General features: G+C 34.6%; 5 protein-coding genes and 1 long non-coding RNA gene across 6 annotated transcripts; 5 read left to right on the top strand and 1 right to left on the bottom strand.

Annotated features, from left to right (window-relative positions):
• The first annotated feature begins 14,279 nt into the window (after positions 1–14,279).
• On the top strand, positions 14,280–16,261 carry LOC107936446 (ankyrin repeat-containing protein BDA1). Its single transcript, XM_041103566.1, has 3 exons — positions 14,280–14,330; positions 14,715–15,178; positions 15,267–16,261. Exons 2-3 carry the CDS (start codon positions 14,741–14,743, stop codon positions 16,155–16,157), a joined length of 1,329 nt encoding a protein of 442 aa, XP_040959500.1. The 5' UTR covers positions 14,280–14,330; positions 14,715–14,740; the 3' UTR covers positions 16,158–16,261.
• Positions 16,262–28,361: 12,100 nt separating this feature from the next.
• On the top strand, positions 28,362–29,075 carry LOC121222561 (uncharacterized). The gene is made up of 2 exons (XR_005919865.1): positions 28,362–28,502; positions 28,810–29,075. It is a non-coding gene; the product is annotated as an uncharacterized lncRNA (long non-coding RNA).
• Positions 29,076–29,678: 603 nt separating this feature from the next.
• Positions 29,679–33,189, top strand: LOC107936448 (ankyrin repeat-containing protein BDA1-like). Its single transcript, XM_016869174.1, has 3 exons — positions 29,679–29,775; positions 32,595–33,058; positions 33,148–33,189. The coding sequence occupies exons 1-3, from the start codon at positions 29,679–29,681 to the stop codon at positions 33,187–33,189; spliced, it is 603 nt and encodes a 200-aa protein (XP_016724663.1).
• Positions 33,190–42,654: 9,465 nt separating this feature from the next.
• LOC107936449 (ankyrin repeat-containing protein BDA1) lies at positions 42,655–43,672 on the bottom strand. The gene is made up of 2 exons (XM_016869175.1): positions 43,199–43,672; positions 42,655–43,053 (listed from the first exon to the last, which is right to left on the bottom strand). Exons 1-2 carry the CDS (start codon positions 43,670–43,672, stop codon positions 42,655–42,657), a joined length of 873 nt encoding a protein of 290 aa, XP_016724664.1.
• Positions 43,673–46,758: 3,086 nt separating this feature from the next.
• On the top strand, positions 46,759–48,570 carry LOC107936450 (ankyrin repeat-containing protein BDA1). The gene is made up of 4 exons (XM_016869176.2): positions 46,759–47,355; positions 47,442–47,974; positions 48,371–48,410; positions 48,493–48,570. Exons 1-4 carry the CDS (start codon positions 46,759–46,761, stop codon positions 48,568–48,570), a joined length of 1,248 nt encoding a protein of 415 aa, XP_016724665.2.
• Positions 48,571–69,161: 20,591 nt separating this feature from the next.
• Positions 69,162–70,995, top strand: LOC107936451 (ankyrin repeat-containing protein BDA1). Its single transcript, XM_016869178.2, has 3 exons — positions 69,162–69,758; positions 69,845–70,413; positions 70,839–70,995. Exons 1-3 carry the CDS (start codon positions 69,162–69,164, stop codon positions 70,993–70,995), a joined length of 1,323 nt encoding a protein of 440 aa, XP_016724667.2.
• The last annotated feature ends 1,094 nt before the right edge of the window (positions 70,996–72,089 follow it).

Below are 72,089 nucleotides of genomic sequence, written 5' to 3' on the forward strand. Positions count from 1 at the left end.
CTCGTCGAATGAAGATCTTAGCCGTGGGTCCGACAATTACCCCCGAGTATGGTCAGTGGCGTGATCAAAGGATCAACGACAACATCCCGGCGTCAAATTCAGAAACTGCTCGATCTTTAGAGGAACACTTACAAGTTTTGCCTTCTGAGATAGAAATCATCAAACAAGAATTCGAAAAAAGGAGTTTAGAATTGGGGAAGAAGATAGAACAACTAGAGGAAGAAAAAATGCAGTTAGGATTGGATGTGGACATTCAAAGATTAGAGGCCAACAAATTGAGAAAAGGAAAGAACAAAGCAGAAGAAGATTTGGACAGCCTGAAGACAGATTACAAGAAGTTGCGTAGGTCGGTAAGAGCTGCTGGCTTGGGTAAAACGCCAGAACAATGGCGACAAGAAATTCAGGAGGAAAAGACGAAAGCTAATCAATGGGAAAAGAAATTTCAGGATACTCGGGCTCGAGAAGTCGCCTTGGGAAAGAGTCTACTAGTTTGCCAAGACGAGAAGACGGAGTTGAAGGTCCGGATAGCTGAACTAGAAAGATCGCTTCACCAGTACTGTAATCGTAATGCTACGGTGGAATTAAGGGCGAGCTTAGACAAAATTGAAGAATTAAAAAGACAAATAGGAGGGCTAGAGAATGCATTGCAAAATAGTGAAATCCGGATAGAGCTTCTGGAAGAAAATAATGAGCAGTGGCAAAGACAATTCCGTCAGTCTCAAGAGCAGATTAGAAAAAGAGATTATATTATGGGAGAGGCGGTGACTCAAGTGCGCGAGGTAGCTGATCATCTGCAAACTCTAGCGGTTCAGGCTGATCTATTAAGTTTGAAGTATGAGTTAGAGTCCGACAGGGGCCGAGAGTTAGCTTGGCTTCTTAGAAAGGTTAAGGCTTTGAGTGTAAGGGCAAAGCCATATATGTAGTCTATTTTATGTAAAGAAACTCTTTATCTAGTAAAGTTTTCTAATGAAGTTGAATTAGAATCAGTGCCTCTTTTTCTTTGCATTCTTTTCATGCATTGCATCACATCATATGCATTAATGACCATTAAAAAAACCTAATCGAATAAAATCATTTCAGTTAACCTGGAAAACCAACAAAGTTACGGTACCCGAGCTAAGAAAAAAATTATGGACCAAAGGTTGGAGAAGCTAGAGCGACTTCAAAGAGAAATGCAAGACCAGTTGCAGGCGCAAATGAAAGAGCAAATAGAAAAGATTCAGCGTGACATGGTGTAAAAGATGGAGGAGGCCCAAAATGATCTGGTGGCTAAGATGACGCAATTATTGAAGGGAGTAGATAAGGGTAAAGGTCCTGTGATTGTTAGTGAAGAAGAAAACAATGGTGAACCACTTTATCCTCCAGGTTTCACGCCTCCGCATGCGCAAGTACAGACTGAGCTGCATCCGCGGAGACCCTCTGTGTCGGTTAGGCCCCAGCAGTTCCAGGGCGATGCTTCAATCCCAATGAATTTTCAACCCGGAGCGGGCTTTAATCCCGGTGATAGCCCGAATAATATTGCTGTCCCAGATCTTGACGAGATGGTTGAAAAGGACAAGGCGAAGGAGGAATTTCCAAAACAATTTGAGGAGAAATGGAAATGGATAGAAGAGAAGTTTAGGGCAATAGAAAGCATCGAAAGCTATGGAATAGATGCAAAGGATCTGAGCTTGGTTCCGGACTTGGTGCTCCCTTACAAATTTAAGATGCCGGAATTTGAGAAATACAACGGGACTAGTTGCCCAGGATCCCATATTACTATGTTTTGTAGAAGAATGACGGGGCATATTAATAATGATCAATTATTAATACATTGCTTTCAGGAAAGTCTTACGGGAGCGGCGTCAAAGTGGTACAATCAGCTGAGCCGAGCTAAAATTGCTACTTGGAGGGATTTAGCACAGGCTTTCCTGAGACAATACAATCATGTCTCAGAAATGATGCCTGACAGGATAACTCTGCAAAATTTAGAGAAGAAATCGAACGAAAGCTTCAGACAATATGCGCAGAGGTGGCGAGAGGTGGCGGTTCAGGTGCAACCACCGCTTTTGGAAAAAGAGATGACGACACTTTTTATTAATACTTTGAAAGCCCCGTTCATCACTCACATGTTGGGAAGCGCTTCAAAAAATTTCTCGGATATAATCATGAATGGTGAAATGATTGAGCATGCCATTAAAAGTGGAAAAATAGATGGAGGAGAAAATAATAGGAGGGCACCCCTGAGGAAAAGAGAAAATGAAGTGAATAATGTGAATGCTTATGGTAGGTCAATTACCGTGAATCAACCAAAGAAAGTGGTTGCTAATCAACAGGGATCATCAAGACAAGAGTCAGGAGCTAGGCAAACTACTGAAAAGCCCCAATTCACGCCAATCCCGATGTCATACAAGGAGTTGTATCAGACTTTATTCGATGCACATGTTGTTGCTCCTCGTTACTTGAGTCCTCTACAACCCCCGTATCCAAAATGGTATGATACGAACGCGCAATGTGATTATCATGCGGGAATTTTGGGCACTCGATAGAAAATTGTACTGCCTTCAAGAAGGTAGTAGAAGGACTTATCAATTTAGGTGTTGTCAAACTTGACGACTCACCTAACGCAAAGAATCCGTTACCTAATCACGCAGATAAGGGGGTGAATATGGTTTGCGAAGGTACGGGAGAAGAAGTCAAGACTGACATTGCTGAAGTAAAAACTCTATTGAAACGGGTCTGGAAAGAAATGGCGAAAAGAGGTTTGGTTATTTCAGATTCTGAGGAAGGGCATGAGATGGGAAATTATTGTGAATTTCACCATAAAACAGGGCACGAAATCCAAGAATGTGAAGGATTTAAGGCTTTGGTTCAAAGCATGATGGATAATAAGGAGATGAGGTTTTACGAAGATGCGAAAGAAATGAGGAGCATATGCGCGACAGAGTTGGGAACAAAGGCTCCAAATCATCCTGTGGTCATTATCTCACGCCCTAAGGGTAATGAGGTTAGGGCTCAGGTAACACCGAAAATTGTAATCCATAAACCATCAAATTTCTCTTATAGGGATAACAAAATGGTGCCGTGGAATTACGGGTGTAATGTGACCATTTTGGGAAAAGAAGCAGAAAGAAATCAGGAAACAGGTTCTTACACGCGCAATGGAAAAAGATATGACGCTCAAGCAGAGTCGTCCAGGGAAGAGAATTGGAAGAAAGAACAGAGGAAAGGGAAAGCAGTAGAAGTTGAACCATTGGTAAATGAACCAATAAAAGAAGAGGAGGCAAAGGAGTTTTTGAAGTTTTTGAAACACAGTGAATACAGTGTTGTGGAGCAACTGCACAAACAGCCAGCCCGCATTTCTGTATTAGCTTTACTCTTAAACTCAGAAGTACATCGGAATGCACTATTAAGGGTGCTAAACGAAACATATGTGGCTGACGATATTTCGGTAAACAAGCTGGATCGGCTGATCAACAATATTGGTGCTGACAATTTTATCTTCTTCAGTGATGATGAAATACCATCCGGAGGAAGAGGTTCTACTAAAGCCCTGCATGTTACTGTCCGATGCAAAGAGTACACACTCCCGGGGGCCTTGGTTGATAATGGATCTGCACTAAATGTATTGCCTTTGTCCACTCTTAGTCGATTACCAATAGACAGTTCGCACATGAAAGCATGCCAGAGCATAGTAAGGGCATTTGATGGAACAAAAAAGGAAGTTATGGGGAGAATTGAGGTACCATTAAGGGTTGGTCCAGTCACTTATGAGGTGGATTTCTTGGTAATGGATATTAAACCCTCCTACAACTGTCTATTGGGGAGACCGTGGATACACTCAGCAGGGGCAGTACCTTCATCATTACATCAGAAGGTGAAGTTGGTATCGGAGGATCGGTTGGTAACAATAGATGCAGAGGAGGATATTATCGCAATGATGACTAGCGATGCACCTTATGTGGACATCAACGATGAGGCACTAGAATGTTCTTTTCGGTCGTTAGAATTTGTGAACGCGATGTTTATTGCGGAGGGAAATAGAATTCCAGTACCGAAAATATCCAGGACCACTGAGATGGGATTGCGATTGATGGTAGGAAGAGGAGCCTTACCCGGGAAAGGATTGGGAAAATATCTTCAGGGAAGGATCGAGGCACCAATACCGAAGGAAAAGTTTGATAGATTTGGTTTAGGGTACAAGCCAGACATGAAGCAGAAGAAGAAAGAAGTAGAGAAGAGACAAGAGAGAAGAAGGGCGCGTTTGAATGGACATGAAGCTAAGTGTGAGCCTTTAACTTTTCCCCACATATCTACATCTTTTGTGTCGGGAGGATTTATTCATTTTGAATGTGGAGTGTCCGGTAGCGGCATGGGAGGAATGTTGGAAAATGTTTATACCAACGCCATAGAAGCAACGGAAAGGAGGGCTTTGTTGGAGATCTGCCCTTATGAGCCTGGAAGCGAGCTAAACAATTGGACTGCTGAAGAAATCCCTGTAGTCTTTAGGGCTTATTCAGAGTAATGCTCAAAACATTCCTGTTGTTTGTTGGCCTAGAAACAATATGAAATTTTTTGTGAAATAGGCATTTGGCCTAAATATCATTATTTTAATGAAATACGTGTCAACGTTCATCTTGATCAGTCATTTTTTTCTTTTTATATTTTTCATTTGGTTGATTGTCTTACAAATAATTCTTTCATTTGTAATTCTTTTGCACAAACATATTCATAAATTTATATTCTTGGTATATTCTTTGATATGCCCTCATAGGTCTTCAGATATCAATGACATGAGTGACGCTGCCTCAAACACGGAGCCTATTTTTGAGCAAGAAGTGTGTTCAGAGGGATCCCACGACTTTGAAAATGACGAAGATTATGATGCATCTCCGGACTTGTTAAGAATGATGGAACAAGAGGATAAGCATATCCTACCTCATAGGGAATCGTTAGAAATAGTGAGCCTAGAGGATGGAAAGGAGGTGAAAATTGGAACTGAAATCACCGCAAAGACAGGGCAAGACCTCATTAATTTGCTCCGAGAGTTCAAGGATGTTTTCGCGTGGTCGTACCAAGATATGCCTGGGCTAAGTACTAACATTGTGGTGCATCGTCTGCCCATAAAAGAGGATTGTAAACCCGTTCAACAGAAGCTTAGGAGAATGAGACCTGACATTGTGTTGAAAATAAGAGAAGAAGTCAAAAGACAATTCGACGCTGGTTTCTTACAAGAGGTCAAGTATTCGGATTGGGTAGCCAACATCGTCCCTGTTCCCAAAAAAGATGGAAAGGTACGAATGTGTGTGGATTATAGGGATTTGAACAAGGCTAGTCCAAAGGACAACTTTCCACTGCCTCACATTGATACTTTGGTAGATAACACGGCGGGCTATTCATTGTTTTCTTTCATGGACGGTTTCTCTGGATACAATCAAATAAAGATGCATCCTGGAGACATGAGAAAAACCACATTCATTACCTTATGGGGAACATTCTGTTACAAGGTAATGCCCTTCGGATTGAAGAATGCGGGAGCAACATATCAAAGAGCTATGGTGACTTTGTTTCACGACATGATGCACAAAGAGATCGAAGTCTATGTTGACGATATGATCGCGAAGTCTAGAACGAAAGAAGAGCATGTTCAGGTCTTAAAAAGGTTATTTTTGAGATTAAAGAAATTTCAGCTCAAGCTTAACCCGGCCAAATGCACGTTTGAAGCCAGATCAGGGAAGTTATTAGGCTTCATAGTTAGCAAAAAGGGGATCGAGGTTGACCCAGACAAAGTAAAGGCAATATGAGATTTACCTCCCCGCGCACTCAGAAGGAGGTTCGAGGTTTCCTAGGGAGGCTGAATTACATTGCTCGGTTCATCTCACAACTGACAGAGAAATGTGATCCAGTATTCCGGCTCTTAAAGAAACATAATCCGGGTGAATGGGATGAAGAGTGTCAGAGGGCTTTCGATAGGATAAAGCAGTACTTGGCTAATACTCCAGTCTTATCACCTCCAAGTCCAGATAGGCCATTGATATTGTATCTAACAGTGTTGGAGAATTCCATGGGATGCGTATTGGGCCAACATGATGAGACGGGAAAGAAAGAAAAGGCAATATACTATCTCAGTAAGAAATTTACCGATTGCGAAATGAGGTACTCATCAATTGAGAAGTTGTGTTGTGCTCTAATCTGGGCAACCCGAAGACTGAGGCAGTATATGTTGTATCACACGACTTGGTTGATTTCAAAGTTAGATCCTTTAAAATATATGATGGAATCGACTGCTTTGAACGGGAGAATGGCTAGATGGCAGATCTTGCTCTCAGAATTTGATATAGTATATGTCAGTCAGAAGGCCATAAAGGGAAGTGCAATAGCCGATTTCCTAGCTAGTAGAGCCTTGGAGGACTATGAATCTTTGAATTTCGATTTTCCAAACGAGGACTTGATGTATGTGGCGAATACTAAAGAAAATCCTCAAATGGATCACGTATGGAAGTTAAATTTTGATGGAGCTTCAAATGCTACGGGTAATGGAGTTGGGGCAGTCTTGGTATCCCCAAGTGGAGATCATTATCCTGTTGCTAGCAAGTTGGACTTCGATTGTACAAATAACATGGCAGAATATGAAGCATGTATTATGGGCATTCGTGCAGCCATTGAACGGAACATCAAAGTACTGAGAGTATACGGGGATTCAGCGTTGGTGATATACCAACTCAAAGGGGAGTGGGAGACTAGAGATCCTAAGCTAATCGGTTATAGAAAACTAGTTCTTGAATTGGCTGAGGAGTTTGACGATATCACCTTCTATTACCTCCCACGGGAGGAAAACCAAATGGCTGATGCATTAGCTACTCTAGCTTCGATGATTCAGGTGAATAGACTTGAGGCAATGAGGCCTGTTCAGATGAGTATCTCTGAGACCCCGGCTAATTGCTGCAATATTGAGGAGGAGGGAAAAGATGATTGTCCTTGGTATCGGAGTATCTTACAATATGTGAAGAATCGGGAATACCCTGATCAAGCGACAGAGAATGACAAAAGAACTCTGAGAAAGATAGCCATTGAATATGTCTTAGATGGAGAAGTGTTATATAAAAGAAGGAAGGATCAAGTACTGTTAAGATGTGTGGATGCTGTGGAAGCCAAGAAAATTTTGGAAGAAGTCCATGAGGGTATTTGTGGGACGCACGCCAGTGGTTTCACGATGGCCAGACAGATCATGAGATTTGGGTACTATTGGCCCACCATGGAAGGAGATTGTATTGATCATGCCAGGAAGTGCCACAAATGCCAAATTTACGAAGACAAAATACACGCGCCTCCTTCACCTCTTCATGTCATGACCTCTCCTTGGCCGTTTTCCATGTGGGGTATGGATGTTATTGGGCCAATATCACCAAAGGCTTCTAATGGGCATCGCTTCATCTTCGTAGTAATTGATTACATTACCAAGTGGGTGGAGGCTGCTTCATATGCAAATGTCACGAAAGCAGTAGTCAGCAAATTCTTGAAGAAGGAGATCATTTGTCGATATGGAATGCCTGAGAGGATCATATCCGACAATGCGATGAACTTGAATAATAGCACAATAGCTGAAGTTTGTAGCAAATTTAAAATTAAGCATCATAACTCATCGCCGTATCGTCCCAAAATGAATGGTGCAGTGGAGGCGGCCAATAAAAACATTAAAAGGATTGTGGGGAAAATGACTGAAACCTACAAGGATTGGCATGAGAAGTTATCATTTGCTCTCCTTGCCTATCGAACATCTGTTAGAACTTCTACTGGGGCAACGCCTTTTTCTCTGGTTTATGGAATGGAGGCAGTATTACCCATTGAAATTGAAATCCCTTCTCTACGGGTGTTATCTGAGCTACAGTTGGATGAAGCCGATTGGATCCAATCTCGGTACGATCAGTTGAACCTAATAGAAGAAAAGAGGCTAAGAGCTATTCACCATGGGCAAATGTACCAGAAACGAATGATGCGAGCCTACAATAAAAAGGTTCGCCCCCGAGAATTTCGTGAAGGGGACTTGGTACTAAAAAAGATTCTTCCTATGCAAAAAGATTTTAGAGGAAAATGGATGCCAAATTGGGAAGGCCCTTATGTTGTAAAGAAGGCCTTTTCCGGTGGAGCTTTGATCCTATGCGAGATGGATGGCAAAAGTTTACCAAATCCTGTAAATGCAGACTCCGTCAAGAAATATTTCACTTGAAAGAAAGGGGAACAAAAGTGAAAACCCGTAAAGGGCGCTTTGCTTCCTAAAAAAAAAAAAACTTTGGAGAGGCTAAGGTGAAAATCCGTAAAGGGCACTTTGAGACCAAAGAGGGCTTGAGTCGAAAACCCGAAAAGGGCGACTCAAGTATTGGGCAGGATTGGAACATCAGGACTTGAGCGGATCAAATTTTGATCAGGGGCATATGATGATCTTGCTTTACCAATAAGAAATGATATGCAACGTCTTGGAACATTGACAGAGTATTGCAGATCTCCTGAACACATGTCAAACTCAGAAGGGTCTTCGGAAAGTTTGTACAGAGAAACTCAAGCTACGATAACTGGGGCACCTAGTTCTTATGTGTATTCTTGAAAATACATTCTTTTATTTTCTTTCTTTCTTCCCTTTTTTTTTGTGAAAACGCACATTCTCAATCCACTTCTTTGTTACCTTTCTTTCACCATCTTTGAGGTTTTATTTGAGTTATGATCAGAACTAGCTTTATTCTTATCCATTGTTATGATCTTTTTGCAAACATGTTGCATAGGAATAATGATTAACGAACTAATAAAACTTTCAGGAAAGAAGTTTTGCATATTACTCTGAAAATTTCTAAATAATATAGGGACCTGAAACATGACTATTGTTTAGAAAATACCAAGTTTAAAGGGTGAAATAGCTAGGAAAGAAGAGTCTAAGTTAAAGACTATCCTTTCAGATTTCGTTGTCTAAACATTGATTGAACAAAATGACAAGCTGTCGTGTTAATTACAAAGCTTAAATGAACAAGCAAGCAATGATCATCAAGCAATAGGAAGAGGTTACCTCGGAGAAGAGAGCCTTCACTTGCGCATAAGATTTTGGTACGGCACCTTGAGAATGGTGTAGGAAACTAGAACGGCTCAGATCCTATATCCCCGAATTGTGATAAAAGAGGACAGAGGAAAAGCCACATATTTCTACCCTTAGATTACTGTGAGAGAATGATGGTACAAATTTTGGCGTCCCAGTGGATATAACTTTGAGGTTTACAATGGGGACAGTCTGGCTAAATGTTTCTTCAGAAAAATCAGTCAAGCGAGAAGGCGTTGTAGCACATCAGTCATAAAACCTTGATAAACTTCGAGTAGTGATAACCTAAGCGAGATCATTCTCGGAAAAATAAAATTCTGCATTCATGCAAACACCATTCACATATGTCAAGTTAGGAGCATTTGTTTCATTTTGATCATGTCATCCTAATCATTAGGCATAATTAGGTTTATTATACAGGTCTTATCTCCCTGAGATTACAGTGGAACAGACCAAAGAATTTCAGATCTTATCTCCCTGAGATTACAGCGGAGCAGATCAAGGATAGTAATCCTATCTCCTTGAGATTACAATGGAGCGGATTAAGGGATCTTATCTCTCTGAAGTTACAGTAGAGAAGATCACATCAGGTCTTATCTCCCTGAGATTACAGTGGAACAGACCAAAGAATTTCAGATCTTATTTCCCTGAGGTTACAGTGGAGCAGATTGAAGCCAGAGATCTTATCTCCCTGAGATTACAGCGGAGCAGATCGAAGACACTATCCTATCTCCCTGAAGTTACAGTGGAGCGGATTAAAATAAGAGATCTTATCTCCCTGAGATTACAGCGGAGCAGATCGAAGACACTATCCTATCTCCCTGAAGTTACAGTGGAGCGGATTAAAGGATCTTATCTCTCTGAGGTTACAGTAGAGTAGATCGCATCAAGTCTTATTTCCCTGAAGATGCAGTGGAACAGACTGAAAACAATAAGGCGTGTCTCCCTAAAGTTGTAGCGGAGCGGGCAGAAGATAGTGATTCTTATCATGTCTAATCTTATTCCCCTAAAGTTGTAGTAGAATAGATGGAAGCGAAGTCACAAACCTTGTCTCTCTGAAGTTGCAGTAAAGCAGGTTGAAGTCACGAATCTTATCCCCTTGAAATTGCAGTGGAGCGGGTCAAAATGATGGACCTTACTCCCTGAAGCTACAATAGAGTGGATTGAAATGAAGCTACTTGAAGAAGAAAGGCGAATCTTATTTCCTCGGCAAGACTGGGCAAAAATTGGTCTTTCTTAGTCTTTGCTCTGTTATCGTTACACGACAACGAGCAAAGAGGGGCAGCTGTACAGCCCAATTAACAGAGCCCAAACACCAAACCCGAGGCCCAAATTCGGAGCCCAAATCCAAAAAAAAAAGGAAACCTAATCCCCCTAACCCTAGCCTAGCGCCGCACGTCCTTGCCCCTGGCCTCCTCACCTGCTCCGCCGTTCACCTGCTTTCTGCCATTGCCCACACGCCACCACCAACTCCTCTGGCACCTGCAATCAAAAGAAAAAGAACAGAGCAGAGCAAGGCAGCAAGCAACAGTAGCCACATTTTCTTAATATTGTAATCGGCTATAAAGCCTAAAGGAGATCAGTTTGTACATGGGGATTTTTCATTTTTTTGTTTCGGTATAAAGAAACCGATTGCAAACCATTGTAGAGGGGACTTCTTCAATTCTGGGAAAGATAGTTGATATACAAATGCTACAATCCTAACAGAGGGAATATTTTTTAAACACCACTAACATCAGAGAATATCAAGAAATCGAAGAGCAAAAAAAACTGAAAAGAAGGTTGACCCATTTTTCTTTCTTTCGATTCTGTTTCTTTCATTTTCATATAATAAAAGAGTAAAAAGGAATTCGATCGGAGCCTCCGACGGTCGTGGATCCCTCACCATCGTCGGAATCGGACCTAGAAGGAAGCCGAAAGCCTCCTCCCTTCGGTGTATCTACGTCTCGGTGGTATGGCCTTTAAAAGGTGTCTGAAGCCCGACTGAAAAATCCCCTTTTGAGCGACGATGGCCACCGGTCACGGTGGTGGAGCGATGACGGCAAGGATGGGCTTCTTTTGAAACCCTAGCAGAGCTCAAATAAACAAAAAGGGGGGGTGTTCTGAAATTTCGGACGAAAATGAAGCAAAAAATGAATTTTTTATTTAAATAATGAAGTGAAACGGTGCCGTTTTGCACCTGGAGCACCAATGTCCAAACGGTGTCGTTCGATCGACTATACCCGCGTGTCGACCCGACCCGACCCGGAGGATCCGCCTTTTTTTAGTTTTTGGACTATTTACGCGCGCAGTCCTCCTGATTTGGCAGCGTGTTATAATTTGATCCCTTTTTCGTTATTTTCTCTTTTTTTAAATTTAGCCCCTGCAATTTCATTTTGTTCCGACTTGGCCCATTTCAACGCTGCGTTTTGGGCCTGCGGTTTATTTGCAGTTTTGGCCTTTCCCTTTTCAGCACGCGTTGCAATTTGGTCCTTTTTTGTTTTTTATTTTGATTTCGCCCAGTACTTCCGTTTTTATTCTGATTTAATCCATATTTTAGCAATTTTATTATTATTATTACTATTATTATTGTTATTATTATTATTATAATTGTTTTTATGCATATACGTATTTTTTTAACTTATCTAATATGTAAACACTCATTTTTATATACATATCTATCTATATATATATAATTAAAACATATATATTATATATATTATTATTTCATATCTATTTTTTATTTATTTTTTGAAATACGTATATTATATATTATCTTATTTTATTTTTATAATCCACATCTGTATATTTTTATCTACATACATACCTTCTTATGTTTTGTAATATTTATGCCTTTCTTAATATATATATGTACATATTTTAACCTTTGTAAATACATATATATATATTTATATATACATACATTTTAATTTTTGCCTATATATATCTTTATATTTAATCGTATTTACTATTTATTTGTTTCATTTTCATTTTCATTTTTATTTTGAATGAATGTTTTAATTTCATTTGTTTTTATGCTTTGTTATTTTTATGTTGTAGATTTGGCCTTTTTATATCGTTGTTATTGCTCGTATTTTTTTTATACTTTTTATACTTTCATATTCATTATGGTTTTACCATGCATAAAAAATGTAATTTGCTTTCGTATTTTTTGTTACGGTTTTCGTGTTTTTTATTATACTCGATTTAACAAAATTGGTTTTGAATAAATAATATTTCGTGTTTAGATTCGAGAAGGCCGTACCCTAACTTACTGGGTTTCGATTTTCACGATAAATCTAAATGTACGAATCTTTTTGAACTCAAATTTTAAATGATCTCGGGGTTTAAAAAAATCGCGTCCTAACTTACTGGTCGTGATCTCGTTTAAATCCGAGAGGGCTAAATTTTTTAAATAAACATTTTTCATTCGCGTATCGGGAATTCGAGACATCGTGTTCTAACTTACTGGATATGACTCTCTTTCTCGAATAACGTGAAATATGCTTCTTTTTCAATTTTTTTTTATACAAGGATTGTATTTTTAATTCCTTCAAGTTCTCAATTTTCGACATCAAAACATTAGCTAATCAACTAGGTACCAATTTTGGGCGTATCGAGGGTGCTAATCCTTCCTCGTGCGTAACCGACCCCCGTACCCGTTTTCTAAATTTCGTAGACCAAAACCGTTGTTTTAATAAAAATCAAATTATTTATTAAAAACATCCTTTTTCAAGGTGACCCAATCACACCTCAAAAAAGATTGGTGGCGACTCCCGTTTCTTTTTTAAAAAAAACCCAAGTCGACCCCGTTTTCCGTAAAAAAAAATGGTGTCAACAATAATTACATGTGAAAAATAATAAAATAAATAAATAATTGATGAAGTTAAAAAAATAACTCTTAATTTAAAGAAAATAAACATAATTATTATTATTATTTAAATGAATGCATATTGAGAAATTTCAAAAAGATAATTAATAAATCAAATCGAAAATACTGGATGTGTGCATAGGTTAATATCACTAATTGCAATAATTTAGTTAAATACCCTTTAAGATTAAAGGTAAGTTGATTTTGATTTGCACAAAAGATGTAATCTAATTACAATTAAAATTTATAATTTTAGGTATTCTAAAATAAATTGAATTTTTTAAATTTATTCTGAAATGTTAAGCATTAAATTGTAACATCTCGAAAATCGGAGGTTAGTAGAATCAGGTTTGGGAATCGAGAGAGAGTGGTCATGCCTTAATTTTTAAGATTATCTATGCATTTTTAGAAAATAAATGAGGTATTGGTAAATTTTGTAAATTTTGAAATGAGGTCCCAAGTTTGAATCCCTTTCTTTGTGAAATAATTAAATTTTACAAAATTCCTTGTTTTTTTAATGTGTGTGCCATCCGTACCCTTGAACCCTAACTATAAATATAACTTTTTACTGTATTTTTTAGCCTTTAATTCAACTTTTACCTACCCAAGCCGTTCACCACTTCCTCTCCTCTTTTCTCTTCAATTTTCTTTCTTTCTCCCATTGTTGTTGTCACCTACACCTAGTTTTACCATCTCTTTCTTCTTTTTCTTTCTGCCACAAGATTCGTTAACATATTCTCCACCATATTGTTGTCATTTTTCCTCATTAAAATTAGCCTCAAATCTGAAATCTTGAACTCCAAGATCGACCCCGAACATTGCCAAGAAAGTGCATTGTCGTTTCTCTGAATTGTCGTTTCTCTCGACCAGCTTGGGTAATGTCTCTTCTCTCTTTAATTTCTTAATTAATCTTGTCCATTAAAAATCAAAATTTACAAACTTTGAATTTGGGGGATTTTAAATGATTTCAAAGGTATTTTTCCAAAATTTAACGAGATCTCAAACCGTTTTAAAATTCAGCACCAATTTTGGCCACCATGGATGGTGGTGCGTGCACCTATGTGCAAGAAAGGGGGTTGTTTTATTTCTTGGTTCTTGCCTATATTTTTTCAGAATTAATTTGAGTTCTTGAACCCTCCTAATAAGCTTTTAAACCCATTTCAATTAGGGAAAAATTTTCTTGATCGATAGGCCATTAGGATCCCACAAATTGTGAAGCGTAAGTGTAATTAAGGGTAACTAGTTTGTTATTTCGATATAGTTGTTGGGTAAATGTTATGATTTGATTAAATGAAGTAATTTAATCATTAATTAACTACTGATTTTCCAGTATATTATTGAATTAGGTGCTGACTCAAACATCTCAAATCATCCGTAAAGGCAAAGAACGATTGTACGTACAGTTTGCATCGATACAGTGTAAGAAATCTAACTAGTTTGGATTCATAAAAATGCAGTTGCAGCAATACAAGAAAGAGTTTAAAGCTTTAACAGAGAAGAAACTGCAGAGAATAGTTTTTATTTGTATATATATATGTTTTTTAAGTTATTCAGTATTCAGCCCTTTAAATAGCTGAGTTACAACGTAGGTTGTTTCCAAAAATATCAATTCTGAGAATCAGAATACTAACAATTTCCTTCAAAATAGGGATATGCTCTAACTGTGAAACAAATTTATTGGATTTCAAATAAACAAGAAATCAAACTAACGTTCCTTAAGCAAATAACTAAAAATTCTGAATGATCCATATGTTTTACAGCGTATTGATGATGTGCCTTTTTTTCATACTCCATTGCATGTAGCTGCCTCTGCCGGGCATATTGAGTTTATGATGGAGATGATCAAATTAAAGCCAACTTTTGCAAGAAAGCTAAACCAAGCTGGGTTTAGCCCCATGCACTTGGCTCTGCAAAATCACAGAACTCATGCAGTGCTTCGACTCCTCAGGTTTGATGAAGGCCTTGTCCGTGTCAAAGGTAGGGAGGACCTCACTCCTCTGCATCATGTGGTTCATAATGAAAACTTGAATCTTTTGAAAAAGTTTCTTGAGGTTTGTCCTGAGGCTATTGAAGATATGACTGTTCGAGATGAGACGGTTTTCCATCTTTCTGTGAAAAACGACATGTTCGAAGCTTTCCAAGTCTTGGTGGGGTGGCTTATGAGACGCTGGTATGAGTCACCCCGATGGGAGAAAGAACTACTGAGTTGGCCAGACATTGATGGCAACACTGTTTTACACATTGCAGCTATCAGAAACAGACCTCGGGTATATGCTAATTTTTGTCATTAAGTCAGTTATTGATGAGTATATATGTATGATAAAAGGGTAACTTATATGAATATTTTATTAACAGGTGGTAAACGTATTGCTGGAACACATGAGGCGAGACCAAATCAATGCCAAAAATTTGGAGGGATTGACAGCACTAGATATCCAATCACAATACCCATGGAATGAAAGGCAAGCGGATAAGATTATAGATATGCTAAGCAAAGCAGGAGGTTTGAGTGGTTCCTCTTCCTCGCTTCCCAATACCTCCATCTCTTCATTCCACATCGAATCTTTAAAAGACAAGATGTCACGGTCTCAAAAATGGGCAACAAGAGCAGGTCGAGTAAAGAAGGGTATGGCACATGAGATGCGCAACACATTTCTAGTAGTGACAGTGCTAATTATAACAACCACTTACGAAGCCTCTTTAAACCCTCCAAAGATGCCTGATGACAGTCCATCCATGAAATACCAAGTCCCTTCAAGTCAAGATGAGCCTCTTCCTCTCAACACATTTTTGCATAAAACCGACTTCAATACTGCTCCCATACCCAGTCCCTCCGCAATTGACGTTTTGGATCTAGATGATTGGACATTTAAATACTCCTCATTTTTGTTTTGCAACACGTTCACCTTTTGGGTAGCAATGTTCTTAACAGCACTTCTCCTACCACCTCATTCATTCTCTTCCTTGATTCTCCTAACACTTTCCTTCTTTGGGAGATCTTACATGAATTTATTTGATGTTTCCGCATGGTCATGGGGAGATTCATATGAGTTTTCCAATGAAAACGCACACTTATTATATGTTGTAGCCTCCTTTTGTAATGTTTTCTTCTCAACGTTGCTAGTTTTCCTTGTATCATACCAGACAATATTTTATGTTTGCAGTAGGGTAAACATTACCAAACCAAAATTCTTCTTCCTCCTACTAGTCGTTGTCATTGGCTGCATGGTTTTTATGTTTGGTTAGCTTAGTGATGTGATGGCCATCGATAAATAAAATCAAGGTTGGTGAATGTACCATTTCATTCCATTGATAAAAGAAGTTTAAGTTTTAGAGTTGTTATATATATATATATATCATCTATCTTGCTCCATATATAAATATGGAGTGCAAATCTGTTAAATACTTAAATGTGATAGACTAAAACATCATTCTAATATATTAAATTTAAAATATTTTGATATTATTAAAAGCAATGATTAAATTATTTTAACATACAATATCTTTTTTTAAGAGTATTGATTTTATTTTTAGCTTTTAAAAAAGAAAAATAAAAACAAAATTTAATTAACAAAATTTTTTATACAACGCCTCAAATTTATGTTTTCTTTACACTAATAGTAATATCTAACTAAATCAAAATTCAATCGACAAATAATTTAAATTATTGATAAATTAAAATCTATATTATATATTATACTTTAAAATATTTATGATATAAACATATATTAATATAATACCGACATATTGATTATTGATTGTCGTGTTTAACTAAGACTAGTATAGCGTCTTAAGGTCAGATGGGACCATTGAAGAAACTTTTACCTCTAAGTGCCAATTCTTTGGATTGGGAAAAAAGAAATTAAAAAAAAATAAAAAGTGCTAGTACTTTTTCTTTTCTTCTTTTTGTTTAAGATTTCTATGGCTTGGGACCATACGAGAATTATATGTTCTACTTTCAATTTGAAATAGGAGGATTTGCATTAATAACAATATTGATGTTAATCGATTAAAACATTGAACTTAACACAAAAGAATTTAATAGGAAGAATGTTCATGATGCTAACAATTCTAAACTTGATTTTTTAAATTCGAAAAATAAAAAGATTAAATCTTAAAAATAAAAGTAGATAGACTAATTAGATTTCAAATATACAAAAGTGTATAAGAAGTTAAGTATATTTTAACATTCTATTTTTTATTTTATAATTTTACACAATTAAATAATCAACCTAATATAGAACTGGGCGAAAAAATTCTATCTTCTTTTAAGGATGTTGAGTTTATTTCAAGCCTTAAAACAAACCAGCAAAAACAAAATAAAATCGAAAGAAAGACCAAGTTGTCACTAGATAACAATTCTACGTTGGATTGCACCGATGAGGTTCCGGTCCACAATGGGCAAAAAGGTGAGAGTGATCCGATTAAGTGAATAAATTTGAGAGGGGGGGGACTTTCATCGTTGTAAAGTGAAAAAGCTAAGGGAGTGATTACAAATTGATTATTATTTCATATGCAAATTCAATTTTAATTTAAAATAACTTGAAGGATAAATTCAATAAATTTAGTTTTTTTCATTTATGATATATGAACTTTTATTTCTCAAGTTTTTATAAAATAAAGGCTGTTAGGGTTGTTGCGTATGTATGCATGTGTGCGTGCCTTGCATGGCTGACACTAGCAAACAGTTTCTCTCAGTTAGTACTTAGTATATAAGCTGAGCGATAGTTGCTGAAATGTGTGAGTTCCGGAATAATGAAAGTTCAAGTTTATGTTTCTATTTACTTTCGTGCATGGCAAGTTTTCTCAGCTGCCAAACAGCTAAATATCATCGTTTGATGTTCTTAACTATCGATTTGTTGGAGCTTAGAGAAGTTGAGAGAGCAAATATAGAGAAAAACAAGGAGAATACTTAGCAGAATTTTTGAACTGCTTTCAAATTCTCTCTGTCGAAACTGTTTTTTTGAAAACAAAAATTTAATTGTCGACTTTAAAAATAAAATTGGGGTCGCCACCGATCCTTTATTAAGGTGTGATCGGCTCACCTTAAAAATTATGTTGGTCTACGAATTTTGAGAAAACGAGTTCGGAAGTCTGTTACGCACGAGGAAGGGTTAGCACCCTCGTAACGCCCAAAATCGGTACCAAATTGATTATTTGATGTCTTTGTGTCAAAAGTTAAAAAGATTTTAAAATAAGCTTGAATGATGAAATTTGCAAAAGGATAACCAATCGTTCAAGTCATGTAAAGAAATCAAGTCCCAATACGTTAGGGTACAATTCCTCATAATTCCCCAAACTTGAATATCACTTTTATTTTATACGAAAATCTTCATTTCGAGAAAGTAACATGCCACATCCAATACGTTATGGCACAACAAGTTAAGTTCCCAAAAATGATTTTTATGTATTTTGAATAAAAAATATTCTCGGTCATTTAGGATTGACAAAGAAAATCAGAACCCAATACGTTAGGGCTCAATTTCCCTCGAAAATCCCAAACTTCCAAAAGTGCTTTTATTCAAAAAAAAAACCTTTAAATCAAAAAAATAACTTTGATGAAGGGTTAAAACCAAAATATATTTTCATAAGGGTATGTTAAAGAGCTAATATGCAATATGATACAGATCCTTTAATTTTCAGCATACACGAATAAATATTTGCAAATATATATATACAAATACAATATAACAATAAAGTTGCAAACATATATACGCATATATCTAACACATATACAAGTATACATACCAATAAAAGGAATAAAATACACCCAATAAAACAAACACAAAAACATGTATTCAAAATAAAATAAAGGAAAAAAATGCATATGTATATATTTACAAAATAGAAAAAAAATGTATAAGTCTATATATTTACAACATAAAGGAAATGTATATGTATATATTTATAAAACATAAAATATATAAAAGTTAAAAAGATAAGGAAAATAAATAAAACGTATGTAAATAGGCATATGTATTAAATAAAACGACGCATGTATGTATATATTATATACAACAGTGCATGCATGTTATAAAATAATAATAATAATAATAATAATAATAATAATAATAATAATAATAGAATAGTATAACATAATTTAAAAAAATAATAATAATGAAACAGTTTTAAAATGATAGAAGGACTAATTTAAAACTTAAAACAGTAATTTGGCGGCAAATCCGTAATTAAACAAAAATAGCAGAAACAGGACCAAAATGAATGCGCAGACAACAAAAGGGACCAAAAAGAAAAATATTTCTGCCCTTCAAAACGCAGCACTTTGCGCAAGACTCAAATGAAATCAAAGCAAAATTTTGGGAAAAATTGAAAAGTAAAACAAAACTTAATTACAAAGTGATAGAAAATCGGAAGGACTAAAAGTGAAATTAGCCCCTCCATTAAGAAACGCGCCGATCTTGGGACCGGGTCAGGTCGACGCGCTGATCTTGCCCTCATTAAACGGCGTCGTTTCAATTTTATTATAAAACCAACATTTTTTTTAAAAAAAAATCACTTTCTGCCATCTTTTCAACAAAAACAAACTTATGAACCCTAGCCTCCTCTGCTAGGGTTCCCACATTCAGCCGCCGCCATTTTCAAGAACCCCCACGCCGCGACTTTAATCGCCGTCCTAGCCTCCGGTCGAGACAGAGGAAGGAGCAGAACGCGACAAGGCAAGGTTAGTTTCTCTTTTCCCCTTTTATTCTTGTTGAAAAATAAAACAAAACAAAATAAAATAAGAAAATAACAATGTAGTTCACCTAAAAAGCAAATCTTTGTATTTAGTGTTATCTCTCGTATTAGTATTCGACTATATTTGTCAGGATTTTCCCCTTTTTTTCACTGAAATCTCTCCCCTTTTATATTTTTATAATCTGTTTATATAACCGAAATAAAACATCCAAATATCAAATAAAATAAAAAAATCCATATTTTCTTGTTATTGTTGCGATGAATACTGATGTTGGATCTGCTTTTCTCGCAGGTACGTGGAGGCGTGCGGAGTGGCATTTACGGAGGGGTGGTGCGCAGACGGAGGCGCGCAAAGAGGGGTGCACGGTAGTTGCGGCGGCTGGTGGTTTCTTGCTTAGGGTTTCTGCTGAAATTTAGTTAATGGGCTGTTAGGGTTTGGGCCTAGGTTTAGTTTATTCTTGTTTTGTAATGGTCTGGGCCAATTGGGCCTTATTACAGCTGCCCCTCTTTGCTCGTTGTCGTGTAACGGGAACAGAGAAAAGACTAAAAAGCCCAATTGTGCCCGGTCTTACTGAGCTTCAACTTCTTCAATGATTTACTTCTTCAAGTAGCCTCATTCCTTCCTACTACATTTTCAGAGGTATAGGAACTAGTGCTTCGATCCACTCCACTGCAACGTCAGGGAGATAAGATTCGTACTTTGTGGCTTCTCAAAAGAAAAATTTGCTATCTTTAGTCTGCTCCACTACAACTTCAGGGAGATAAGACTTATAGCTTCAACTAGTTCTGCTACAATTTAAGGGTAAATCTTGATGCAATCTGCTCTACTGCAACTTCAGAGAGATGAGATCTGCGGTTTTAATCCACTCCATCGCAACTTCAAGGAGATAGGATTGGTTACTTTTGTCTGCTCCCCTGCAACTTCAGGGAGATAAGACTTGTAGCTTCAACTAGTTCACCACCAGTATGGGAAGACAATATCTGCTTTCTTCGATATACTTCACGCCAATACATGAAGACAAGATATGCTTTTTCAATCGATTCCACTGCCGACCGGGGAGGTAGAATTACTGGCTTCAATATACTCCACTTCAACTTCAGGGAGGTAAAATCCACCATCTTCGATCTGCTCCACTACTGCTTAGGGAGGCAAGATCTGTAATCTTCAATCTACTTCGCCGCCGGTATGGGAAGATAAAATATGTATATTCGATCCATTTCGCTACCAATATAGGAAGACAGGACCTACTATCTTTGATCTCCTTCACGCCAGTACATGAAGACACGATCTGTTTTCTTCGACCTACTCCACCACCAGTATGGGGAGACAAGATCTGTTTCTTTGATCTACTTCACGCCAGTACATGAAGACAAGATCTGCTTTCTTTGATCTGCTTCGCCACCAGTATAGAAGACAATATCTGTTGACTTTGATCTACTTCACGCCAATACATGAAGACAAGATCTGCTTTCTTTGATCTACTCCACCACCAGTATGGGGAGACAAGATCTGTTGACTTTGATCTACTTCACGCTGATACATGAAGATAATATCTACTTTCTTTCGATCTGCTTCGCCACCAATATGGAAAGGCGAGATCTGTATATTCGATCTACTTTACGCTAGTACATGAAGACAAGATCTGTATTCCTTCGATCTGCTTCGCCACCAGTATGGGAATGCGAGATCTGTTATCTTTGATCTACTTCACGCCAGTATATGAAGACAAGATCTGCTTTTTCCTTCGATCTACTTCGCCACTAGTATGGGAATGCGAGATCTGTATATTCGATCTACTTCACGCCAGTACATGAAGATAAGATCTGTATTCCTTCGATCTGCTTCGCCACCAGCATGGGAAGGCGAGATCTGTTATCTTTGATTTACTTCACGCCAGTACATGAAGACAAGATCTGCTTTTTCCTTCGATCTGCTTCGCCACCAGTATGGGAAGGCGAGATCTGTATATTCGATCCACTTCGCTACCAATATAGGAAGACAAAACCTGCTGCTTTTCAACCTATTCCACTGTTGTTCAGGGAGATAAGGCTTTATGATTTCACCGATCTGTTCTCTGGGGAACATGACCTGTATAATTCACTTTATGAACCTAACTATGCCTAATGATTAGGATGTCATGATCAAATGAATCAAATGCTCCTAACTAGGCGTGTATGAATGACATTTGAATGAATGCAGAATGTCATTTTTTCGAGAATGATCCCTCATTTTCACTTAGGTTATCATTACTCAAAGTTTATTTAAAGTTTCATCGCTAATGTGCTATAGCACCCTCTTGCTCAGCTGGCGTCTCGAAAGAAACACTTGACCAGATTGCCCCCCACTGTAAACCTCCAAGTTTGATCCATTGGGATGCAAAATTTATACCATCTTTCTCCCGTTGTAACCCAAAAGTAAAAAGGTTTGGTCTTTTCTCAATCCTCTACTATCACAATTCAAGGATACAGGATATGAAACTCTTTGGCCCCTTACACCATTCCCAGGGTGTCATACCAAATTCTCATGCACAAATGAAGAATATTCCTTTCCAAGAACAACTTCTTCTTATTATTCGGTGATCATTGCCTGCTTGTTCATTGAAGCCTTGTCACCAACATGACACATTGCCATTTTGTCCAATCGATGTTTTAGGCAACAAAATTTAAAGGGATAGTCTGAATTTAGACTTTTCCTTATTAGATTTCCAACCTGGTGCGTTCTAAACAATAGTCCTGTTTCAGGTTCCTGTATTATTTAGAAACTTCTAGAGTAATATGCAAAACTTCCCTTGTGAAAGTTTTATTAGTCTATTAACCATTATTCTAATGCAACATGCTTGCAAAAAGATCATGGATAAGAATAGAGTTGGCTCTGAGCATAGCTCGAAATGAATAAATTATCAAGGATAATAAAAATGGATAACAAAGAAATTGATTTAGGAATGCGTATCTTGGCAATGAATGAAGTGTTCCAAAAATAGCAAAAACGGTATAAGGATTAGGTGCCCCAGACATCGCAGCTTGAACTTCTCTGTACAAACTTTCTGAAGACGATTTTGAGCTTAACATGTGTTTAGGAGATCTATCATACTCTATCGATGCCCCAAGATGTCGCATACCCTTTCCTGCTGATTCTGGTATAGCAAGACCACTGTATATCCTATTCTGATCAGTATTTGAGCTGCTCTGATTACTTCATGCCCCATTCTGATCAACATTTGAGCCGCCCTTTTTTGGGTTTTCAACTCAAATCCCCTTTGGTCTAAGGCGCCCTTTGCGAGTTTTCACCTTAGCCTCTCCTTTTTTTTTTTTTACTCAATGCTCCTTTTGTAGGGTTTCACCCTGGTCTTTTTTTTTTACTCAAAGCGCCCTTTGTAGGCTTTCACCTTGGTCCCACCTTTTTTAAGCAGAGTATTTCCTGACTGAATCTGAGTTTACAGGACTTTGTAAATTTTTACCATCCATCTCACTCAAGATCAAAGCTTCTCCAGAAAAGGCTTTCTTTATAACATATGGACCCTTCTAATTTGGCCTCTATCTTCCTCTAAAATCCTTTTGTATAAGAAGGATCTTTTTCAACACTAGTTCCCTCTTGTGAAATTCTTTGGGACGAACCTTCGGGTCTTCCTCTTAGGATAAAATGTAGAGAAATGACAATTCGACTTCAATGAGTAAAGCTATGATAAGCCAAAGAGGAGGATATTGCCCCAGCAAAGAAAGTTTACTACATCGTTCATAGCATCGATGTTGAACCTACTGCCCATTTCTGACATCATGCTGTTATTCAGATTACAAGCTAGTGCTTAACCCGAGCATATCTGGGTATGACCATGTGAAGACATCATTGAATTCTTGGGGTAGCTCTATAAGGTCCCGCCTCGTCTTTGTGATCATGTCAATTCCAATCTTCACCAAGCTCACAATTTCTGATAATTCATTGTGATGTAGGATCTGTCTATCCTCTTATTCTATCACCCTCCTCAAGTCTAGAGATAAGCTACAATCTATGTCATCTTCAAAGTTATGAGATCCCTCTAAACACATGTCTCACTCAAAAGGAAATTTTGAGTCTGTAGCAGCGTCACTCATGACATTGATATCTGGGGACCCATAGTAGGTATCTGAGAATATACAAAAGAATGTATGAATAATATGAATGAATGGTTTGGTAGAAAAAATCCAAAAAAAATGAAAAAAATGTAAAGAATGAAAGAACATTTGCTCAAAGATGATTGCAATAATGTATTTCATTAAAATAATAATGTTCAGACGTGAGCCTATTTCACAAAGAAATCCTTATTGCTTCTAGGCTGAAAGCAACAAGTGTGTTCTGAACATTACTCTAACAGACTCTAAATACTTCAGGGGTTTCCTCCGCAGTCTCATTATTTAGAACACCTCTAAGGCAAATATCTAACAAGGACCCTTTAAATTGTGTCTGCATATATGGCATCGATGTGCAAATTTCTCACCACTTCTTCATACATTGCAGTCCCTCCATCCTCAATCATGATTGGGTAGCGGATTTTCTGCGCTAGACGAGTCACCAAACTTGACAATACCCATGTTGATAAGTCTTTCAACTTGCTTCTTGAAGGCGGTGCAATTCTCAATCGAGTGTCCCGTAATTCCCGCGTGGTAGTCACATTGTGTGTTCGCATCATACCATTCGGGATACGGAGGTTGTAGAGGCTTCACATGAAAAGGGGAAACAACATGTGCATCAAACAAATTTTGATACAATTCCTTATACGGTACTGGGATTGGTGTAAACTGGAACTTTTCAGTCTTTATGTTGGAATCTTGCCTCGATGGATTTTGTTGATTACCAACCACCTTTCTTGGCTAAACAGTAACTGATTTAGAGTAACCCGTGTTGTTCACCTCATTTTCTCTTCTTTTTGAGACTGACCTCTTGTTACTCTCCTCTATATCAATTTTCCCACTTCTTATCGCATTTTCGATCATTTCACCATTCATAATTATGTCAGAAAAGCTTTTTGTAGCATTTCCTAACATATGCATAATGAATGGGGCTTTCAGTGTGTTAATAAATAGCATGGTCATTTCTTTCTCCAAGAGCGGTGGCTGGACTTGGACTGCGACTTCCCTCCATCTTTGTGCATATTACCTGAAGCTTTTACTCGACTTCTTCTTCATGTTTTGAAGGGTGATTCTATCAGGAGCCATGTCCGTCACATGACTATACTGTTTCATGAATGTTTGTGCCAAGTCCCTCCATGAACCAATCGTGGTACGGCTCAGCTGATTGTACCACTTAGATGCTGCCCCTGCAAGGCTGTCTTGGAAACAATGTATTAAGAGTTGGTCATTGTTAACATATCCCGCCATCCGCCTACAGAACATGGTGATGTGAGCTTCTGGGCAGCTTGTCCCATTGTACTTTTCAAATTCAGGCATCTTAAACTTATGAGGGAATACTAAATCTGGCACTAGACTCAGCTCTTTTGCGTCAATGCTTCGATAACTTTCAGTGACCTCCATCGCCTTGAACTTCTCCTCGAGCCACCTACACCTTTCCTCTAACTGTTTCGGTAACTCCTCCTTCATTCTTTCCTTCTCAGCCGCTTCATCAAAGTCAGGAATGGTAGAGTTAATAGGATTGTTTTCGGGATTAGAACCCGATCTAGTTTGGAGGTTCGAAACACCAGCTCGTAACTGCTGAGGCATGATGGTGACGGTAGATTTGCGCGGGTATTCAGCTTGAGCTCGCTCATGTGGAGGGGTGAAACCTGGTGGATAGAGAGGTTCATCATCATTTCCCTCATCGACATCTACCACGGGGCCCTTTCCTTTGTCACCTCCCTTAGTTATTAGTCGGGTTAACTTTGCCACTATATCCTCTTGAGATTCCCGCATCTTCTCAGACATCTCTTGTTTCATCTTGTCTAACCGCTCCTGCATTTGTAGCTGAAGCCGGTCCTGCATCTCCTTCTAACACTGTTCGAGTTTTTCCAATCTCTGATCCATATCTTTAATCTTTGCTCGAGTGCCGTAACGGTGTTTGGTTGGTTGGTTGGTTTCCAGGTTGACTGAGCAAAGATTTTAGTTCATTAGGATCATTTAGAAGTGTCTAATGCATATGATGTAATGAAATGCAAATGCATATAATGAATGCCTAAAGAGATGTTAACCTTGATTCAATTACATTTAAAAAAACTTTACTAGAAGACAAATTTCTTTACATAAAGCAAATATATATATACGGCTTTGCCCTCATATTCCAGTCGAATACATATTCTCCTTCTCCATCCGGATGCTAGGATAAACCTTGCCAATTCTTCAAAAGGGACGTCTCTTCTATCTCTTTTTGCTTGATCCTGGTTAATATCCATCATCTGCCCATCTTCATAATGCTCATCGGCTTCTTTAAGGAAGTTAGATAGTCGGAAACTCTTGAATAATCAGCTTGAACCATCGGGTCATGAAGTAAAGCCACGAACTCTTCTGTCGCCCTTCTTGTGTTTCTCGGAATATATTCAGGCAGCCGTATTATTTTCTATTTTATCAAGAAATCCATATTCCATGACAAGCTTTCTAAGTTAGTAATCGAATGTGAATCAACACCTCTTTTCTATAATGCAAATGCAATGTAATCTGATGTCATGCAATCAAAACAAAATAAACCCAAGTCAGTATCAGGTATAAATATTAAATCCAATACAATCAAGAAATAATAAAAACTCCTAGTAAGGTATCTACTAAAGTTTAGAGTGTTTCTACCTAAGGTAAGTTCCTAAAGCTCACTATATGAGGTTTAGTTTCTAGAGTAAGGGTACCCGAATCAGCAGATTCCTTGATCCTCACCCATTATAAGCTCATATGGATCGAGTTCAGTTCAGGGGGATACATTTCCCTATGGCTGCACGGAGATGAAAATCTCACGAAGACATAAGTACGGATGTATCCCAGAAGCGGTCCACTACCCTGCACGAAGGTGAAAACCTCACGAAGGACTAGTTTCTCGCTCCCACTTAAGGGGTAAAATGCAAAAATGCAAATGCAATGTTACCAACATACCATGCTGAAAAAATCAATGAGTACGAAGGGAACTCATGAATTTTAAAAACTTTTGATTTTTGACACAAAGACAAACATAATCATTTATGGCTCGACTCTATAAGGTCCCCAGCGGAGTCGCCAAGTTGTCGAAACTGTTTTTTTGAAAACAAAAATTTAATTGTCGACTTTAAAAATAAAATTGGAGTCGCCACCGATCCTTTATTAAGGTGTGATCGGCTCACCTTAAAAATTATGTTGGTCTACGAATTTTGAGAAAACGAGTTCGGAAGTCTGTTACGCACGAGGAAGGGTTAGCACCCTCGTAACACCAAAAATCAGTACCAAATTGATTATTTGATGTCTTTGTGTCAAAAGTTAAAAAGATTTTAAAATAAGCTTGAATGATGAAATTTGCAAAAGGATAACCAATCGTTCAAGTCATGTAAAGAAATCGAGTCCCAATACGTTAGGGTACAATTCCTCATAATTCCCCAAACTTGAATATCACTTTTATTTTATACGAAAATCTTCATTTCGAGAAAGTAACATGCCACACCCAATACGTTAGGGCACAACGAGTTAAGTTCCCAAAAATGATTTTTATGCATTTTGAATAAAAAATATTCTCGGTCATTTAGGATTGACAAAGAAAATCAGAACCCAATACGTTAGGGCTCAATTTCCCTCGAAAATCCCAAACTTCCAAAAGTGCTTTTATTCAAAAAAAAAAAACCTTTAAATCAAAAAAATAACTTTGATGAAGGGTTAAAACCAAAATATATTTTCATAAGGGTATGTTAAAGAGCTAATATGCAATATGATACAGATCCTTTAATTTTCAGCATACACGAATAAATATTTGCAAATATATATATACAAATACAATATAACAATAAAGTTGCAAACATATATACGCATATATCTAACACATATACAAGTATACATACCAATAAAAGGAATAAAATACACCCAATAAAACAAACACAAAAACATGTATTCAAAATAAAATAAAGGAAAAAAATGCATATGTATATATTTACAAAATAGAAAAAAAATGTATAAGTCTATATATTTACAACATAAAGGAAATGTATATGTATATATTTATAAAACATAAAATATATAAAAGTTAAAAAGATAAGGAAAATAAATAAAACGTATGTAAATAGGCATATGTATTAAATAAAACGACGCATGTATGTATATATTATATACAACAGTGCATGCATGTTATAAAATAATAATAATAATAATAATAATAATAATAATAATAGAATAGTATAACATAATTTAAAAAATAATAATAATGAAACAGTTTAAAAATGATAGAAGGACTAATTTAAAACTTAAAACAGTAATTTGGGGGAAAATCCGTAATTAAACAAAAATAGCAGAAGCGAGAGCAAAATGAATGCGCAGACAACAAAAGGGACCAAAAAGAAAAATATTCCTGCCCTTCAAAACGCAGCACTTTGCGCAAGACTCAAATGAAATCAAAGCAAAATTTTGGGAAAATTTGAAAAGTAAAACAAAACTTAATTACAAAGTGATAGAAAATCGGAAGGACTAAAAGTGAAATTAGCCCCTCCATTAAGAAACGCGCGGATCTTGGGACCGGGTCGGGTCGACGCGCGGATCTTGCCCTCATTAAACGGCGTCGTTTCAATTTTATTATAAAACCAACATTTTTTTTAAAAAAAAAATCACTTTCTGCCATCTTTTCAACAAAAACAAACTTATGAACCCTAGCCTCCTCTGCTAGGGTTCCCACATTCAGCCGCCGCTGTTTTCAAGAACCCCCACGCCGCGGCTTCAATCACCGTCCTAGCCTCCGGTCGAGACGGAGGAAGGAGCAGAACGCGACAAGGCAAGGTTAGTTTCTCTTTTCCCCTTTTATTCTTGTTGAAAAATAAAACAAAACAAAATAAAATAAGAAAATAACAACGTAGTTCACCTAAAAGGCAAATCTTTGTATTCAGTGTTATCTCTCGTATCAGTATTCGACTATATTTGTCAGGATTTTCCCCCTTTTTTTCACTGAAATCTCTCCCATTTTATATTTTTATAATCTGTTTATATAACCGAAATAAAACATCCAAATATCAAATAAAATCAAAAAATCCATATTTTCTTGTTATTGTTGCGATGAATACTGATGTTGGATTCGCTTTTCTCGCAGGTATGTGGAGGCGTGCGAAGCGGCATTTACGGAGGGGTGGTGCGCAGATGGAGGCGTGCAAAGAGGGGTGCACGGTAGTTGCGGCGGCTGGTGGTTTCTTGCTTAGGGTTTCTGCTGAAATTTAGTTAGTGGGCTGTTAGGGTTTGAGCCTAGGTTTAGTTTATTCTTGTTTTGTAATGGTCTGGGCCAATTGGGCCTTATTACACTCTCATTATCTTTATTTTTTACAGTGTAATACAATATATGGGTGTAGTGATTACAAGTAATTCAACATGCCCATTATTAATACACCTTGAAAATATAAAGATAAAACTTATACATAAATTGATTAAGTAAAATCGGTACCTAAAAATGTCAATTCAATACTAACTCTACTTGCTTTAATAAGTAATCTCAATAAGTAGACTAATTACAAAACATCTATATCAGCATATGTGAACCCTACCAGCATTGGTTCACCAAAAACTTTAATAGCTTACACTTGATGAGCTCGCACTTTTTTTAGTTGAGCTCATAGCTTTGCCAGAAAAATTCACCAATGGCCACTTCGCAATATGATTGCAAGAAAGTTAAACCAAGCTGGGCTTAGCCCTCTGCACTCGGCTCCTCAAAATGACAGAACTCAAGCGGTGCTTCGACTCCTCAAGTTTGACAAAGGCCTTGTTCGTGTGACATGGAGGGACGGCCTCACTCCTCTGCATCAAGTTGTTCAAACTGGAAAGGTTGATCTTTTGTTCAAGTTTCTCGAGGTTTGTCCTGAGGCTATTGAAGATGTGACTGTTCGAGATGAAATGGTTTTCCATCTTGCCGTAAAAACCAGCATGTTTTAAGCTTTTGAACTCTTGGTCGGTGGCTTATAAGAAGCCGCCATGAAACTGCCAAACGTTGGGAGAAGGAACTACTTAGTTGGCCAGACATTGATGGCAATATGTTCTGGACGTTGCAGCTTTCAGAAACTCACCTCAGGTATGCTAATCAGTGTCGAGGGCTGGCAAGGGCCTCGTCCCCTAAAATGTAAAATTGTTATTTAAGCCCTTAAAATTTTTTAAAAATTTTAAATTAATAAATGTAAAATTGTACTTTGGCGCCCTAAAATTATAAAAATTTGATTTAATCCTTTAAAAATTATAAAGATATAGACTATAAAAATTTAAAATTTCATTCGGCCCTAAAAGATTATTCTGGCTTCGTCTCTTATGCTAATTTTGTTAGTTAATTCAATTATTCAATATACATATAATTGGGTTATATATGTGATTTATTTTAACTAACAGGTGATAAAAGTATTGCTGGAACATTTGTGTCGACATCAAATCAATGCCAAAAATTCCTGCCCTAAATATCAAACCAGAGTTACCAGAATGCCCATTGGATGAAGAGCAAGTGGATAATCGGGACTCCATTAAAGATATGCTAAGCAAAGCAGGAGTTTGAGTGGTTCTTCGCTACCCATTAGGTTCCGCACCAAATGGGAAAAACGATGAGAGTGGTCCCGTTGTGTCGTCCTTATTTGAGACCTGTTGTACGCTTTTAGTTGCTGTTAACATATGGACACTCACGCTTGACTATCTTTATTATCTTCAAACTGCTGCACCCTTATCCTATTCAGCAGTGTTAATTACTGCTTGTCATCTATACTAGCTCTCGTGGTATAATAGCAGATAGCCAGTTATATACTATATAGGTTTATACCCAAAAGAAAATAATGTTTCTCTTTGTGGCAAATTTAACTGTTAACAAAAAAAATTATTACTAGTTGATCCTGAATTTTGAAATATGAAAATAAAAGAATCAAATTATTAAAAATAAATATATAAATAAAAATTTAAATTTTTAAAGAGTAATGAGACTTATGATGACATATTTTAACCTATGGTATTCATATAATTTGCTAATTAAATCATTCTTTCATCACTCCTTTCACCACTCAATTAGTTTGTTTTCTGTTTGATCTAAGATTTCTTACTTGGAAAAATCCTTTGACCTTTCAAGGTGTTTTATTTTCTCAAATTAGTGCATTTTAATCAACTATAAAATCAAAACTTTTATTCAACTTGAGTTGTGATGCAGTCGTTGAGAGCACCAAAAACATCCAATCCCTATAAAATAATGAAAATAATAAAAATAATAGTATAATGGAAGTAGGGTCAAATCCTCATGGACTGAATTTGCACAATTTCTTGTTCCTCGAAATCTGGGACAAAATCGTGCCCAAGAAAACCTGCATACTTGGAAAAACCAAAACCAGAATTACAATTTTTGATTGAAATTTCGAAAATTAAAATTAAAATAATAAAGATAAATAGAGTTGAGGAAAAAAATTTTATGGAGAGATTCCAGCCTCCAGTTGTCTCGATCCGCCTTGGGTTCAATCCTCGGCTTTTAGGTGATCCTTCTCAAACAGGATAAACCAGTTACAGTGGAAGACGACGCCTACGACCACTAGCCCCATGAATTTAGACTTTCATTTTAGTAGAGCCTGACTCGAGCCAACAATCGCTTTTGTGGGACTATCTTATGCTAGATCATCACTTCTCAATGAAGAATACCACGCCATTTTGTTTCTTGAGCTCACCAACCTCTAACGCATTAAGCTAACGAATCGACTGTGCAACCTTCCTAAAATAAACAAAGCGGCCGTTCCTTGCATACGTTGAAAAGATCACCTTTTAAGGGACATGGACGGAAGCGTCAGCTCGTAATGCGGAGAAATAATGAATACTCGTTGAGAAGGCTAAGTATGGATTCTAAGCCTCATGAACCCTTTTGGGATTTTCGATAACCTTTGGCTAGATAAGTTTAGTGGCTCATGATTTTTGGGGAAAAAGAAATAAACATAAGGAAAAATGGAATTTTCATTGAAAAGAAAATATGGAAAGAACAAAAGGCTAAACTTTATGGGGGAGAGAGTGTTTTCAGAAAAAAGATGAGTCAAATTTGTGTCACTCTATCTCCTATTTATAGTACTAGAAAACCTAGTCTATTCCTATTAAATTCTAAAAGATAAATACAATTAAATAAAAATAATTAAAGATAAGGATAAATAAAGATAAAAGCTAAAATTAAATCTAAATAATAATTCTTAATAATTATCCTAATATAATTAAAAATCAAATAGTCTTGTGCTATAAAATCTCTTCTTTTGCATTTTTGCTCCCAAAATCTTCCACACATTTCATTTTCGGCAGCCCTTCTCTCCTTCTTCGCATGCTGGCCCAATTTAACTTTAAATTCACGCTTTTTGCCCCCAAATTTCTTTTTGCCTCTAATTTAGTCCCTGTAAGATAAAAAACCATAAATAGCTCAAATTAGTAGGATCATACCCAAAATAAACATATAATTAATACATAAAAATATGTCATCCTAGAGTATCATCAAGTTGCAGTTGATTTGGACTGGTTGTCTATTTTCTATGGCTTTAAGGTACTTGGAAGTTTCCTTCAACCTTGGAAGATATTTTCTTTTTGAGACAAGAGTGTTTGAGTCATGTATAAATTTTGGTCATATTCTTGTGTTTTTGCAAAATAAAAGTTCTATCTCCTTTTTTACATTCTCTTCTAATACTTTCTTCTTTGTGTTTTGTAGCAAATTTCATTAGCTTTCACTAATTTGAAAATTTACTGCATAATTTAGTACCCCCCGAAAAAAAGCTATAGGTGAAAGGATGACGGAAGCTACCCAAACAAAAGATATTAACCTTTTATATGAGCTGATTTTAAATGATCTATATGTTTTACAGCGTATCGATGATGTCCCTTTTTTTCATACTCTATTGCATGTTGCAGCCTCTTCTGGGTATATTGAGTTTATGATGGAGATGATCAAATTAAAGTTAACGTTTGCAAGAAAGCTAAACCAAGCTGGGTTTAGCCCCATGCACTTGGCTCTGCAAAATGACAGAGCTCAAACAGTGCTTCAACTCCTCAGGTTTGATGAAGGCCTTGTTTGTGTCAAAGGGAGGGAGTACCTCACCCCTCTATACCATGTGGTTCAAACTGGAAATGTTCATCTCTTGATCAAGTTACTTAAGGTTTGTCCTGAGGCTATTGAAGATGTGACTGTTCGAGATGAGACAGTATTCCATCTTACTATGAAAAACGGCATGTTTGAAGCTTTCCAAGTCTTGGTGGGGTGGCATATAAGAAGCCCACATGAGTTTGCGCAATGTTGGGAGAAAGAACTACTAAGTTGGGCTGATATTGATGGCAACACTATGCTACGCATTGCGGCTATCAGAAACAGAGCTTGGGTATATGCTAATTTTTGTCATTAAGTCAGTTATTGATGTGCACTTATGCATGATAAAAGGATTACTTATATGAATATTCTAATTAACAGGTGGTAAAAGTATTTGTTGCGATTTTGGACAAAGATGAATGAAGGTTAATAGAAACTTGAGCAACAATGCTGTATGTTTGCTGGAGAACATAAACAGAATCAGACTTGGAGAGCAAAAAATAAAAGCAAAGAAAAGAAAGAGTTTTTGGAATGAATTACTTATTTCCATTCATCATCATCCTTTTTTATGGCATAATGCCAATACATATATCAGAAATACAGCCGGACAACATAAACAAATTTCACCTAAACAATTACCTACTACCACTAATTACATTGAAACTTGTTAAACTAACTTGCACACTTTATCAAAGTTGATTTAATAGCTCAAACACTACTTAATTATATTAAATATGTTACCTACTTAGTTCAAATCTGACTAAGTTACAAAACATTACTTATAGTATCAAAATGAAAGCAAAATTCAACAGCTGCATCAACTTTAGCAGTTGCATGCACTTCATCTAGGAATATTACAGTAGTTTGATTTTCAAGCTTGATCTTCAATACTTCTTCCGTATAACTTGTGCTGCATGGTTTGCTCCGTGGCTGCTTCATGTGACACATGCAGGCCAACTTCAACACTCCTCTTTGGCTTGCATGCTGCAAATTCCCATTTTTGCTCTTAAATCTTCAAATCTTGACACACTAAAGGGGTTAGTCAAAATGTCAGCAACTTGATCTTCAGAACTGCAATGAATCAGTTTCACCTCTTAAGTTTGCTCAATCTCTCTAACAAAATAAAACTTGATCTTAAAATGCTTTGTTCTTCTATAGAACACTGGATTCTTTACAATTGCAGCAACAGATTGGTTGTCGCACATAATCTCTGTTTCTTCTCTTTGGTGTTGATTTAAATCATCCATGATTTTCCTTAGCCATATGGCTTGGTTGACAGCTCCTGCCACTGCCACATACTCTGCTTCAGCAGTTGACTAGCAATAACATTTTCTTCTACAAACTCCAGCAAAAGATGGTTGATCCAAGAGTAAAAACATACCCTGAGGTACTCCTCATGTCATCTGTCGAACCAGCCAAATCACTATTAGCATAACCAACCAATTTTATGCTTTCAGCTTTGCTAAACAACATTTCATAGCTCAGTGTACCTTTAATGTACCTGAGAACTCTTTTGGCAGCTTGAAAATGCTTCTTATTGCAGCAATGCATGAATCTTGATAGCAGACTCACAACAAACGTAATGTCTAGTCTAGTGGCAGTCAGATATAGCAAACAACCTACCAAGCTCCTATAGACAGATTCCCTAACCTGCTCAAAGTCACATTGGCTCAATAGTTTCTCTCCAATGGCAACTGGTGTGCTTGTTGCCTTGTAATTCAGCATGGAGAATTTGCTTAAAATCTTTGAAGCAAAAGCCTTCTCACTTAGAAATATTCCATGCTAAGTTTGTGACACTTCCATGCCAAAGAAGTAAGTCATCTTTCCCAAATTAGACATCTCAAACATTTGCTCTATTTTGCATTTGAAGTCTATCAGCATTGCTTGATCTCCTCCTATCACTAGCATGTCATCAACATATAGAGACACTATCAGTTGAGTTTCACTACCTTGCTTCTTCACATACAAGGTAGGTTCACTGATGCTTCTTTCAAATCCAAGGCTAGCTAGATAGCCATCGATCCTGCTATACCAAGCTCTTGGTGCTTGTTTCAAGCCATACAAGGCTTTCTTCAGTTTGTACACCTTTTATTCTTCACCAGTAACTTTGAAACCTTCAGACTATTCAACATATATCTCCTCATCAAGAAAACCATTGAGGAATGTTGATTTTACATCAAGCTGATGAATTTTCCACTGTATTTGTGCTGCTAAGGAAACTAGCAGCCTTATGGTGTTAAGCCTAGCTACTGGTGCAAAGGTCTTAAAGTAGTCAATGCCATGCTTTTGGCTGAATCCTTTTACAATCAGCATTGCTTTTAGTTTGTTCAAGCTTCCATCAACGTTATGCTTGGTTTGAAACACCCATTTTACTCCAATGACCTTCTTGTTTGCTGGTCTCTCCACTAGCTGCCAGATCTGATTCTTCTAAATCATACTGATTTCATCAGCCATTGCCTGCTTCCAGCCTTGTTGAGCTTCAGCCTCTTCAAAGCTGTTTGGTTCAATTGCAGCCATTTGAGCTCTTTTATAAATCTCGGCCAATGGTCTAGTGCCTCTGACTGGTTCATCATCTATGTCTAATTCAAGACCATTTTGATCAATATTAATCTAGTTTGTTACAAGATCTTCAATAGCAGCCTCTGGCTCATTCTTGTCTCAATTTCAGGCCAATTTTTCATCGAATACAACATCCCTACTCACAAAGGCCTTGTTGGATGAAGGATCCAAGATCCTATAGCCTTTCTTGACACTGCTATAGCCCACCAGGATACCAGGTTGAGCTTTCTTGACCAACTTATCCCTCTTGACAGAAGGAACATGTGTATAACAGATGCAGCCAACGATCCACAGGTGAGCCAGTGATGGTTTGAACCCAAACCAAGCCCCGAATGGAGTATTCTAAGCCAAAGCCTTGGTTGGGAGCCTGTTTTAGAGGTATACGACAGTGTTAACTACCTCAGCCCATAAGGTTTTGGGCAAATTCTTCTAAAATAACAAGCATTTAGCCATATCCATCAAGCTTTTGTTTTTCCTTTCACTAACACCATTTTGTTGAGGTGTGTAAATTTTGGTGAGCTGGTGCTTGATGCCTGCTTCATCACAAAAGGATTGAAACTGAGCTGACATGTACTCAGTTCCATTATCAGACCTCAGTGTCTTGAGCTTACATCCTGATTCTATTTCTGCTGTAGCCTTAAACTTCCAGAACACAGAGGCTACCTCATACTTATGCTGGATGAAGTAGATCCAGAAATACCTTGAGTAATCATCAATGAATAAGATGAAATATTTACTGCCATTCAAAGACAGTGTCTTCATGGGACCACATATATCAGTGTGGACTAGCTGCAATCTTTCAGAAGCTCTTCAGGCTTTGTTTGAAGGGAATGGAAGTTTGACTTACTTTTCTAGCTAACATACTTCACAAACTTCCTCTTTCTCAATTGAATCAACAAAGTTTTCAACCAATTATTCTTTGGTTAGCTAAGCCATTGACTTGTAGTTAGCATGGCCAAGCCTTTTGTGCCACAGCTTGGATTCATCTGAAACAGCTGTGTAGGCACTATCTGAGCTTTTATTCTAGTCTACTACAAAGCTTCTATCAGTCATGGCCACTGACATAAGTTTGGATCCACTTGGATAACTAATTAGTCATTTCTTGCCTTTGAACACCACTGAATAACCCATTTCGAACAGATCAGCTATGCTAAACAGGTTTCTATCAATTTCAGGCACAAAAAAGACATTTCAAACAAGTTTGATACCTGTAGGAGTGCCTATCAGCACATCTCATTTACCTTCAACTTTGCTAAAGTGTCTATTTCTAACCTTCACCTTAGTTTTAAAGCTTTGTCAATTGACTTGAAAATAGCAGCATTAGGAGTCATGTGGTTTGTGAAACCACTGTCAATTAGCCATCTATTAGCTGCTTTTCTTTTGGCAGATGAGTAAGAGATTGCAAAGACTTATTCTTCTTGATCACTACCTTTTTTCTGCTACTTGAGCTTCAGCTTTTGACTGTTGAGATTGTTTTTATCTCTGCTTGCCTTTGTTTTTACAGACTTTCTCAGCATGGCCAATCTTTTTGTAGAATTTACACTACACATCAGGCCTGAACCAACAAACTTCACCCGGATGACTTAGCCTTCTAGAATGCGGGCAGGGTGGATATCTTCTTGCACCATATGCTCTAGGCTTGTTTGACCAGGTCTTCTTTCCTTTGTAGGCTGAGGAGCTCGAGGCAGGTTTGCTCTTGGCTTGGAAGGTACCTTCTTGATGCTCCTCCAATTTGTTGGCTCTCTTTTACTCTTCAGCATAAAGAGCATTGATCAACTCTATTAATAAGATGCTGGTTAGGTCCCCCGAGTCTTCAAGGGATGATATCTTTGCCTCATACCTTTCAGGCAAGGTTGAAATCACCTTCTCCACAATTCTCGCTTCACTGAATTGTTCTCCAAGTAATCTAATGCTATTTATAATAGCCATAATTCTATCTGAATATTGCTTCACTATTTCTTCCTTCTTCATTTTCATGTTTTCAAAATCCCTTATCAAATTCAGTAGTTGTTGCTGCCTTGTTCTTTCAGTTCCTTGGAACTCCTCCTTTAACTTGTCCCAGACCTGCTTTGGTGATTTACAGGCCATGATCCTTGTGAAGATCACATCCGACACACTTTTTTGAATGCAAGACATAGCTTTATGCCTTTTAGTTATTTATCAGCATGTTGCCTGATCTGAGCTACTGTTGGATTGGCTCTTAAAGGTGTTGGTTCAACATATAAGTTGACAACCTCTCATAGGTCAAATGCCTGTAAGTAGGTCTTCATTTTTACTACCCAAATGTGGTAGCCTTCTCTATTGAAGACAGGTGGTGTAGTTGGTGAAAAACCTGAGAAAGACATGGTTTTAAGGATTGAAATATAACAGGTCCATTAAGAAATGAGCTCTAGATACCAATTGTTGGGATTTTGGACAAAGATGAATGAAGGTTAACAAAAGCTTGAGCAACAATGTTGTATGTTTGCTGGAGAAAATAAATAGAATCAGACATGGAGAGCAAAAAATGAAAGAAAAGAAAGAGTTTTTGGAATGAATTACTTATTTTCATTCATTATCATCCTTTTTTATGGCATAATGCCAATACATATATCAGAAATACAATTGGACAACATAAACAAATTTCACCCAAACAACTACCTACTACCAGTAATTACATTGAAACTTGTTAAACTAAACTTGCAGACTTTATCAAAGCTGATTTAACAACTCAAACACTACCTAATTATATTAAATATGTTACCTACTTAGTTCAAATCTGACTAAGTTACAAAACATTACTTATAGTATCAAAATGAAACCGAAATTCAACAGCTGCATGCACTTCATCTGAAAATATTATAGCAGCTTGATCTTCAAGCTTAATCTTTAATACTTCATGCGCATTACTTGTGCTGCATGGTCTGCTCATTGGCTGCTTCATGTGCTGCATACAGTCCAACTTCAACAGTATTGCTGGAGCACATGAGGCGAGACAAAATCAACGCCAAAATTTTGGAGGGATTGATAGCTCTAGATATCCAATCACAATACCCATGGAATGAAAGGTAAGCGGATAGGATTGTAGATATGCTCAGTAAATTAGGAGGTTTGAGTGCTTCCTCTTCCTCGCTTCCCAATACCTTCATCTTTTCATTCCACATCGAATCTTTAATAAAAAAGATGTCACGATATAAAAAATGGGCAACAATAGCAGGTCTAGAAAAGAAGGGTATATTGCATGAGATGCGTAACACATTTCTAGTAGTGACAATGCTAATTATAACAACCACTTACAATGCCTCTTTAAACCCTCCAAAGAAGCCTGATGACCAAGGATTTAAATAGCAATCGGGTAGTGGAATAGCGGCCACTATATAGCGATAGCGGTGTCGTCCAAAAGCGCTACTGCTGAAAATAGCAGTGTGAAGCGGAGTCACACCAATAACGGTGGATTGCAGCCGCAATTTAACAAGTAACGGCCAATTGCGGTAATAATGGGCCGCTATTCCCGTAATATTACAATAGGTGACTAAAAACGGACATGTGATAGATGCAGGAAAAGTAAATGGTGGCTAACGAACGACGACTGAAATTTTGATGAAATGTTGGCTTTTGAGGGCTTGAAGGTCGGAGAATAGCGGTGTTTACGAGATGGTTTCCCTGAGTTTGAGTCACTGAATGGATGTGTAAGTTTTGGGGAGAGGAAGAGACTGAGGTAGTCGAAGGGTCTGTTGAAAACTTGGAAATTAAAAAGAGATAAGCACAGAGGGGTTTTTCCAAGAACTTGTTGTTTTTCAGGAGCTTAGCCTTTAGATTTTTTCAGCTGAAATTAGGTAGTTTCTAGAGCACCCTCTATTACTTAGCTCGATATAAGCTTGTTTTCGGGCCTTTTATGACTATTTTATTTTGGGCTTTATTTGACTTTTTCTATTAAAAAAAAGTAAAATAAAATATAAATATTTTCATTTAAGTATTTTAACATAAAAAATATATAAATATATTAAAAATATTTTTTTATTGTTGTATCCTATTGTATCAGTGTCCTCATTTTTTAAAAATTACCGTATCACCGTGTCCGTATTGTGTCGTACTCGTATTGCGTGTCCGTGTCCATGCTTCATAGCTAAAAATCATTAAAAGTGACTTTTTATAATTATAATTATAATTATAATTATTATGTTTTATAATAAGTTGTGCAAATTTTAAAAAAATTCACGACCGCGATACCCGTAGTGACCGCAATACCATCCGTTATGTACGCAATTGCGATAAACGTAACACGACAAAAAACGTGACTGCAAACGCAATTTAAATCCCTACTGATGCAGTCCATCAATGAAATACCAAGTCTCTTTAAGTCAAGACCAGCCTCTCAATTCCCACACATTTTTGCAAAAAACCGACATCAACTCTGCACCCATACCCAGTCCCACCGCAATGGACTTTTCCGAAGAAGATGATTGGACACTTGAATCCTCCTCGTTTTGGTTTTACAACACTTTGACATTTCGGGCAGCAGTGTTTTTAACAGCACCTCTCCTACCACCTCATTTATTCTCTTCCTTGATTCTTCTAAACACTTGCCTTCTTTGGGAGATCTTACATGAATTTATTTGATGTTTCCTCATGGTCATGGGAACATTCATTCGAGTTTTCCAATAAAAACACACACTTATTATATGATGTAGCCTCTGTTTGTAATATTAGTTTCTCAATATTGCTGGTTTTCCTTGTAGAATACCAGACCATGTTTTATGTTTGCAGGAGGGTAAACATTACCAAACCAAAATTCTTCTTCCTCGTACTGATCGTTGACATTGGCTACATGGTTTTTATGTATGTTCCAGTTTAGTGGGTCCGTTTAATCTAAACTCCGAAACCGTAACGAAGTTTTCGGGTTTGTATTGTTGATGGTCATCAACAATAAAATCAAGTTTATTCCATTGGTAAAGTTCATCTTAAGTTTAGATTAAGTGATTTATGTTATTTTTTAAAAAAATTGGTGTCTTACTATTATTTTATAATTTTAATTAGTATAACATATATTATTAATGGTTAAATTTTTTAATACGTATTGTATTATTTAAGTTTTGAGAAAAAAAAGATAAAGTAAATACGAGAAATATTGATTTGAGTATGAATTCTTTTAAATTTATATAGACTAAATTTGGATGGGATAAAATGGGAAGTACATATTTTGGGTCGAGTTAGGCTTAGGTAAATAGGTTGTCTACAAATACTTTGTTAAATGGATGTGACAAGAATTTTAACTATTTTTTTAAATAGGAGGATGTCAATCAAACCCATGTCCTTTTACATTTACAACAATACTGATATTAGTAGAACTAAGACTCAACCAACCAAAGCACTATTTTTTAATTTTAGAGTTAGTATTTATATATATTATTATTTATGTAGAGTGAGTATTAATCAGCTGAATATGGTGAATTTAACCTTTTTTTTTTAAATTAAATTTTATCATTAATCCTTCAAAAAAAAAGTGATTTCAAAAAACTCTACCTCATCAATGCGGACTCAAAATATTTCCATCACTTTAGATTAATCTATACAATTTCAATAGCCTTTCCTGTACGAGCAGCTGTGAGGAAGGGACCGATTGATAGTAGGAGGAGACAAAATGGCAAGGAGAACTGCTTTATAAAGACCGGAATGGACGACAAGGAAACAATATAAAGCAAGAAAAGGCAGGCAAATTAAGTATATATTATTGGTAGTGGTGAAGGTTGAAAGAAATGCTTCTTCCATGGATTTTAGTTTTTAAGCATTTGGTATTAATTCGATTATGCCTTTGATATGTTGATAGTCAAAAGTTTAAAGAAAATGGCGCCCCGTGGTGTGAACGAGGAAGCCACCTTGATATCATGAAAAGAAATCATTATTATTTTATTGAAAAGGCTAATAGTTAAAGAATGATTGACCCAACTAGACAATTAGATAAAGTTCTTAGGCATGTCATATGTGAAGAAAATTTGAAGAAGAAGAAGAAGAAGAAGAAGAAGAAGAAGAAGAAGGAAGAACCTTCATCGTTATAAAGGTAAAGTACGTACAAAAGCAAAGGGAATGTTTACTTGGATTATTATTTGATATAGCACCATTTTTTTCAAGAGAGGCACGGATTAGAAACACTTTTTAATTTAGAAAAAAAAATTATATATAAAATTTATATATTACCTCTTTTACAATTATATAAAAATTTAATTTGCAAGTTTTAAAAAATATCTCTTTAATATATAAACTAAATGATGCTTTCTTTTACTATTTAATTTGTTATGGAAACTTAGCAATATTTATTTTTTAAAAATAATAATAAATTATTTATCTATAGAAATGTCATGCCAGCAGTGATAATTTGATAAATTTAAATTTTATAAACATATATTATACATCAACAAAAAGAAAAAAGAAAGGCAATCGATTTAAATGAAAGAAAGTAAAAAAGAAGAAGGAATTACAGCAATATATATTATTACTATATTTATTTAAATCTCAATTGTAGAGTTAAAAAAATTCTATTATCTATATATCAATAATTATCTTTAGAATAAAATGTATTCATATGAAATTTTTTAGAGATCATTGTGTATCTTAGGGTCTTTTAGAAAATTTTAGACTTTTATGAAAAAAATTTACAACTTTTTGGTATTTTAAAGAAAATTTTTTCAATTTTTTTTTATGATTTTTACTATTTTTCACGTGGGAGAGATTCTAATCCATTTATATATCTAATTTAATTATAAACGAAATGAAATAAACCCATTCAAAAAAGTAACAACAAAAAACTAGAATAAAATAAAGGAGATGCTACATTGACATATTATAAATGGGTATTACAAAATTGAGTACACCGCATTATGCATAATCGACCTAGACTAAGGAATAGCCAACATCCTATGAATGCAGCAAAGTACATAAAGTTAATACCATTGTCGAAAACGTCAACACTTGCAAATAAACAATAGCAAACAACTAAAATGGTTCCTTTTCAGAATTCATCATATAAAATAGGGAATAACAATAATCCTTGAGCTACACCCATGCTTATTCCATTTCCTAAATAATATAAGATTGAAGGGAATATCCAACATCCCACTATTGAAACACTAATTTTTGACACCCGACATACAATACACATGGACAACATTAGAAGGAAAAGAATTCCTGAAAATATATTAAGAATTGCATATGTTAAATGGGTGGGGGCTATGAAAGATATTGATTCATCGAACGACACTGCAAGAAACGCTAATAGAACTTGAAGTGCAGTCCTAAACTCATGGGGAAAAGTTTTGAGTAGAGCTAGTGTTAGTAATAATGTTACGAGGAACACTAGATAGGTTGAAATATAGAAGAGAAGAAACTCCGATTCATCCATGACTGATTTCCTTGTACCCATTCATCAAATGATCCTTTGGACCTTGAGGTATTTTCACCTTGCCAAACGCCACCAGGTGGGCTTAGAGTGGCTTGGTAGGTTGCAGTTAGAAGCAGTCCTAAAATAACTAGCAAGGCGTTGCTGTCATCGGCTGATATATCGTCCATATTTTGAAAAATTAGTAGTGATGCTTTTGTCACATACATGACAAATTGTTTCTCCAACTTACGTTTAAAGTTTGAAACTACTGGAATAAAGCAGCCCTGCAGAATAGTTATGTTTTCTCTGTTATTATGTTGTTGTGCAACACCCAGTGCGGTCCAACCAACTTCATTGGTAGCATGCCTATCAGCCTTGCAATTTAATAGTAGATTTAAGCACCTGTTCAATTGACAGTTTAGGATATAAAAGGCTAGAATCAATTAATCATGTCTGTAAAGCAAAAAAAAAAAAAAAATCTATGTAATATTAATTACTATTGAAGCAGTTGAGTCGAACCTTGGGTTGATTATGGATAGTGGCTATGTGTAGTGCAGTGTTGCCATCTTTGTCTTTCCGGTTCACCACTTCCCAATGATAGTCTTTTCTCTTAAGCGTTGGAATTAGGAGTTGGAGAACGTCCAGTCTATTGTTTTGGATTGCAATATGCAAAGCAGTGCGATTCTCAATCGTAACATCTTGGATAGAATCAGGAGAAGGTTCTAGAAATGTATCCAACAGACCAAGCTGGTTTCCAACTTTACTTAAGTAGTGCAATGGAGTCTTACCTTTCTTTCCTCTGACACGAACAAGATGTTTATCGATCTCCAATAAGCGGAGCGCCATCTCTTTATGCCCTTTTCTAACTGCAATGTGAAGTGGGCTCAAACCTTGGTGGTTTAGCTTTCGAGAAAATGATGGCTTTAAGTTCATCATCTCCATTGCAAACTCGATGCACCCTTCTTCTGCAGATATATGTACTGGAGTCTCCATAAACTCCACCTCATCAACACGCCTCAAAACATTTCCATTTCTTTGAATTACTCTATATAATTCGTTAGCCTTTCCTGTACGTAGGAGCAGCCTTTCTTAAATTTTCATCCATGTCGGGAGGAAAGATCAATGAACAATAGGAAGAGAGAAAATGAAAGGAAACTACTGCTATTGTATGGTCCGTCGACTGCAGCCAACAAGGAAACAATACAAAGATAGAAAATGGCAGACGAATATTATGTATATCTTTCTGGGTTTGGCCTTCAGTGCAGGATTATTATAAAATTTTGATAGTGTACGTTTAAAGAAATGAAAGGCAGTAGTGCGAACAAAAAGCCACTTTGAAAAGAAAAGAAGCGATGCTGTTCTCTTTCGTTTAAGGTCACTTAGAGAAATTTATTCAAAGAAAGTGAGAACTAAAGAAAGACAAATGTGTGTATATTTATGTTCTTGATTTCTCATACTCAAGATTCCAACAACAAGATAACATTAATTTTATGAAATGAGAAGTGATTGTATAAAATTATAAATCTATTTTATTCTTCTTGATTTTTTATATTTTTAATTAAAAATAAAGAGGGAGATAAAAATGATCGTGAAATCACAATTTTATACAATCTCTTCTCTTGAAACTTTTAAAGAGAAGTACTTAAAATTAATAATATTTTCATCTTCCAATTTTTTTTTTATATTTCATGAAATTATATTTAATAATATTTTTATAATGAAGATTTGAAAATTGGAAGGGTGTGATTGATTCAAAAATTAAAGACTGGTATGGTCCGTCAATGGTGGTCAAAAGTTAGAAAAGGCAGGTAATTGAAGTATATATTTTTGCTTCTTCCATGGATTTTAGTTTTTAATCATTTAGTACTAATTCGATTATGCCTTTGATAGTCAAAAGTTTAAAGAAAATGGCGCCCCGTGGTGTGAACGAGGAAGCCACCTTGATATCATGAAAAAAAAAATCATTATTTATTTTATTGAAAAGGCTAATAGTTAAACTAAAAAACAAAATTATGATGAAAATTTTATAAATGTACTTTATTTAATTTTAATTAAAAAATATTTTTTTGTTAATATTAATAGATTTTGAAATATATCGTTCAATCATTTTAATAACAATTAAATCTCAAAATTACACAAAATTTTAATTCAATATGCAATGTATTGATATAAATATTAATAAATCAAGATCTTTTATGTCGAATTTGAAAAAGAAAATTGCATATATATATATATAGGATGTTTTTAGGGTGTATGTCATGACAGTTATTATATAACAAGAAATTGGCAATGTAAAAAGTTTGAAGAGAAATTGAATCACACCATAAAAGGAGTGGCAAAAGGGAACTATAAGAATTGTGATGTTGTGAATGCTTAGACATTAAATTTTAATTAATGTACTAACTAATTAATTCTAGTAATAATTAAGTTTTAACTAAGATGCTCAAAATTCTAATTAAGTAATGACTAAATTTTACATCCATAAATTTAGCCTAACTTCTTTTATATATCAAAATTTTTAATTAGTAATTATAATTCATAATTTTTTTATATATTTTATATTTTGATTTCTATTCAAGTAATATATATGTTAAAATTAGCAAAAAATTTTAACTAATAATTTTAAATTAAATTATATTTATTTTTAAAAGTGCAATTATCATCATTTCTATTAAATTATAATTATTTTTATAATGTAAAAATTATTACAATTTCTATTTTACTCTAACGTATTTTATTTTTAAATGTAAATCTAATAATATGATAGAAAATAAAAATTGTTTTGATATGAAAAAGAAAAATTTAAAATTAAACACATATATTATACATAAATTATAGATAAGTAAAATTTAAAATTGAACATACATGTATCATATATTTCCCTAATTCACCAACGAATTGGCCTTGATTTTGATGTGGATCACACATACTATTTATGTTTTTTTTTGAAGTTTTAATATATTTTTATGGGTAAAATATGTCATAAGTTATTGTACTGTTTAAAAATTTAGAATTTAGTCTATCTACTTTTCAGATTTCAAAATTCAAATCTAACTATTAACAGTATTAAATTTTTTGTTAAATTCAAGTTCATTACAACGTAATCTTTTTTGGTTACATGGCTACCAAGTGAGGTTTTTTTTTTAAATGTCACACCAACAATTTTAACAAAGAAAATATTTAACATTGTTAACAATTAGACTTGAAATTTGAAATTTGAAAAGAAGATGGACTAAATTTCAAATTTTTGAAGAGTACAAAGACTTATGACATATTTTAACCTATTTTTAAATTGTTTTGAATATTTATCTACTTGTTTAATTTTTATATTCCTTTGGATGTTTATATATATTTTTGAAGTTTTTAGAATCAAGATTAAATTAATATAATGTGCAAATATTGAAGGTTAAATTGATTTTTCTTTTAGAATTATAATTAAATTGATAATATGTGTAAACATTGAGGAATAAATTTGTTATTATATCAATAAAAAATTGCATCAATATTCTATTAATGATTTAAGGGATGAATAACCAAAAATATTATTATTTATAACTATAGTGACAAAATTATTATTATTATTATTATTATTAGAGTTGGTGACAAAAACAAAAGAATGCGCTATTACTTAAATGACTAACCTAAATAATAACACCATTGTTAATATATCCTGAATATACTATGAGAACACAAATTTAAACATGAGACCAAATCTTCAATATACCAAATAGTGCATTAATTTATTCATTCATCACTCCTTCAACTTTCTTTTTGTTTGGTTCAAGAATTCATAGTTGGAAATGTCATGTATAAAATTAAGGGTGCCTTCTTTCTATGGCTTTGCTGCTTGGAAATTTCTTTGGACCTTAGAAGAAAATTATTTCCTCGAACTACAGTACTGTTCAAATCAAGTATAAATTGTGGTCAGTTCAGATATATGTGTTTACGGAAAATATAGGTTCTATTTCTATTTCCATGTTGTCTTCTACTTCTTTCTTCTTTGTGTTTTGTTGCAAATTTCCTCAGTTTTCAGTAATCTGAAAATTCACTGCATAATTTATTACCCCAAAAGAAAAGCTATGGATGGGAGGATGATAGAGGCTGCCCAAACAGGAGATATTAACCTCTTGTATGAGTTGATTCTGAATGATCCATATGTTTTACAGCGTATTGATGATGTGCCTTTTTTTCATACTCCATTGCATGTGGCTGCCTCTGCTGGGCATATTGAATTTATCATGGAGATGATCAACTTAAAGCCCTCGTTTGCAAGAAAGCTAAACCAAGCTGGGTTTAGCCCCTTGCACTTGGCTCTGCAGAATAACAGAACCCAAGGAGTGCTTCAACTCCTCAAGTTTGACAATGGCCTTGTTCGTGTCAAAGGGAGGGAGGGTTTCACTCCTCTGCACCATGTGATTCAAACTGGAGATGTTAATCTTTTGATAAAATTCCTCGAGGTTTGTCCCGAGGCCATAAAAGATGTGACTGTTCGAAACGAGACGGTTTTCCATCTTGCAGTAAAAAGCGATATGTCTGAAGCTTTCCAAGTCCTGGTGGGGTGGCTTGTAAGAAGCTGCCATGAGTCTGCCCAACATTGGGAGAATGAACTACTGAGTTGGGCAGACATTGATGGCAACACTGTGCTACACATTGCAGCTATCAGAAACAGACCTCGGGTATATGCTAATTTTCCTAATCAAGTCAATTATTGATATGTACATGATAAAAGGGTAATTTACATGAATTAATTTCTAATTAACAGGTGGTGAAAGTATTGCTGGGACACCTGCGTCGAGACCAAATCAATGCCAAAAATTTGGAGGGATTAACAGCTCTAGATATCCAATCACAATACCCATGGAATGAAAGGCAAGCGGATAGGATAATAGATATGCTAAGAAAAGCAGGAGGTTTGAGTGCTTCCTCTCCCTCGCTTCCCAGTACCTCCACTTCAGTCTACATCAAATCTTTAAAAGACAAGACGTCATGGCATCAAAAATGGGCAACAAGAGCTGGTCGAGGAATGAAGCGTATGCCACATGAGATGCGTAACACATTTCTAGTAGTGACGGTGCTAATTATAACAACCACTTTCGAAGCCTCTTTAAACCCTCCAAATAAGCCTGATAACAGCTCATCCATGAAATACCAAGTCTCTTTAAGTCAAGATCAGCCGCCTCTCAATTACCACACATTTTGGCACAAAACCGACTTCAATACTGCACCCATACCCAGTCCCTCCGCAATGGACGTTTCCAAAAAAGATGATGGGACATCTGAATACTCCTTGTTTTGGTATTACAACACTTTGACCTTCTGGGCAGCACTGTTTTTAACAGCAATTCTCCTACCATCTCATTTATTCTCTTCGTTGATTCTCCTAATATTTCTCTCCTTTGGGATGTCTTTCATAAATTTATTTAAAGTTTCCTCATGGTCATGGGAACATTCATATGAGTTTTCCAAAACACGCGCACACATTTTATTTGATGTAACCTCCATTTTTAATGTTGTCTTCTTATTCATCCAAATTTTCCTTATACCAAGCCAGTTACTCTTTGAGTTTGCCACGCTGCTAAACATTAACAAAAAATGTTCCATCTCCTTCCTGGTAATCGTTTTCGGTAGCATAATGCTTTTTACGGGATTTTTTATCTTCCTATTGTAATGTTGTCTTCTCAACGTTGCTAGCTTCGCTTGTACGATTGCAGTTAATGTTTCATGTTTCCAGGTGGGTAACCAGTACCAATCCAAAATTCTCTATCTTCATATAGTAATCTTTTACATTGGCTTCCTTTTTACATTGTGTCCAGTTGAGTGGATCCGTCGAATCTAAATGCCAAAAGCGTAATGAAGTTTTGGGGTTTGTATTAGTGATGGTGATGGAGTAGTTATTGGATTCAGCTTCTTTATTATTTTAACTTTAAAATATATTTAATTATTTGGGCCGATTGCACTAGTCATCCTCAGACTATTAACCTTATTCTAAATTGGTCCCAAAATTCAGATAATTTTAATTACAATCCTCAAGCTACTAATGTTATATCAGCCTACTCCTTCTATTACTATAATCATTAATTTAATTATTAAATGGTACTTTAGGTCTTATACAATATAATCTAAAACGAAAATTTTAAGAAAAAATATTGATAAAATCGATATACTAGATAAATTACTATATCGACTTGCTAACATACTAGATAAATTATAATTAGAGGCGTTCATGGGTTGATTGCGCCAAGTTTAGTGTCGAAACCACTTTTTAAAAACAAGAAGCGAGTCAACTTTTATTTTGAAAATAAAAAACGGGAGTCGCCACCGATATTTTTTGGGGTGTGATCGGATCACCTTGCAATTCAATTGTTTTGATAAAACGTTTTGATTTTATTAAAACAATAATTTTGGTCTACGGAATTCAAGGAAAACGGGTTCGGGAGTCAGTTACATGCGAGGAAGGATTAGCACTCTCGTCATGCCCAAAATTAGTACCTAATCAATTAATTAATGTCTTAATGTCGAAAAATTGAAAATTCGGAAAGAAATTTAAAATTATGATCCTTTTAAAATCACTTAAAAATTTAAAGAAGGGTGCTCTTCTCGTTAATCGAGAAAAAGAATTATATCACGTGAGTTAGGGCACAATATCTTAAATCCCGAAACGAGAATAAACACCAAAAAAATTATTTCTTTTTAGAAATTATGATCATCTCGGTTTTGGAGAAGAAATCATATCCCGTAAGTTGGAACACTGTCCTTTTTTGATTCCTCAGATAATTTTAAAAAATGTGTGTGTGTGTTTTTTTTAAAAAAGGGGTTTGTATATTCGGAATTATCGAAAAAATTCAAGACCCCGTAAGTTAGGATACGATCTTTTCGAATCCCAAAATACGAAATATTATTTATTTACTTAAAAAAATTTATACATTTAGGTCGAAATTGATGCGATACTAAAAATGATATACGAATAAAACATTAAATCAACGAATGACTACAATATGAGTGTAAACAAATATAATAACAATGATCTCATAATATACATTATTTTAATACTAATTAATCAAAGAACAACAAAATCAACAATAATAGGGCTATCTTGCCAAAAAAAGCCCCTTTTTTTCAATATTTACCGAAATGGGCCGGTTTTTTAATTATTTACTGGAATGGTCCATTTTCAGCGAAATCGCGCCACGTCAGCGCAATGTCAGGGTAAATGGCAGGAGGTCGCGTCCACGTCAGCGCGACCTACTGACGTGGAGGGAAATCGCGCCTACGAGGACGCGATTTGCTGACGTGGCATGAGCAGTTTATGTTTTTAGCTTGGAAAACTTTGAAAGGCCATAACTTTTGGCTCGGTTGTCCGATTGAGACAATTTTTTTATTTCGAATAACTTTTCGAGATCTACGCACTGAAAAACAGCCGAAGGCGGTTTGCCACAGTTTTCGTCGAAAAAGATCCTTTTTTGCCCCTAAATTTCGATTTTTTCGGTTTAAAATTGAATTTTGAAACATTCAAATCATTATTTTCCTTATTTATTTGAAGTAAACACCGGATCTTTTTTTACAGAATTGTCTTATATCATCCTGTTATTCATTATAAGTCAGCTCATTCCACTTTTGATAAGTTCCCTAAAATTTTCCATTTTATTCAATTTAGTCCCTAAAACCTAAATAGTCATATTTTCAAATCTAAGCTTCGTTTTTCAATTCAAATTCAATTTCATCCTTCCATAACATTCAAATATTCTTAAATACAAAAATTTCATGCTAATTTTGAAATAGTCGATATACTCGTAACTAACAAATTATACTTTACAAATTAGTCCCTATTCATCTCTAAGCAGTTTTTCAACGCGTAGATCTCGAAAAGTTATTCGAAATAAAAAAATTTGTCTTAATCGGACAACCGAGACAAAAGTTATGGCCTTTCAAAGTTTTCTAAGCTAAAAACATAAACTGTTCATGCCACGTCAGCAAATCACGTCCTCGTAGGCGCGATTTCCCTCCACGTCAGCAGGTCGCGCTGATGTGGACGCGACCTCCTGCCATTTCCCCTGACATCGCGCTGACGTGGCACGATTTCGCGGAAAATGGTCCATTCCGGTAAATAATTAAAAAACCGGCCCATTTCGGTAAATATTGAAAAAAAGGGTTTTTTTTGGTATTTTACCCCAATAATAGCAATGAATAATAATGATATAAACAATAGTACATAAAAAAATACATAACAAAACAATATCAAAATTAAAAGAAATTAATAAATAAATTCACCAAATAGCATTGAGGAAATTAATCTAGGAAATGTTAAAAGGATTATTAAAAAATGGGTGAAATTAGGGTTATAGTAGAAATATTAACAATAATAATAAATAAATTGTCTAAATTTTTGAAATTACATAAAAAAATATGATATAAAATAAATAAATGTATTTATAATGTTTAAATAAGTAAATAAAAAGTATAACAGAAATAATAATGTAGAAACAAATTGATTTAATGATATAGATATAATAATAAACAAATAAATAATGTAAAATAATAATAGAAATAATAATTTTAAATCAATTAATTTAATAATAAAATAGCCAAAATATCAAAATAAAATTAAATGGAGCTTTAAAACAAAGTTTTGGGGCAAATCAGAAATAAACTCAAAAGGGAGGACCAGATTGAACGCGCGGATGAGAAGGAGGGACTGAATGGGAAATAATTCCCACCCTCCAAAACGCACAGTTCCATCAGAGACCAAAATCGAAGTCGAAATAAATTATAGGGAAAAATTAAAAAAAATAAAAAAACTTGATTGTAATAAACAAAAAAGGCGGAAGGGCTAGACGTGCAAATAGACCCTTCCACAAAAATACGCGGATCCTTCCCCAGGTCGGGTCACCGCGCGGGTCATGGTTCTATACGGCGTCGTTTTGGCCACTGGGTTAAGGCCAAAACAGTGCTGTTTTGATCCTCTATATAAACCAAATTTTTTAAAAAAATTTCATTTCCTTTCTCTTTCTCAAAATAAAAAACTCAGAAAAAAACCTCTCCTCTCTAAAATATTTTCCAGAATCCGGCCGACTCCAGAGCCGGACCAACACGGCTGCCGGTTATAGCGCCACCGTTTGTGGTAGCCGAAAAATAAAAAAAACACCCATTTTTTGGGCTTTTCAACTTCCCGACTCCAAAACAAGTAAGTTTTCTATTTTACTTTACTTTTCTTTTTTTTTTAAGAAAAACACGAGAAAAGAAAATAAAAAATAAAAAAAGAAACAAACAGCAGAATACCTTCAAATTTTTCTTTGTATTGATGTTTTTTCTTCTTCTTCTTTTTTTGTGTTGATTCATGCGTAAAACAAATCCGAATACAGAAATGGCCAAGCCAGGCCTAAGAATGATAATAACATACTTTATTTTTGCCCAAGCTCGACTCGGTCGAAATATAGGACTAAGAGTTTGCCAAAGTTTGCTCATATTTGTAAATGATTAACCCAAGCCTATTTTAGTACAGTGCATATTATTTTTTTTAAATTATAAATAATTATATATTTATATTATTTTAATTTAATATTGGAAAAATTTATATATATTTATTAATATATTATATACAATCATTTTAAGATTTTTTAATATTCACATTGTAGTACTATTATATATTACTATATGTTTAATTTTTATGTGTTATAAATAATATAATATATAAAATATAAAACATTAAAAACTTAAAAAAAATAGTTGGGTTTGGTCTATCTCAAACTTTAAATGTTCATGCCCAATTTTCAAGCCTAATATTTTTGTCTAAAGAACATGGATTCTATTGAGAAGGGCTCTCTACTTTTGTCCAAACATTTCTTATATTCAGTCAAAAAGGAGGATTTCAGAGTATGGTCTGTCCGTAGAAACCCTAGCATCTTCTTCCAAGAACTCCAACTCATCATTCTCCATTTAATTTCAAGAATATCCCACCATGTATGTTACATTCGCCGTGAGTTTATCTTTAAACGAAGCCTTCTCTTGCCTTAAGTCTTCCCCTACCAAATATGGGAATTCATAACTGAATCTTTGTTCCTAACTTTTTCTTATCACACGTTCAATCCCCGAAGGAATCGGCGACCTTGATCTTTCCAATGCCGGTGATGACACGGCGGTCACTTCCATTTCATTTCTATTTTAATTTAACGGGAATGTATTTCATAATGTTAGAATTAAGTGACCTAAATCCTTATTTAAATAAAATACTGTGGTAAAATAAAATAAAAGTAAAATCCCTATAGAATTATACTTCTTTTATTTTATTTTAGAATAAGGTTTTTTAAACCTTATTAAACTTCATCTATTTGATATTATTTGAATAAGGAGTTTCACTCCTATTAGAATAAGGTTTACAAGCCTATAAATAGGCATAGTCTACTCCTCTTGTAATTATTTTTTTCGACAGAGTGAATTTTCTTCTCCTCTGCCCGTGGTTTTTTCCTGAAAGGGTTTCCACGTAAAATATGTGTGTTCTTTATTTTTCTATTTCTATTTCTATTTTTATTTGAGATAAATTGTCACTATCCACATTATATTTTTAACAAATTGGTATCAGAGCTTCTGGGTTGTTCATCTCAATCACGGTAATGACGTCTATGAAGTACGAAATTCCGCTGTTGGATCGCAACACCAGATTTGCATTGTGGCAGACAAAGATGCAAGCAGTTCTTGCATAGATGGACTTAGAGGAAGCCCTACTAGGGGTAGATAAGATGCTTTCAACTTTGACGGAGGAAGAGAAGAAGCGCAAGGATCGAAAGGCGTTAACACAGTTACATCTGCATTTGTCTAACGAAATTTTGCAGGATGTGATGAAGGAGAAGACTGCCGCTGGATTATGGAAGAGGTTGGAACAAATATGTATGTCGAAAACTCTAACCAGCAAGCTGCATATGAAGCAGCGTCTTTATGCTCATCGTTTGGAGGAAGGTGCATCTGTGCACGAACACTTAACAGTGTTTAAAGAAATTCTCTCAAACTTGGAGGCCATGGAGGTTCAGTATGATAAGGAAGATCTAGGGCTGATTCTACTTTATTCGTTGCCTCCGTCTTATTCAACCTTTAGAGATACGATTTTATATAGCCGCGAGTCTCTCACAGTTGATGAGGTTTATGGTTCTTTAACCTCGTATGATAAGATGAAGCATCTTGTGGTTAAAACTGACTCTCAGGGAGAGGGTCTTATTGTTTATGGGAGACAAGATCAGAATACTGATGATGATTGTGGAAGGACACAGGAATGGAATCCTCACAGTAAATCTAAAGGTAGATCGAAGTCTTCAAACAGAGGTAAAACTTGTAACTTTTGCAAGAAGAAAGGGCACATTAAATCTAAGTTCTATAAGCTACAGAATAAGATCAAAAGGGAGGCTGCGAATCAAAATGGAAAACAACTAGAAAATTCTGGTAAAGCTGATGTTGTAGAAGATTACAGCGATGGTGAACTTCTAGTCGCTTCTGTCAACAATTCCAAAGCGAGCGATGAGTGGATCCTTGATTCGGGTTGCACCTTCCACATCAGTCCCAATCGGGATTGGTTTACAACTTACAAAATAGTGTCTGAAGGTATTGTGTTGATGGGAAATAATGCTTCATGTAGAATTACAGGTGTTGGAACAATTAGAGTTAAAATGTTTGATGGAGTTGTCAGAACACTCAGTGACGTACGACATGTTCCAGAATTAAAGAGAAATTTAATTTCATTGAGTACTCTTGATTCAAAAAGGTACAAATACACAGCTGAAAGTGGGGTTTTGAAGATTTCCAAAGGTTCCCTCATTGTGATGAAAGGGCAGAGAAAGATTGCCAAGTTATATGTTTTGCAGCGTTCTACTGTTACTGGTGATGTAGCTGTGTCATCCTCTTCCTTGTCAGATGATGATATTACTAAACTTTGGCATATGCGCCTAGGGCATATGAGTGAGAATGACATGGCAGAATTGAGCAAAAGAAGACTTTTTGATGGGCAAGGAATTTGCAAACTGAAGTTCTGTGAGCACTGCATTTTCGGGAAGCAAAAGAGAGTTCGATTCACCAAAGGAATACATAACATGAAGGGAACGTTAGAGTATATTCTTTCTGATCTATGGGGGCCATCCAGTGTGCCTTCGAGAGGTGGAGCTAATTATATGCTAACTTTTATTGATGATTTTTCCAGAAAAGTGTGGGCGTTCTTCCTGAAGCAGAAAAGCGATGTGTTTTCCGCATTTAAGTCTTGGAAAACCATGATAGAAAAATAGACGGGAAAGAAAATAAAATATCTCCACACAGGCAATGACTTAGAGTTCTGTTCTGATGAATTTAATAAACTGTGCAAGTCAGAAGGGATCATGAGACACTTGACAGTTCGTCATACTCCACAGCAAAACGGCGTTGCAGAACGAATGAACAGAACGATCATGGAGAAAGTTCGATGTATGTTGTCAAATGCCAACTTATCAAAGTCATTTTGGGCAGAAGCTGCCTCTACTGCATGTTTTTTGATCAACTGATCTCCATCCGTTGCCATTGAGAAAAAGACTCCACAAGAGGTATGGTCTGGTAATCCTGCTGACTATTCTGATTTAAAGATCTTTGGTTGTCCTGCGTATGCTCATGTTGATAATGGAAAATTGGAACCGAGATCTATTAAATGTGTTTTTCTTGGTTATAAAGCTGGTGTAAAAGGGTGTAAGTTATGGTATCCTGAAAATAGAAAAGTTGTGATTAGCAGAGATGTTGTTTTTGATGAAACTACTATGCTACCTAACTTATCTCTTAAAGACTCTTCCAATAAAGAAAATCAAAAGCAGGTGGAGCATCAGATTGATCTAGAATCTATAACAGAGTCGACTACTAAAGCCAGTACAAAAATTCAAAATAGAGTTGCTTCTTCACCACAATACTCTATCGCAAAACAGAACTAGAAGAGAAATTAAACCTCCAAAAGTATGCCGAGGCTGATCTAGTTACTTATGCTTTAAATATGGTTGAAGATATAGATGCAAACCAAGAGCCATCTAATTATTTTGAGGCGGTTAGTTGTGAAGACTCAGAAAAGTGGATGTTTGCTATACAAGAGGAGATGGAATAACTACACAAAAATCAAACATGGGATCTTGTGAAACTTCCTAAAGGTAAAAAGGTTGTTTGTTGTAAATGGGTGTTTAAAAAGAAAGAGGGACTCCAAGAGTTGAAGAACCCAGATATAAAGCAAGGCTTGTTGTAAAGGGTTACAGTCAAATTCCAGGAGTGGACTTCACAGATGTGTTCTCTCCAGTTGTGAAGCATAGTTCGATTCGAGCTTTGCTTGGTATTGTGACCATGCATGATTTGGAGCTTGAGCAGTTAGATGTAAAAACTGCATTTTTGCATGGAGAACTTGAGGAGGATATTTACATGCAACAACCAGAGGGTTTTATAGTTTCAGAAAAAGAGGACTATGTTTGCTTCCTGAAAAAGTCCCTTTACGGTTTGAAATAGTCACCAAGACAATGGTATAAGAGGTTTGATTCCTTTATGACTTCTCATGATTTAAAAAGAAGTAGCTTTGACAGTTGTGTTTACTTTAAGAAAAACAGTGATGGTTCTTTTGTGTATCTACTCCTTTATGTTGATGACATGTTGATAGCATCGAAAGATAAAGGAGAGATAAGAAAGGTCAAAGCCTAACTAAGTGAAGAATTTGAGATGAAAGACTTGGGACCAGCAAAGAAGATACTTGGTATGGAGATTCTCAGGGATAGGAAAGCAAGTAAATTGTATCTAAGTCAGAAAGGGTACATTGAGAAAGTTCTTTCCAGATTCAATATGCAGAATGCTAAGCCTGTTAGTACTCCTTTAGCAGCCCATTTCAGACTTTCATCGGCTTTGTCTCCACAATCAGATGATAAGATTGAGTACATGTCACATGTTTCATACTCTAGTGCAGTGGGATCTCTCATGTATGCCATGGTTTGTTCACGTCCAGATTTATCATATGCAGTTAGTGTAGTTAGCAGATACATGGCGAATCCTGGTAAAGAACATTGGAAAGTAGTTCAGTGGGTTTTAAGATACTTACGAGGTACTACCGATGTTTGCTTACAGTTTGGAAGAACTAGAGATGGAGTCATTGGGTATGTTGATGCTGATTTTGCTGGGGACCTCGATAGAAGAAGATCTCTCACGGGTTGTGTCTTTACAATCAGAGGTTGTGCAATCAGTTGGAAAGCCACTTTGTCTACCACTGAAGCTGAGTACATGGCAATTACTGGGGCTTGTAAAGAAGCTATATGGTTGAAGGGACTCTTTAGTGAACTCAATGAAGACCTTCAAATCAATACAGTATTTTGTGACAGTCAGAGTGCCATCTTCCTTACAAAAGATCAAATGTTTCATGAGAGAACAAAACACATTGATGTTCGGTATCATTTTGTTCGTGATATTATTGCTCGTGGTGATATTGTTGTGAGCAAAATTAGTACTCATGAAAATCCTGCAGATATGATGACTAAGTCACTTCCTATAACCAAGTTTGAGCATTGCTTAGACTTGGTTGGATCATTGTTGAAAATAAACCCTTAAGGGGTTTTATGGAAGAGGTGGAGAAACTTGTTCGTTGAGAGTTTGCGATGAAGAACTTGTTCATTAAGAATTCGTGTCAAGGTGGAGATTGTTAGAATTAAGTGACCCAAATCCTTATTTAAATAAATAACTATGGTAAAATAAAATAAAAGTAAAATCCCTATAGAATTATACTTCTTTTATTTTATTTTAGAATAAGGTTTGATATTATTTGAATAATGAGTTTCACTCCTATTAGAATAAGGTTTACAAGCCTATAAATAGGCATAGTCTACTCCTCTTGTAATTAATTTTTTTTCGACATAGTAAATTTTCTTCTCTTCTGCTCGTGGTTTTTTCCCGAAAAGGTTTCCACGTAAAATCTCTGTGTTCTTTATTTTTCTATTTCTATTTTTATTTGCGATATATTGTCATTATCGACATTATATTTTTAACACATAATTGCCAAAATATCATAATACATATAATCGGGTCCACACCGTTAAATGTGATTATCTACAATATGTACTTTTTAAGAGTGACTATTTTCCACAGAAGTGGCGGGAAATTTATACTTTACTGGAATTTTGTCATATATTTTATTTATTTTTAATTTTTTAAATATAATTTAAAAATTAATGGTAAAATCTTAATTTCACTTGTACGATTAAAAATTTCTATATCCGGTGTTCTAAATAATTATCCTTGATTTAATACCAGTGAGTGTTGGATGCAATGGCAAAACACATTATATTTTCAAGGAAAGACAGAAGTTTAAACCTTGAAAATAACATTATTCAAAGCAAAGGCCAAATTATTCTTTCAAAATATTTTAACTTTAAAATATATTTAATTATTTGAATTTATTGCACTAGTCATCCTCAAACTGTGAACCTTATTTTAAATTGGCTCAAACTTTCATTCTAATTACATCCTCAAGCTACTGATGTTATATACTATAATCGTTAATTTAATTACTAAATGATACCTCAGATCTTATACAATGTAATCTAAAATGAAAAGTTTAAGGAAAAAAAATATTGATAAAATCAACATACTAGGTAAATTATAATTAGAGGTGTTCATGGGTCGGCCAGCCCAAGTTCGGGTGGGTTTAAGCATGATATTAACACACTTTATATTTGCCCAAGCCTGACTCGATCCAAAATATGGGCCCACAAGTTTGCTAAAACTAATCCATATTTGTAAATGGTAACTCAAGCCCATTTTAGGACCGTCCATATTATTTTTTAAAATTTTGAAAAATTGTATGTTTATATTATTTTTAATTTAATATTTAATGATTTTATATATTTTTATTTATTAATATTTTATATATAGTTATCTTAAGATTTTTTAATGTTTATATTATAGTATTTTTATATATTACTATAGATTTAATTTTTTATGCGTTATAAATAACATAGTATATAAATATAACAAAATATAAAACATTACAAACTTTGAAAAATATGGTCGAGCCAAGCTAGGCTTGTGCCTGGAATGTTCAAGCTTATTTTTTAGGCCTAATATTTTTACCTAACTCCTCGCAAATTTTAATTGGATTTGGTGCTTTAAGTGTAGTTTGTATACTTGTATTTTTTTTTCGAACAAATTGATTTAATAAAATTATTCATGAATTACATTAATATCATTTCTATATTGTCCTTAATGGTTTTTACATGCAAAGCAAAATGGAAGCAAATATTCGCTCACTAATTGTCTAATGTTTAACCAATACTAAACGGTATTACATGGTTGGGTCGTAATACAGAAAAACAACCTATATTTGTAGAAGAACTTAAACATGTCCTTAATCTAAGCGGAAATGAACAAATCGATTGAAAGACTAATATGTCGTCTATCAAATTCAATTAGAGAGATGTTTTGTCTTGAGTATTAAAGCAGATGACTTCTAAAAGATAGGGAAATAAATGTGACTGACAGTACATCGGATATGACCTAAGTAGAATAGATTTTAAATCCATTTGTAAATTTATTTACTCATAATATAATATATCTTAATCCTAAATTAGCCGGACATGAATGGAAACGTACATTGCAGCTATTAGAAACAAACAATTTTCTCTTAAATTTAAGATTTTTTGTACTAAGCACCAACAAATGAGAATCAAATATTGTGAGGTTTCGTCAACGATGATTTCTCCTTTGTGTTGATTTAAAACTAAGCCATTTCTTGGATTTTCATATTCATCTTTTCAATATCCACCTTTCTATTACATGAATGAGTTGTACCTTAAACAATGCACATTCCAATAAATAATAAAGAAATTGTGTAATTTTAATAATTAAAATAAAATTTATTATATTCTTTTTACAAAGAAGTTGATAAATTCTTGTGTAATGTAATAAACTTTTAAAATTTGGTCAAGCTAGCATGATTTAATCATATCCTATTTTCTGAAAGAGAAGGGACCCCTTTTCCCATACACATTCAGAATTGTTCACATTTGTGGATATTCTAGTTATATTACAATATCTAAACCATAGACATAGTTATAATCAACTTATTTTTATTTATCAATTATCCTTAAAATTTAAAGACAAAAAGATTCTACTAACTCATAAAAATTTCAATCCAAAGGTGAAGTGTACCATGTTTGGGATTGTAGGAAACTTCACAAAGAGGAAGAATAAACAACTAATGCTTAGCCACAGGCATAAGCAACACTTTACCTCACTGCTTTCCCACAATACAAACAAACAAATCGTCACCATACAAGAGATGAACGAAAACAAACAAAATCGATTAATCAACTGAATTTCATAAATTTAGTCTTATTTTTTTGAACTAAATTTAATTATTAATCTTTTATAAAAAGTTAAATTAATCACTAAATGTAGAGAGTGTAAAAACCACTCTACCTCCATCTCTTAAGATTAATCTATACAATTTCAATCCAAAGGTGAAGTGTACCATGTTTGGGATTGTAGGAAAGTTCACAAAGAGGATGAATAAACAACTAATGCTTAGCCACAGGCATAAGCAACACTTTACCTCACTGCTTTCCCACAATACAAACAAACATGGATTCTTGATATTTATAGTATTTCAAATATTATAAATGAAATAGTAAAACTTGATCTTAAAATGCTTTGTTTTTCTATGGAACATTGGATTCTTTGCAATTACAACATCAGATTGGTTGTCGCACATAATCTCTGTTGCTTCTCTTTGGTGTTGATTTAAATCATCCATGATTTTCGTTAGCCATATGGCTTGGTTGACAGCTCCTGCCACTGCCACATACTCTGCTTCAGTAGTTGACTGAGCAACAACATTTTGCTTCTTCAAACTCCAGCAAAAGATGGTTGATCCAAGAGTAAAAACATACCCTGAGGTACTTTTCATGTCATCTATCGAACCAGCCCAATCACTATCAGCATTGCCAACCAATTTCATGCTTTCAGCTTTGCTAAACAGCATTCCATAACTTAGTGTACCTTTAATGTACCTGAGAACTCTTTTGGCAGCTTGAAAATGCTTCTCATTGCAGCAATGCATGAATCTTTATAGCAAACTCACAACAAACATGATGTCTAGTCTAGTGGCAGTCAGATATAGCAAACAACCTACCAAGATCCTATAGACAGATTCCCTAACCTGCTCAAAGTCACCTTGGCTCGATAGTTTCTCTCCAATGCAATTGGTGTGCTTGTTGCCTTGCAATTTAGCATAGAGAATTTGCTTAGAATCTTTGAAGCAAAAGCCTTCTGACTTAGGAAGATTCCATGCTGAGTTTGTGACACTTCCATGCCAAAGAAGTAAGCCATCTTTCCCAAATCAGACATCTCAAACATTTGCTCCATTTTGCATTTGAAGTCTATCAGTATTGCTTGATCTCCTCCTGTCACTAGCATGTCATCAACATATAGAGACACTATCAATTGAGTTTCACTACCTTGCTTCTTCACATACAAGGTAGGTTCACTGATGCTTCTTCAAATCCAAGGCTAGCTAGATAACCATCGATCCTGCTATACCAGGCTCTGTGATAGCCCGAAATAGGGCCTAATCGGAATAGTGGTTTCGTAACCACAAATCCAAAGTGAAATAGTTTAACTTTATTAATCAATAGGGTATTTACAATATTTCTTCAAAATCTATATTTATAGATATAAAAATATAAATGAAATAAAATTCTAGCTCCAATGAATATTAAAATATTAATGTACATTAAATTTATCTTAATTTTAATGGAGATCCACTTAATAATAAAACATTCATGATAATTATATAATAATATCATTATTGTTCTTAATTCATGTATCTTTAGTAGCATTTCAACTTTATTGATTCGAGAAGTTCATTCACTCAACTAGTGTTGAAACATTTTCAAATATTTATAGTGTTTCAATAATTATAAATGAAATAGTATTATTGATCAAAAGTTATATCATTTGATTTTTTACAAAATATTATAATTATTCAAGCAACATTAATTGAATAGTTACGTTTATTTAAAAGATATTAATTAAATAATTATATTTATTTTAAAGATGTGGTTAATTAGAAAAAAACAACTATTGAAAGTTATGTCTCTTCACAAAAACATGAGAAATTTCTATAAATAGGAGTAGGATTTTATTTGGAAAATATTCCAAAAATTCTCAAAAGTTGTTTCAATCCTTCCTCCATTTTCTACTATTAATTCTTTATACCAGTACTTAGTGAACTATTTTCATTAGTGTAAAACGTAAATAATAATTGGATTTTATTGTATTTTTAATGTATGAAGTAGAAGACTAAATTTCAAATGTTTAAAGTGTTTAGAGATTTAGAGCATATTTTAACTTTTAATCTTTATTATATAATTTCACACAAACAAATAATGGAAACAATATTGTTTTTAAAGAGTTTTGAATTGATATAAATTTAAGCAAGCAAAAACAAAGAAAAAAAATTTGAAAGAACAGACCAAGTTGTCAGTAGATAACAATTCTAGGTTGGATTGAACCGATGGGTTCCGGTCCACGAACGGTGAGAGTGGTCCAATTGTGCTTTTAACAGCAAATCTCCTACCACGCCGTCCATTCTCTTGGTTGATTCTTATAGCACTTTACGTTTTTGGGGTTTGTATTAGGGACAGTGATGGAGTAGTTATTGGGTTAATTAGTTCCCTTCATCTTATAATTCCTCTTTTAGTATCGAGGGACTTTTGTTATTATATAATTTTTTTTTAAAATACAACAATCGGGTAAAACTCAAAACAACAAATATAATTAACACGTCTCGAATTTAAATCACTTCTGAAATAATAAACACCCTAATTATCAAGTCATTATATAAATTAATGTATCTTTAATAGAATTTTAACTTTATTGATTAGAGAAGTTCATTGACCCAACTAGAAAATTAGACAAAGTTCTTAGGCATGCCATATGTCAAGAAAATTTGAAAAAAGAAATTATAAAAAAAAAGGGAACCTTCGTCACTATAAAGGTAAAGTGAAAAAGCAAAGGGAATGATTACTTGGATTAGTATTTATAAATAGCCACTATTTAAATTAAGGATTTAATCGAATCGAGTAAAAAATATTTAAGTTAATTGAATTAATGAGTATTATTTTATCCTCTTAACTCGAGTTGAATTTATTTTATTTTTTAAATTAATTTAAGTAAAATAAATTCAATTTGAATCAAGTGAATTTATTCAAGTTAAATTTTAAAAAAAATTAAACATATCAAATTAAAATATTGTTACAATATAATTAAGGGGCTTCATGGAAGAGGTGAAGAACTTGTTCGTTGAGAGTTCGTGGTGAAAAACTTGTTTATTGAGAATTCGTGTCAAGGTAGAGATTGTTAAAATTGAGTGACCCGAATCCTTATTTAAATAATATACAATGGTAAAATAAAATAAAAGTAAAATCCGTATAGAACTACACTTCTTTTATTTTGATTAGAATAAGATTTTTCAACCTTACTACACTTCATCTATTTGATATTGATTGAAATAAGGTGTTTCAACTTTACTACACTACCTTTTATTAGAATATGATTTTACAAATTTATAAATAGACATAGTCTACTCTTCTTGTAATCATTCGAATTCGACATAGTGAATTATCTTTTCTCTGCCTGTGCTTTTTTTCCCAAAAAGGTTTTCACGTAAAAATCTGTATGTTTTTTGTTTTTCTTTTTTCTTTTTTTATGATACATTGTTATTATTGATGTTCTATTTTTCACATAGTGGTTCAATGAGGAACATAATCGGCTTCGCTTTTATTGTATTATTCATTTCAATGATAAATACATGGGAATGTGGTAATGATAAAATATGCACCCAAGAAGCGTTGGGTTTGAACAAAACGAGGGTTATGTAAACGTCGAAAAAGAACAGTATTGGTACTATGGTCATGGGAACATTCATATGAGTTTTCCAAAAAAAGCGCACACATTTTATTTGATGTAATCTCCATTTTTAATAATTTCTTCTTACTCATCCTATCACTCCTTATACCAAGCCAGTTACTCTTTGATTTTGCCACGCTGCTAAACATTAACAAAAATTATTTCATCTCCCTCTCGCGAATCTTTTACTAGCATAGTGCTTTTTACGGTTTTTTTTATCTTCCTATTGTAATGTTGTCTTCTCAACGTTGCTAGCTTCGCTTGTACGATATTTGCAGTTAATGTTTCATGTTTCCAGGTGGGTAACCAGTACCAATCCAAAATTCTCTATCTTCATATATAGTAGTCTTTTACATTGGCTTCCTTTTTACACTGTGTCCAGTTTAGTGGATCCGTCGAATCTAAATGCCAAAAGCGTAATGAAGTTTTGGGGTTTGTATTAGTGATGGTGATGGAGTAGTTATTATTTGAACTTTAAAATATATTTAATTATTTGGGCTGATTGCACTAGTCATCCTCAACCTATTAACCTTATTCTAAATTGGTCCCAAAATTCAGATAACTTTAATTACAATCCTCAAGCTACTAATGTTATATCAGCCTACTCTTTCTATTACTATAATCGTTAATTTAATTATTAAATAGTACTCTAGGTCTTATACAATATAATCTAAAACGAAAATTTTAAGAAAATATTGATAAAATCAATATTCTAGATAAATTACTATATCGACTTGCTAACATACTAGATAAATGGGCATCAATAGCAGGTCTAGAAAAGAAGGGTATATCGCATGAGATGCGTAACACATTTCTAGTAGTGACAGTGCTAATTATAACAACCACTTACAATGCCTCTTTAAGCCCTCCAAAGAAGCTTGATGACCAGGAATTTAAATAGCGGTCGGGTAGTGGAATAGCGGCCGCTATATAGAGATAGCGGTGTCGTTCGAAATCACTACTGCTGAAAATAGCAGTGTGAAGCGGAGTCACACCAATAACGGTGGATCGCAGCTGCAATTTAACGGGTAACGACCAATTGCGGCAATAATAGGCCGCTATTCCCATAATTTTACAGTAGGTGTCTAAAAACGGACATGTGATAGATGCAGGAAAAGTAGATGGTGGCTGACGGACGACGGCTGAAATTTTGATGAAACGTTGGCTTTTGAGGGCTTGAAGGTCGGAGAATAGCGGTGTTTACGAGATGGTTTCCCTGAGTTTGAGTCACTGAATGGATGTGTAAGTTTTGGGGAGAGGAAGAGACTGAGGTAGTCGAAGGGTCTGTTGAAAACTTGGAAATTAAAAAGAGATCAGCACAGAGGGGTTTATCCAAGAACTTGTTGCTTTTCAGGAGCTTAGCCTTTAGATTTTTTCGGCTGAAATTAGGAAGTTTCTAGAGCACCCTCTATTACTTAGCTGGATATAAGCTTGTTTTCGGGCTTTATTTGACTTTTTCTATTTAAAAAAGTAAAATAAAATATAAATATTTTCATTTAAGTATTTTAACATAAAAAATATATAAAAATATTAAAAATATTTTTTTTATTGTTGTATCCTATTGTATCAGTGTCCTCAATTTTTAAAAATTACCGTATCGCTGTGTCCGTATCGTGTCGTACTCGTATTGCGTGTCCGTGTCCATGCTTCTTTACTAAAAATCATTAAAAATGACTTTTTATAATTATCATTATCATTATTATGATTTATAATAAGTTGTGCAAATTTTAAAAAAATTCACGACCGCGATACTTGTAGTGACCGTAATACCATCCGTTATGTCTGCAATTGCGATAAACGCAACACGACCGAAAACGCGGCCGCAACCGCAATTTAAATCACAGTCCATCAATTAAATACCAAGTCTCTTTTAAGTCAAGACCAGGCTCTCAATTCCCACACATTTTTGCAAAAAACCGACATCAACTCTGCACCTATACCCAGTCCCTCCGCAATGGACTTTTCCGAAGAAGATGATTGGACATTTGAAACCTCCTCGTTTTGGTTTTACAACACTTTGACATTTCGGGCAGCAGTGTTTTTAGCAGCACTTCTCCTACCACCTCATTTATTCTCTTCCTTGATTCTTCTAAACACTTGCCTTCTTTGGGAGATCTTACATGAATTTATTTGAAGTTTCCTCATGGTCATGGGAACATTCATCCGAGTTTTCCAATAAAAACACACACTTATGATATGATGTAGCCTCCGTTTGTAATATTAGTTTCTCAATATTGCTGGTTTTCCTTGTAGAATACCAGACCATGTTTTATGTTTGCAGGAGGGTAAACATTACCAAACCAAAATTCTTCTTCCTCGTACTGATCGTTGACATTGGCTACATGGTTTTTATGTATGTTCCAGTTTAGTGGGTCCGTTTAATCTAAACTCCGAAACCGTAACGAAGTTTTCGGCTTTGTATTGTTGATGGTCATCGACAAATAAAATCAAGTTTATTCCATTGGTAAAGTTCATCTTAAGTTTAGATTAAGTGGTTTATGTTATTTTTTTAAAAAAAATGGTGTGTTACTATTATTTTATAATTTTAATTAGTATAACATATATTATTAATGGTTAATTTTTTTAATACGTATTGTAGTATTTAAGTTTTAAGAAAAAAAGATAAAGTAAATATGGAGAATTGATTTGAGTATGAATTCTTTGAAATTTCTATAGACTAAATTTGGATAGGATAAAATGGGAAGTACATATTTTGGGTCGAGTTAGGCTTAAGTAAATAGGTTGTCTACAAATACTTTGTTAAATGGATGTGACAAGAATTTTAACCATCCTTTTAAATAGGAGGATGTCAATCAAACCCATGTCGATCCTCTTACATTTGTAACAATAGTGATGATGCTAGTAGATCTAAGACTCAAGTCAACCAACCCAAACACTATTTTTTAATTTTAGAGTTAGTATTTATATATATTATTTATGTAGAGTGAGTATTAATCAGCTGAATATGGTGAGTTTAATTTTTTTTAATTAAATTTTATTATTAATCCTTCAAAAAAAAAGTTAAATTAATCACCAACACTTCAAAAAACTCAACCTCATCAACGCGGACTCAAAATATTTCCATCACTTTATACAATTTGAATAGCCTTTCCTGTACGAGCAGCTGTGAGGAAGGGACCGATTGACAGTAGGAGGAGACAAAATGGCAAGGAGAACCGCTTTATAAAGACCGGAATGGTCGACAAGGAAACAATATAAAGCAAGAAAAGGCAGGCAAATTAAGTATATATTATTGGTAGTGGTGAAGGTTGAAAGAAATGCTTCTTATTCCATTGATTTTAGTTTTTAATCATTTGGTATTAATTCGATTATGCCTTTGATATGTTGATAGTCAAAAGTTTAAAGACCTGTGGTGTGAACGAGGAAGCCACCATGATATCATGAAAAAAAATCATTATTTATTTTATTGAAAAGGCTAATAGTTAAACTAAAAAACAAAATTATGATGAAAATTTTATAAATATACTTTATTTAATTTTAATTAAAAAATAATTTTTTGTTAATATTAATAGATTTTTGTAATATATCATTTAATCATTTTAATAACAATTAAATCTTAAAATTACACAATTTTAATTCGATATGTAATGTGTTATGACTAGAAATATAATATAAATATTAATAAATCAAGATACGTTATGTCGAATTTGAAAAAGAAAATTGCATGTATATATAGGATATTTTTATGGTGTATGTCATGACAGTTATTATATAACAAGAAATTGGCAATGTAAAAAGTTTGAAGAGAAATTGAATCACACCATAAAAGAAGTTGCAAAAGGGAACTATAAGAATTGTGATGTTGTGAATGCTTAGACATTAAATTTTAATTAATGCACTAACTAATTAATTCTAGTAATAATTAAGTTTTAATTAAGATGCTCAAAATTCTAATTAAGTAATGACTAAATTTTACATCCATAAATTTAGCCTAACTTCTTTTTTATATCAAAATTTTTAATTAGTAATTATAATTCATAATTTATTTTTGTATATTTTATATTTTGATTTCTATTCAAGTAATATATATATTAAAATTAGCAAAAAATTTTAACTAATAATTTTAAATTAAATTATATTTATTTTTAAAAGTGCAATTATCATCATTTCTATTAAATTATAATTATTTTTATAATGTAAAAATTATTACAATTTCTATTTTACTCTAACATATTTTATTTTTAAATATAAACCTAATAATATGATAGAAAATAAAAATTATTTTGATATGATAAAAAGTAAAATTTAAAATTAAACACATATATTATACATAAATTATAGATAAGTAAAATTTAAAATTGAACATACATATATCATATATTTCCCTAATTCACCAACGGATTGGCCTTGATTTTGATGTGGATATAGTTGGTTGTGAATCACACATACTATTTATTTTTTTTGAAGTTTTAATATATTTTTATGGGTAAAATATGTCATAAGTTATTGTACTGTGTTTAAAAATTTAGAATTTAGTCTATCTACTTTTCAGATTTCAAAATTCAAATCCCACTATTAACAGTATTAAATTTTTGTTAAATTTAAGTTCATTACAACGTAATCTTTTTTGGTTACATGGCTACCAAGTGAGGTTTTTTTTTAAATGTCACACCAACAATTTTAACAAAGAAAATATTTAACATTGTTAACAATTAGACTTGAATTTTGAAATCTGAAAAGTAGATGGACTAAATTTCAAATTTTTGAAGAGTACAAAGAATTATGACATATTTTAACCTATTTTAAAATTGTTTTGAATATTTATCTACTTGTTTAATTTTTATATTTCTTTTGGATGTTTTATATATATATTTTGAAGTTTTTTAGAATCAAGATTAAATTAATATAATGTGCAAATATTGAAGGTTAAATTTGTTATTTTTGTAGAATTATAATTAAATTGATAATATGTGTAAACATTGAGGAATAAATTTGTTATTATATCAATAAAAAATTGCATCAATATTTTATTAATGATTTAAGGGATGAATAACCAAAAATATTATTATTTATAACTATAGTGACAAAATTATTATTATTATTATTATTATTAGAGTTGGTGACAAAAACAAAAGAATGCGCTATTACTTAAATGACTAACCTAAATAATAACACCATTGTTAATATATCCTGAATATACTATGAGAACATATACCAAATAGTGCATTAATTTATTCATTCATCACTCCTTTAGCTTGCTTTTTGTTTGGTCCAAGAATTCATAGTTGGAAATGTCATGTATAAAATCAACCTTTTTATTTAATGTGTATTTCGTGCGGACTGGGTGCCTTCTTTCTATCGCTTTGCTGCTTGGAAATTTCTTTGGACCTTCGAAGAAAATTATTTCCTCGCACTACAGTACTGTTCAAATCATGTATAAATTGTGGTCGGTTCAGGTATATGTGTTTACGGAAAATATAGGTTCTATATCTATTTCCATGTTGTCTTCTAGTTCTTTCTTCTTTGTGTTTTGTTGCAAATTTCCTTAGTTTTCAGTAATCTGAAAATTCACTGCATAATTTATTACCCCAAAAGAAAAGCTATGGATGAGAGGATGATGGAGGCTGCCCAAACAGGAGATATTAACCTCTTGTATGAGTTGATTCTGAATGATCCATATGCTTTACAGCGTATTGATGATGTGCCTTTTTTTCATACTCCATTGCATGTAGCTGCCTCTGCTGGGCATATTGAATTTATGATGGAGATGATCAACTTGAAGCCCTCGTTTGCAAGAAAGCTAAACCAAGCTGGGTTTAGCCCCTTGCACTTGGCTCTGCAGAATAACAGAACCCAAGGAGTGCTTCAACTCCTCAAGTTTGACAATGGCCTTGTTCGTGTCAAAGGGAGGGAGGGTTTCACTCCTCTGCACCATGTGATTCAAACTGGAGATGTTGATCTTTTGATAAAATTCCTTAAGGTTTGTCCCGAGGCCATAAAAGATGTGACTGTTCGAAACGAGACGGTTTTCCATCTTGCAGTAAAAAGCGACATGTTTGAAGCTTTCCAAGTCCTGGTTGGGTGGCTTATAAGAAGCCGCCATGTGTCTGCCCAACGTTGGGAGAATGAACTACTGAGTTGGGCAGACATTGATGGCAACACTGTGCTACACATTGCAGCTATCACAAACAGTCCTCGGGTATATGCTAATTTTCCTAATCAAGTCAATTATTGATATGTACATGACAAAAGGGTAATTTACATGAATTAATTTCTAATTAACAGGTGGTGAAAGTATTGCTGGGACACTTGCGTCGAGACCAAATCAATGCCAAAAATTTGGAGGGATTAACAGCTCTAGATATCCAATCACAATACCCCTGGAATGAAAGGCAAGCGGATAGGATTATAGATATGCTAAGCAAAGCAGGAGGTTTGAGTGCTTCCTCTCCCTCGCTTCCCAATACCTCCTTCACTTCAATCTACATCAAATCTTTAAAAGACAAGATGTCATGGATTCAAAAATGGGAAACAAGAGCAGGTCGAGGAATGAAGCGTATGCCACATGAGATGCGTAGCACATTTCTAGTAGTGACAGTGCTAATTATAACAACCACTTTCGAAGCCTCTTTAAACCCTCCAAATAAGCCTGATGACAGCTCATCCATGAAATACCAAGTCTCTTTAAGTCAAGATCAGCCGCCTCTCAGTTCCCACACATTTTGGCACAAAACCGACTTCAATACTGCACCCATACCCAGTCCCTCCGCAGTGGACGTTTCCAAAAAAGATGCTGGGACATCTGAATACTCCTTGTTTTGGTTTTACAACACTTTGACCTTCTGGGCAGCACTGTTTTTAACAGCAATTCTCCTACCATCTCATTTATTCTCTTCGTTGATTCTCCTAATACTTCTCTCCTTTGGGTTCACTTTCATAAATTTATTTAAAGTTTCCTCATGGTCATGGGAACATTCATATGAGTTTTCCAAAAAAAGCGCACACATTTTATTTAACGTAACCTCCATTTTTAATAATGTCTTCTTATTCATCCTATTATTCCTTATACCAAGCCAGTTACTCTTTGATTTTGCCACGCTGGTAAACATTAACAAAACATATTCCATTTCCCTCCCGCTAATCGTTTACGGTAGCATAATGATTTTTACGGGAATTTTGTAGATAAAAACGTATATTTTTTATCCTCCTATTGTAATGTTGTCTTCTCAACGTTGCTAGCATCGCTTGTACGATTGCAGTTAATGTTTCATGTTTCCAGGTGGGTAACCAGTACCAATCCAAAATTCTCTATCTTCATAGTAATCTTTTACATTGGCTTCCTTTTTACACTGTCCAGTTTAGTGGATCCCGTCGAATCTAAATGCCAAAAGCGTAATGAAGTTTTGGGGTTTGTATTAGTGATGGTGATGGAGTAGTTATTATTTGAACTTAAAATATATTTAATTATTTGGGCTGATTGCACTAGTCATCCTCAAACTATTAACCTTATTCTAAATTGGTCCCAAAATTCAGATAATTTTAATTACAATCCTCAAGCTACTAATATTGTTATATCAGCCTACTCTTTCTATTACTATAATCGTTAATTTAGTTATTAAATGGTACTTTAGGTCTTATACAATATACTAGATAAATTACCATATCGACTTGCTAACATACTAGATAAATTATAATTAGAGGCGTTCATGGGTCGATTGGGCTAAGTTTAGGGCAAGCTCGACTCGGTCGAAATATGGGCCTAAGAGTTTGCCAAAACTTGCTCATATTTGTAAATGATTAACCTAAGCCTATTTTAATACAATCCCTATTATTTTTTTAAAAATTATGAATAATTGTATATTTATATTATTTTTAATTTAATATTGAAAAATTTTATATATATTTATTAATATATTATATATAATCATTTTAAGATTTTTTTAATATTTACATTATAGTACTATTATATATTACTATATGTTTAATTTTTATGTGTTATAAATAATATAATATATAAAAATATAAAAAATTTAAAATTTTAAAAAATAGTTAAGTTTGGTCGAGCTCAAACCTTAAATGTTCATGCCCAATTTTTTGTCCAAAGAACTTTGGATTCTATTGAGAAGGGCTCTCTATTTTTGCCCAACATTTCTTATGTTCAGTCAAAAAGGAAGATTTCAGGGTATGGTCCATCCATAGTAACCCTAACATCTACTTCCAAGAACTCCAACTCATCATTCTCCATTAAATTTCAAGAATATCCCACTATGTCTGTTACATTCACCGTGAGTTTATCTTTAAACGAAGCCTTCTCTTGCCTTAAGTCTTCCCCTGCCAAATATGGGGAATTCATATCTGAATCTTTGTTCCTAACTTTTTTTTGTCACACGTTCAATCCCCGAAGGAATGGGCGACCCTGGTCTTTCCAATGCCGGTGATGACACGGTGGTCACTTCCATTTCATTTCTAATTTAATTTAACGGGAATGTATTTCATAATTGCCAAAATATCATAATACAGATCGTCGGGT

Source organism: Gossypium hirsutum, chromosome D10, assembly GCF_007990345.1.
Source record: "Gossypium hirsutum isolate 1008001.06 chromosome D10, Gossypium_hirsutum_v2.1, whole genome shotgun sequence".
NCBI lineage: Eukaryota > Viridiplantae > Streptophyta > Magnoliopsida > Malvales > Malvaceae > Gossypium > Gossypium hirsutum.

What these genes read in the sequence shown, in the direction of transcription:
- LOC107936446 (XM_041103566.1), top strand. Translation starts at nt 14,741, where the DNA reads ATGATGGAGATGATCAAATTAAAGCCAACTTTTGCAAGAAAGCTAAAC. An exon ending in CTATCAGAAACAGACCTCGG is followed by an intron (nt 15,179 to 15,266) that starts GTATATGCTAAT and finishes TTTTATTAACAG; the next exon opens with GTGGTAAACGTATTGCTGGA.
- LOC107936448 (XM_016869174.1), top strand. Translation starts at nt 29,679, where the DNA reads ATGAAACTGCCAAACGTTGGGAGAAGGAACTACTTAGTTGGCCAGACA. An exon ending in CTTTCAGAAACTCACCTCAG is followed by an intron (nt 29,776 to 32,594) that starts GTATGCTAATCA and finishes TGCATGTTGCAG; the next exon opens with CCTCTTCTGGGTATATTGAG. An exon ending in CTATCAGAAACAGAGCTTGG is followed by an intron (nt 33,059 to 33,147) that starts GTATATGCTAAT and finishes TCTAATTAACAG; the next exon opens with GTGGTAAAAGTATTTGTTGC.
- LOC107936449 (XM_016869175.1), bottom strand. Translation starts at nt 43,672, where the DNA reads ATGGAGACTCCAGTACATATATCTGCAGAAGAAGGGTGCATCGAGTTT. An exon ending in CTATCCATAATCAACCCAAG is followed by an intron (nt 43,054 to 43,198) that starts GTTCGACTCAAC and finishes TTAAATTGCAAG; the next exon opens with GCTGATAGGCATGCTACCAA.
- LOC107936450 (XM_016869176.2), top strand. Translation starts at nt 46,759, where the DNA reads ATGGATGGGAGGATGATAGAGGCTGCCCAAACAGGAGATATTAACCTC. An exon ending in CTATCAGAAACAGACCTCGG is followed by an intron (nt 47,356 to 47,441) that starts GTATATGCTAAT and finishes TCTAATTAACAG; the next exon opens with GTGGTGAAAGTATTGCTGGG. An exon ending in TTAATGTTTCATGTTTCCAG is followed by an intron (nt 48,411 to 48,492) that starts GTGGGTAACCAG and finishes CATTGTGTCCAG; the next exon opens with TTGAGTGGATCCGTCGAATC.
- LOC107936451 (XM_016869178.2), top strand. Translation starts at nt 69,162, where the DNA reads ATGGATGAGAGGATGATGGAGGCTGCCCAAACAGGAGATATTAACCTC. An exon ending in CTATCACAAACAGTCCTCGG is followed by an intron (nt 69,759 to 69,844) that starts GTATATGCTAAT and finishes TCTAATTAACAG; the next exon opens with GTGGTGAAAGTATTGCTGGG. An exon ending in TTGACCTTCTGGGCAGCACT is followed by an intron (nt 70,414 to 70,838) that starts GTTTTTAACAGC and finishes TCATGTTTCCAG; the next exon opens with GTGGGTAACCAGTACCAATC.